General features: G+C 35.5%; 3 protein-coding genes across 3 annotated transcripts; 2 read left to right on the plus strand and 1 right to left on the minus strand.

The window, feature by feature from the left end:
* The first annotated feature begins 12790 nt into the window (after nucleotides 1-12790).
* Nucleotides 12791-30224, plus strand: LOC129800402 (diuretic hormone receptor-like). The gene is made up of 4 exons (XM_055844751.1): nucleotides 12791-13372; nucleotides 20999-21549; nucleotides 25011-25432; nucleotides 30148-30224. Exons 1-4 carry the CDS (start codon nucleotides 13153-13155, stop codon nucleotides 30161-30163), a joined length of 1209 nt encoding a protein of 402 aa, XP_055700726.1. The 5' UTR covers nucleotides 12791-13152; the 3' UTR covers nucleotides 30164-30224.
* Nucleotides 30201-46314, minus strand: LOC129800395 (ATP-dependent RNA helicase DDX54). Its single transcript, XM_055844740.1, has 2 exons — nucleotides 44437-46314; nucleotides 30201-30802 (listed from the first exon to the last, which is right to left on the minus strand). The coding sequence occupies exons 1-2, from the start codon at nucleotides 46042-46044 to the stop codon at nucleotides 30224-30226; spliced, it is 2187 nt and encodes a 728-aa protein (XP_055700715.1). The 5' UTR covers nucleotides 46045-46314; the 3' UTR covers nucleotides 30201-30223.
* A 3905-nt stretch (nucleotides 46315-50219) lies between these two features.
* On the plus strand, nucleotides 50220-54901 carry LOC129800399 (protein ST7 homolog). Its single transcript, XM_055844747.1, has 3 exons — nucleotides 50220-50466; nucleotides 50530-51043; nucleotides 53892-54901. The coding sequence occupies exons 1-3, from the start codon at nucleotides 50328-50330 to the stop codon at nucleotides 54760-54762; spliced, it is 1524 nt and encodes a 507-aa protein (XP_055700722.1). The 5' UTR covers nucleotides 50220-50327; the 3' UTR covers nucleotides 54763-54901.
* Nucleotides 54902-59193: the final 4292 nt, after the last annotated feature.

Below are 59193 nucleotides of genomic sequence, written 5' to 3' on the forward strand. Positions count from 1 at the left end.
CCGAGTGTAGGTGGAAACTTTTGCAAAAACATGTTGAAGTGAAAGAGGATTTTTCTTAGGTTTTGGAAAAGATTGTGTCCCGCGAGGAATGGTGAAAGTACAGGAAAAATAAAAGTGAGAACAAGACTGCGTAAAGCTTAAACAAATACCGTAAGGCAAATTTTTAATAAATAATTCCCGGAGTAAAATTTCTCAGACGAAGAATTTTCATGATATTGAAAATATTTTTTTTTCCTCTTCAAGTTTGTATAACTCATTTAATTACAAATCACGAAATTCAGAATCTGTTTTTACAAGTTTTATTAAATCACTGGAGTATTTTATATGAAATTTTCATGTGGTTCCTTATACGATAATAATTTTGTATAAAAATAAACCTGTGATTATGATGCAATATGTCTGGGAAATATTGCGAAATCATGATCCTTCAATTTTTTGTGGGCGTATAAAAATGCTCTTAGATCAAATTTTACTATTCACAGATATTGGATGGTATTTTGATAAGACTTCCTCAACGATAATCATGTTTCTTCGAAGTTAGAAGCTCTGCACAAATCTTTAGACGTAAACCCTGTTAATTATGATCACATCCGTTAAGGAAAATCACAGTTCTGTCTAATTGAACAAAACTCGAAACTTCGTTTTCAGATAAACCTAACATGTGATAGCTTGGAAAATTATCTATTAATATAAACTTGAAAAAAATTGATAGGCAGATCCTGAAGTTCAGTAAGGTTATGAATCCCTAGGTTCAGTAATATAATAATCTATCCGATTTAAGAGCTCACTCCGGTTCAGGTTTTTCCTGTATCGATTCGAAGGTATATGAGAAAGAATTTACCTAAAAATCCGTTGGAAGTTCGAAAATTGAAAATTTTCACTTAAATTTTCGGGATTTAAGCGTTCTGGATTTTGGCCTTCTCGGAATTTTGGCCTTTTCGGGATTTTAGCCTTTTAGGGATTTTAGCGTTAGGAATTTTGGTTTTCGAGATTTTGGATTGTTGGAATTTTGGCTTTTCGGTATTTTAGCTTTCAGGGTTGAATCATACAAACCACTCCCTAATTAAATTTCTTTTTATTTTATTTTACTTTAAAAAAAATGGAACTGACTTTCAAACTGTACGTCTCTTGAAGGACATAAGTAAAAGGTTTATGCGTCCCCTGCCGTCTTAGCGTTAGTGACTAACCTACTCCGTGGCCAAACGGTGGAAATGCTCCTTCTCAAGTTGTATAAACCAGGTAGGAAACATTTCGCTAGCAATAAATGTGGTCAGTATCCGTTTTAGAACTTTAAAAGCAATATATTTTTTACTCAATTAAAAAAAAAACAAGTAAAGTAAGTTGGGGTAACTGGATCGTTTTCCGAAGAGTGCTACTTAAACGCTTGTTTCTGGACTGATTAAATTCTTTTTTACTTCTTCTAAATCCATAGAATTAATTAATTAATTAATTAATTTATTTATTTATTTATTTATTTATTTATTTAAATGGAAATCTGCCTTTGAAACTATGTGTTTCTTAGAGGCAACATTACAGGCAGGAAATTATTTGCGTCCACCGCCGTCTTAGCGTTGGTGACCAACCTACTCCAGAGCCAAACGGTGGAAATGCTCCTTCTCAGGTTGCATAAGCCAGGGAAGGGACAGTACAGTTTAACAGAAGTGAAAAGAAGAGAAGAAAAGAAAATAATTAAAGGCAAGAAAAAAAAGCAGTCAAGACGTTACAAAGGCTTGGATCAATCGCCGTTTACTCTCTCTGGGTAATTCATTCCAGAGAGATACACCTAATACAAAAAGTGAATTGTGGTGAGTGCGGCTCAACGATCTGGGTACGACGAATTATTCACTGTTTCATTCAAAAACATAATATAAAAAAAATTATCAAAAATATTAAAGAAAATTTTTAAAATAATGATAATACGGAAATAAATTAGCGTTCACTAAGTGGATCGCCTTTTTGCTAATTGGGTCAAATGGTCTTTTAATTGGGTCACTCAATTTACAAGCATATTAAAACGAGAAAATAGTTTTTATTACATTTTTTAAATTGTAGTGCTACTTAAACGCTTGTTTTTGGACTCATGAAATTCTTTTTTACTTCTTCTAAATCCATAGAATTATTCACTGTTTCATTCAGAAACATAATATAAAAAAAATTATAAAAATATTAAAGGAAATTTATAAAATAATGATAATACAGAAATAAGTCAGCATGCACTAACTAGGTCGCCTTTTCGCTAATTCACTTTTAATTAAATCTTTGGATTTAAAATACTTTTTTCACAAGGAAAAAACAATAAATGTTTTCAATCGACCAGCTGTCATACGCGAAAATATCACTGCTAGAAAATTTTTAGTGAAGAACCCAGCTGGCACAAGATTGAAATGAGTCGATTACACTCATTTATTAAATGGATAAAAATATTATTTTTGCTTTTTCTCAAACTTGAATAGTTATATTATGTTACTGTAGTGACTATATTATGGAAATAAAAATAAAAATATTATTTTAAGTGGATTAGTCATAAACGATCCAGATAGCGAATCGCCCGGATTAGCAGACTTGACTATAAAGTAAATAGGTTTTATTTTTACTAACTTAGATGTTATAATTTTAATTAAACAAATTTTTATAAAGATTTAGATTTTTCTGACCAAAATTTATACATAATTTAAAATTAAATTATCTAAGCTTAGTTTTAACCGACCGATTTTAGTTTTTGATTAACCAAAATTAATTACTGACTAATTTTAAATTTTTGAATTTTGGATTATTAAAATTCTTAGCTAATTTAAAATAAATCTGGTTTACTTTTAGTATATAAACGTAGCCTAATAGAAATCTAAGTGGTTCATCCGGAATTTGTCAAGTTTCTTACGTAAGTTAGGTTTGTGAATAATTCTAGTGAAAATTAATATTGACCGTAAAATTTTAATTTAAAAAATATTTCTCCCTGTTTCAGGAATTTTCTTCCCTATTCTTGGTATTAACGAATTTTAGGTAAGGTGGAAATAATATTAAAAATACATTCAATCCCGGTTTACCAACAAGAATCACATTTCCCATAACCTTCAAACTCTCACCTTGGGGTTTCTTTTTCACATGAACTTCCACCTTCATGCCGATGAATTGCAAATGTGTCGCAAAGGAGTCATGAAAGTTTAATTGAATACACAAACAAAGTTCTGTAAGAGCATAAAAAAGGGAGGCCCCTTAAGGTTTTCTTCAAAAGATAAATTTAGAAGAAAAAGACTCACTCATTATTTAGCTTAAGCTGAGGCATCGAGGGACTGAAATTAAGTAGAGAAAAATTCATTTTCAAAGGGAAGAGTTTCCTTGGGTAAGGAATCCCTTTTCAACATGAATTAACTCTAAGAAAGTTTAGCAGGTGGATGGAAAAAATCATTTGAATGTAATTGAAAAACTAAAATTCAATTTTACAGAGAACATAAAATAGGATTGTTGCAACAACATTGTAAATAAAATTTACAAAATTTTATACTCAACTTTGTGTACTCTGAAATAAAAATGTTGCTCTTGATGGCAGGAAATTGCAATTTCCGGAAATGTTGACAATGTTTGCAGATTTATATTTTACCCAGAAAATTTTTAATTCAACCATCTATCAAAGAATTGAGCAAACTTTCCCAAAAAGTTTATTAAACAAAAAGAAAGAATTGTGTACTTCCGGGGAAAGAGATTAGGGTCGAGCGGGTCGGGCAAAGGGAGAGGGGAATTTTCCTGGAAAATGCTTTGTGAAACCCGAGAAATCTTTATTAGTTTATATTATGTTTTATAAGCTGATATAAATATCAGTAGAAAAAGACAGGCGGTATCTCGAAAAAGTTCTACAAAACACAAAAAAGTTTGAAAAGTCATTGCGGACTTCAAAAAAAAAAATCATTAGGTTTTTCAAATTTTTATTATTTTTTTTTATAGAATTTTATTTGAAATTTGAATAAACTTGAAATTTTTCACAACAATGTTAATTTAAGTTATTTTTGGTTTTAATAAGAAACATGACTAAATAACTTACGGTAAATCGGTATAATTGTTTCGAAATTGACTCTTAAGTTTTAAAGAACTAGTGACCCAAAAAATTAAACTTTTTTTTTTGAAAAAAGGTCACCGCTGACTCGCTAGTGCTTAAAGGAATAGCCTGAATTAGAGCCCAAAAGAGAGACGTTATGCGCGATTCTTTTGGAATACTAAGGCACGACTGGTCCGGTCTTGGATCCGGCGAATAAGTCTTTCTTTAATCTTTCCTGCCAATTTATGGTAAAATCCTAAAAATAAAAAGTTGAGAAAACGAGCTTCAAAACACTGGCTATTAACCCGAGCGCTAGTAAATCTGCTTGGCGCACCTTTACTTTCGTCGCTATATCTTCGAAAACACTTTGAATTAGCTTTTGAAATTTTATGGTTAACAGTTCGATCCCTCAGAATATAATCCGACTAACTCGCGAATGGCCAACTTTTCAGGAGAGCGATTTAAATCTGAGATTTTACATGCTGATCATAGGATTTTTAAGATTTGAAACCCATATAACTTTGGAAATAATTAACTTTTCGGTATAATATTCGCCGTAAAGGTAAAGGGTGTCAAGGAGTACCCGAAAAGCAAAAAACGAATTTTGTAAAAAATCGAGTTGTTAGGATTATATTCTGAGGGATCGAGTTAGAGAACGGAAAAATAGACCTCTTTTGATTTTTACTCTTTAATTCTTCACGACGTTTAGAGGATGAATGTCCTCTTCATAAAGTTTCGAATTGGAGAAAAACTCGTACAGGTGGGAAAATTTGCTGCTGCACTTCACTTGGACCTTTTCACAATTTTGCACAACATTTGTTAAGCATTTCTTAATACTTTGTTAGTACAATAGGATGCTAAATTTCTTCGCTTCTTTGTGGATCTTTTTACTACTTTAAAGAGCTTTAAGACTTTCATAAGGATCAACAGGTCTCAATTTTTGTAATCAATATTAATGGATTCCTCAGATTTCTCATACCTTTTCAATTTAGTAATCAATCGATGAAAAATCCACCTCTTATGCTTTGTAAAAGATTTTTATTTATATTTATTTTGATGTACTGCGACATTTCTGCCATTCCGTTCCGTATGTATCTTGTTAAGTTTACAAATTTGTTTATAGAAATTACAGTGTTTCGTGAAAAATGTCCATTCAGACGCTTCAATCATGTGCACCGGGCGGGACTCGAACTCACAACTGTAACAGTCGAGCCAGAGATCACACTGTACAAGAGCCGAACGCTCTTACCAATTGCACCACGAACCCCAACTTTGAAAGAAACATTAGACATAATTCTCGCCTTTATCAAATGATGTTCTCATGTGATAAAGCTTCTTTGAGGCGTCTCCAAGTTACTTTCAATAACAACTTTCGATTATCAATCTTCGTCCTTTTGATTATATCTCTCCTTTTACAAAAATATTATTTTAGGGAAATCCTTACCACGTCGAATTCATTAGCCGCATTTTATTAACTAAACAACCTGAGTATTTAGCTGAGTTATTCGTGCCTTGCTCATCCACCAGGTCTTCCTGTCTCGTCGTGCCCAGATCGTCGAGTCGCACTTACTATAATTCACGTTTTGTATTAGGTGTATCTCTTAGGCTGGAATGAATTACTTAGAGAAACAACGGCTATTGATCCAAGCCTTTGTAACGTTCTGACTGTTTTTTTTTCTAGCCTTTGATTCTTTTCTTTTCCTCTTTTTCACTTCTGTTATACTGTATTATCCCCTCCCTGATGGCTTATACTACCTGAGAATGAACATTTTCACCATCTTGCTCAGGAGTAGGTTGGTCACCAACGCTAAGACGGCAGTGGACGCATAAACCTCTTCCTTAATTATGCCTCTAAGAGACGCAGAGTTTCAAAGGCAGTTTTTCATTTAAATAAAATAAAATATATAAATTAAATGAATAAATGAAAGTTGAAATTGAAATATCAACTTGAATTTGAATTTGAAAAAATAATAGCGCTGGAACATCTTTTCAGTTGAGTAAAATTCAAACGATAGAAATTTTGCCCAAACATACGACTTTTTTGGACCAGAGGGTGTTGAATTTATGGTTTAATTAAATAAAATATTCTACTATCGTTTTAAATTTATCAATTATCTAGTACAAAAATAAAATAATACCCCTTTATATCAAAATTTTACATTTTAATTGATTTTTTCGGACTCTGATAAGTTACCGAATCCAATGGAGTCAACAGGCCTGGAAATTAGTTGACTCTATCGAGGTCACACTGTACTTCTTACGTACGTTATAAGACCATACTTCTCTTTGGGATAGAAAATTTCAAGATAAATATTTTGCTTAGTAGTGGACAGTGCTTATATCTCGACTCCGCAATGTATTTTAAAAACAGGACACTTTCCCCTAGTTTTTAAAATATGGGTGCGATGAGTCACATTTATTGAGAAACATAGAAAAAAATGAGTCATTACGAAGCTTGGAAGCGTACAAAGCATGGGCACTTTCTTCTATTCTATTAAATTTGGTCAGTAAAAATTAAATTTAATTAACGAATAATTTAAAGGGAATAATTAATTTTCAAAGAATAGGAAAGTTTTTCTTCAGAAGATATATTCAAGAAGCTAATAACCATCTTGACATCTCAAGCAAGTTATTTTGATTTCATTTTGCACAATTTTGTAAACAAAATAGAACCACCTTATAACCTCTTAGGATATCAAGTGATAAATATGAATATTTCCTGGTCAAACTTATTTTTTATTTACCAAAATTGTTTATTCCATTTAAAAGTAAGTTGATTATCTCCCTTTAAGCTTAATAGTCGATTTCCTCTCAACTTGGTTTCCCTTGTAAGATTTTCCCACACTTTTCCACCCTAAAAGATACTCGAGATAAACTGTTCCGCACAATACCAGGGATAAATTCAATGATGTATTCTTCATTGATTCTGCTGTTCTCACCCGGTAATGCGGGAGTAATTCACTGAATACGTGCCATGTTGGATTGAAAGAGATTGTCATCGGGAGGAAAAGTCAGGCGGGAAAATGTAAAATGAAATCAGTGGCATGAATAAATTATAAGCCCTTGAGTTTTCCCAAAAGCTGGAAGCAACGCACGACACAACTGGAGGCTTTTTATCTCAAATGGATGGGTTTCTGGTTTGAAGATCAAACCCGGAAAAGTCGTGGCATTTTCACGCGTTTTTTCACTCTTTAGCATTTCTCCTTTTTCATTCTAACTCATTGCAAATGGAAGATGAGAAAGCATGAAATACGATATGTGGAAAGAGAAGGCAAAAATTTGTGATATGCGACTTTTTCTTACATTTTCCTCATACCAACTATTTATCGTCCCCTTTGTGAATGGGAAAAGTCATGGAATTTTCTGCCAAAGAGTCACAAAGTGTCTCGCGTGTCAGAAGAAAAATGTTCCTCTTGAACCCTCAAGACTCATCAGAAGATCTTTAAAATTCATTCAGAAGTTAGGAGGAAAACTGGCAATTTAAGAGGAATTTTCTTACACATCTTTTTCACCCAAAAGAACTGCTTTTCCGCAAAGTTTTAAGAGAAATTTGTAATAAAAGTAACTTGGTAACAGCAATTTCAATATCATTTGAATTTTTCTTGGAAAATACATTTTTTCTGGAAAATTCACAAATCATCACTCAATTGTTTAGCCTTTTAACATGTCTTTTTCTTTTCCAACAAAAACAATGGCAAGGAAAATTCGCGGGATGCCTGAAATAAACAGTTTTTTACTTATGATCTTATTATTAATAATAATAATAATAATAATAATAATGCTGGCACAACATTCCATGAAGGAACAAGGCCTTCCCGCAAGGGGATTTCTAGACATGCATTATTATTTTTTCTTGTACGGGATGAGGTTGTCAGTCAAGCTCAATGGATACAATCCGAACACCTTTAACGCCAGAAAAATCCCTGGTGACCTAAAGGGAATTCGAACCCGAGACACTTGCATCATAGAGAGAGTGCTCTACCACTTGACCCATTGAGTGCCCAATCTAGTACTTTCTTTATAATTACATAACAATGGTTCCGCTTTGAGTAACACTGTGAGGACCGATGATCTTATTATATATCGTTAAAACTGAATGGAACTGGTTCAAGTTTATTAAGGATTCCAAGGCCTTTCATTTAAATCCAAATTTGAAGCACATGAATTGATGGATGTTCTTTTAAATAGGTTCATACAATCAACCTTGAAAAATCGTAAGAACGAATTAATAGAGGACATTGATATTTGTAAACGAATTATCTGCCTTTAGCATTATGCCTTCGACACACTTACAACTTAAGCCGAGAGAGGGCTTAACGTAAGAATATCAAAATAATGAACAGATTACATTTCAATCAGATTCAGACTAATCCATTTCTTGGCTTAATCCGAGAAATGGCTTATTTAGTGGGAAACTGATGGGAATTTAGTCAAATCACTATTATTATTATTATAAGGTAAAGTGCCCTCAAGTCGGCCGGTTCCTCAATTCGACCGGTAGAGTTATTTATTCAATTTATTTATAGTTGCACTATTATTTGGCGTATGATCTAACACTAATAGGTCAATTATTCCATAAATAAATACGAATCAGTCATAATTTTATAGAAATTCACCATTAAAACAATCAAATATTGACAACCAGTCGAGTCGGGGAACCGGTGGACTTGAGGGCACTTTAACTACATTAAGGTGTCTCTCGGTGTGTCTAGAGCATTAAACAGACCTACGCCTGAAGTCCAGAGACGGCTTTTTGGAAAATTGATGTGAATGTTGTTTAATTATTGATTAGATTACACGTAAAGTCACTTCTAATCAAATTCTAAATTCTGTACAGGTTCTTATAAATATTTTAAATTATTTTATTAATATTAGAAATTGAAAAAAATAAATAAAAATTAACTAAATCGGTTTCGGAATAAAAAGAAAATTAACAGAAAAAAAAGAATTTCATAAGAATATCCCAAAGGTTACCAAGAAACCAAAAGTTGATATCCCGCATCGTTCGTCCTCAAGCCCAACAGACAAAAAAAGGAACAGAAAAAATTACAAACACCGGAAATCAAAGGACAAAAAATCAAAGGACAACACAGTAAATTTATGGAACTCTACAAAAATGAGGCGAATGTTTTTCCTTTGACTTCGAGCAATGAAATCACAAACAAAGAGTCCCAATTCCAAGTTGACACAAGAGATGGGTTCACAGAAAGCCATTTGATGAGGGTAACCAAAAGGATAATATTTTTTTTCTGATTCATGCATAAAGCACAAAAACGATTTGTATCAATTTAATTAGATCATTTTAAACACGAAAAATCTAATTGTAACTCAATTCACGAACACTCCAAAAAAAAGTGTTTTTAAATTTCTAATAGCTATTTGGCTTTATGATTATTTGAACAATAGCAATTGAATACAAATATCGAGAGACCAAAAAAAGAACCTGCTAGAGTATCTTACCATTGAAATTGCTAGATTGATTTGACATTCGTGTAATTAATTGAAATGTATTCGCTCATCATTTACATTTCATCGCAAGACTCAATTAATTTTTCAACAAGAACTCATGATTTTAACATAAATATTTTCGAACATCTTTCCTCATGATGAGCTTAGGAATGTTGAGAGATTTCTGATTGAAATGCTAGGAATTTCTTAAAAATATTATTTAAATTTTAATCGTCGAGTGTGAAGAGAAAAATATTCAAATAAGAGAATGAGCTCTATGTCCCTTAAGGCATGGCATCTCTAATCGATGATCCTACCCAAGAAGCAAAATAGCTGCCTTATAGAACGAAAACCTTGACAAACCTTTTAATTGTAAATTGTTAGTCGGGAGTTTTTAGGTTGGAAGAATTGGAAGGAAATGTGCTGTTTTGGAAACTAGTCACCACAACTTTAAGCACCCATCTAGATTACCCCGAGAGATCCAAGTCCCAAAGTCCTTCATCTCTGACGTTCTAGACCGGGCAGGCCTCTATCGACTCTCCAACTTAGATACAGTAATAGACCCAGGAGGCAATGGCACCGCAGCGGCTTAAAGCGGCCCAAAAACGGATATGAATAGTAACGTTTATAACATACGGGAAACTGGGGCACCACCAAACACGGGGTACCACCAAACACTGTGATTTTTTAATCGGATATTCGTCTTCAGAGGATTAGACCTATAGGAATTTATAGGCACTATAGTGATGCTTGTCCACTGAAGAAATGGTCAAGATAGTCCAAGTAGTTTAGAAATAAAAATTAGTGTTTGGTGGTACCCCGTGTTTGGTGGTGCCCCAGTTTCCCCTACAGGATTTTTGAAAACGTAAGTCATTGGGAATAGGTTTACTGTACGTAATGCACTTTTAACACTAAACCTATCAAGACCTGGTCAAATTGACCGGTTTGTAATTAACACATTTGTAAACGGTACAATGTCACTATCAAACTTTATGAATTTCTCAAAATATGCATGTAATATATTTTCAATATTTAAATTTTAATTTTTTGCTCTTTTCTAAAACAAATTTGTTGAGTAACCTACCCTACCGCGGTTTGTCATTTGACCGAAAAACGACCAAAAACGGTCGGTAGGTTTAGTGTTAAAAGCTTACAATGAAAATTTTATGTTTAAAAGTACAGCGCCACTCTCCCTTCATAATATTTAGTTTAATTTTACTAAATAAATTTATTCGTCACTGATATGACATCAGGACCACTATACGTGAATTATAAGCATTTTGGTTCTAAATACCTCACAAAGAGAATTGTATAAGATAACGTTAAAAAGAACATGCCTTTTGGGTAAGCTCTCATTGTATAAAAGTTTAAGAGGTTTAGGATAAATCTTAAATATTAAATTTTACAGACTAAAAATTCTCAAGGATCAGCCTCAGACCATTGAAGTCCTAAGTCAAGATTCACTTTGAGATCGAAAATATAAAAATTTTGGATTAACAAATATTGTGGTTATGGGCAATCATTTGGATTTTCGTACAAAGCAACCGAGAGTCCGCATAATTCTTTTAAAACTTGATAAAAAATCAATTAAATAATTTTTAAAATACTCTATCTTGCAAATTACTAAATTAATATCAAAATTAATTTATCCGAAATTCCAAATTTGACCCTAATTGCAAAAAGTAATTTATATCATTATTCTGTTTGATTGCTTGGCATAAGACGAAGCGAGTTTTTTTTAATAAGATTATTTTCACTCTTCGTTTATTTCAATTTTGTCATTCTCTTTGATTTGTTTTTTTTATTATTTGAGGAACATTGTTTAATGAACTTGACCTTTGCCAAAGTAAAGTCTTTATGGAAAAATAGTGTTGGAATTCTTACTCCACCGAAATTTGAATAAATTGTATAAATTTAAATAAACTATGGAAAATAAATAATTAACTTTCAATGTAAAATAATGGGATGCTAAGGATACAACCAATACAACACAAATTCGATATCAAACACTCCATGCAGACAAGATTTCTGAACACAAATCCCGAAGAACCAAAATCCTAAACAAGTCGAAATCCTGAATGGTTCGGCGTCGAGATCGGTATTGCCAATAATGGGTTAAAATTCCATAAACCAAAGTTCTGAATGCAAAAATCCTGAAAAGCCAAAGTTCCGAAAGCCAAAATCCCGAAAACCTAAAAACCCGAAGCCAAAATCTTGAACGCCGAAATTCCGAAAGTCAAAACCCCGAAAACCAAAATCTGGAACACCCTTAATCGCGGAAGCCAAAATCCCGAAAGCCAAAACCCCGAAAATCAAAATCTGGAACACCCTTAATCGCGGAAGCCAAAATCCCGAAAGCCAAAACCCCGAAAATCAAAATCTGGAATACCCTAATTCGCGAAAGCCAAAATCCCGAACGCCATAATCGTGAACGCCGAAATTCCGAAAGCCAAAACCCCGAAAACCAAAATCTGGAAAACCCTAAATCGCGAAAGCCAAAACCCTGAGCAGCCGAAATTCCGAACGTCTAAATCCCAAAACCCAAAATCCTAACGGCCAAAATCTTGAAAGCCGAAATCCCGAAAGCCAAAATCCCGAAAATCAAAATCCGGAAAACCTAAAACCTCGAATGCGAAAATCCCTAAAAGCCAAAATCATGAAAACCATAATACATCAAATCCAATGTCCTGAAAGCCAAAATCTTGAACGTCGAAATCCTGAGAGTTTTGGTCTGAGAATATCAACATCTTACTGAATTTTGAAAAGTCAACCGCAACTCAAGCCATAAATTCTAAATGGGGCGTGGTCAAAAATTATTTTGCGTGGAGCTTACTTAGAAAGTCTAATACTGGTCTTTTGTAAAATATAGAAATGAAAATAGATCACAACGGTATAGATCCGACTAACAATGTGCTTCTGCCCTAACTTATTCGTTATTTTATCATACAGCTCGAGAATACGGATTTAATGATTCCACCCAATACATCCCCTTTATACTTTGTACCCTTTTTTCACGCTCAACAAGGAAACATCCTTAGCTTCCTGCGTATTGTAATTTATGGAAATTGCCATCAAAAGCTCAATTTTTCCTGTTTTTCTCACACTTTGGCACAACATTTTCCCTCACTTTTGACATCGCATCGTCTTAAAGATAGCACACAAATGTTCGCACCACATAAACATTTCATGTGACGAGTCACAGAGAGAGAGAAACTATCTAGGCGCGAAAAGAGGTAGGGAGAGAGTCTAGAGAAATTTCTTTATGTAAAAATAGCCAGAATAATCTTTTGGGGAGCATTTTGAGCGGAACGAGATGCGCCAAGTGCAGAGACGCGAGTAGTTCAAATCCGAACAAGTACTCTTATCAGTTATGACGATGAGCCACAAGCAGACTCCTGATCATCTCTCAGTTATCTTTCTGGTGCCACGAATCTCAGTTTGATCTCTAGCTGCCCGAGGCAGTCGCACTTCTGCGTTCAATTTGCGATCGCGCGCTTTTTTTCGATCTCCTTCTGCGAGCTTTTCTTCCGGGTTATTGGCTAGTGATTGAAGATTGGAGTTGATTTCTCTGTAATTGGATTTATCAGTGACCAAAAAGCAGAAATGTGAACAAGTGATCTAAGAATTTCTCACAAGAATCAGCGGTTTTTGTAACTTTTAATAAAAGTTACAGGATGAATTTCACAGATGAGCACTTGAGTTTACTGAATAGTGTTAATGATTCCCTGGAACTCAAGTGCCTCCTCCAGGCGGCTATTGAGACGTCCTCGGAGGAGATTGAAGGATGCCCAGTATTCTTTGATTCTGTTCTCTGTTGGCCTCGAACTCCCGCAGCAACTTGGGCAGTTCAGCCGTGTTTCGCGGAATTTAAAGGCGTCAAGTACGACACGACACGTAAGTCCTTCACGGATTCTTGAGAACTTTCTACACGGTAAAAACGTTGTTAAACAAAAATTGTACTGTGTAAAGTTAAACATGTTGAAGGGAATCTGCGTTTTGGTAATGGTATAAGGGAAGGCTTTCAGGCTTCGTACACACTCTGGCTTCGAATACTTCAGATTTTCCCATATTCCTTTAATAAATCTGACCTATGGCTATATATTTTAAAATCAAGTCTTATGTCATACAATTTCTGAAAAAAACAATTCAGATTCATTAAAGGAATATAGGCAAATATGAAGTGTTCGAAGCTAGAGTGTGTGCGAAGCCTACAACCCTTCCCGTTCCTACATGTTTTATGAAAAATACATAAGTTATTTGCACACGGATTACACATTTAATGATATTATAACACTACGCAAGAATTACACTTTTTTGCAAAAATATAAAGATAATCGTGTAATCACGTTAGGTGATAATCACAGCTTTTGCTATAAGCATCATAGAGAAAGATATCATTGAGCAACTGAAAAAAATGGGATTGAAAACAATAAGTGAATATTTTTCCTTGATTTTTTGAAGCTCCTGAACATTTCTCCCAAAGAAAATCATGAACCATGACATTATAAGTTTCTGATATAGGGTAAGTGTGCCAAATCTCGACATAGTTGCAAGAAAGCGCTAAAGTCTTAAGTTTGAAATGTAATATTCTTAATACAAATTGAATTTTTTCTTACTTTTTTATAAGGAGTGTTGCATGGAACCTTGTAAACAGTTTATCGTCTTTACTTTCTCTAAAATCATTCCTTATATATTTTAAAAGGAATAAAAATGTTGACATAGCATTGGTGGCTTATTCCGGCCACCTTCATTCTCATAATTTCTTGCCCTTCCAGAATTCTTCCAATGTCTTTTTCAGATTATCTTGCTCGTCGAAGCGATATTTTTTTATTATTTTTTGCATTGTAGAATATCTAGAGTAGGGTGGAGTCTACACTTATGGATGCTATATGCTTATGGACAGCGTGAAATAATCTTAAGTTTTTACGTAAAACAGATTTCCAAAAGTTATAAAATTATTAGTTTATGTTGTAATTAACACTTTTTTTGATTTTTCGAAATCTATTTAGTGTAATAACTAAAGATTTTTGCGTTGTCCATAAGTGTATATAACATCCATAAGTGTAGATTCCACCCTATGTAAAAACTAAAAATTCATGGAAATTTGAGGAACAAAAAATGTGGCCGGAATTGCAAGCTGGCCGGAATTTGGTACACTTACCCTAGCTTATTGAAATATTAAGACGAAGATCTTTAAGAAATTGGTACAATTATTTTATAAAATTCGTTTTCTCTCAAAAACGGTACATTCTAAAATATTCAAGTTAAAGGATGATTGACAAAGGGAAACACAAAGAAGATTTTCCTGAAACAAACTATCTCCCTATCTCTTCATTTTATCTGAAATTTTCTATATTTTTCTAAACAAAAACCTATAATATTGTTCAAAAATTCGTCTGAAAATATTCTTTTTAAGAAAGGAGCTAATAAGTCTCTGTTTCTGATACAATAGGGGAGACTGGAGCAAAAAGTCACAAATCGAAAATTTTAAAATTCAATATCTTCCAAGATAAATAAGATAGCGGCTTAAAATTTTTTCCATAGATAGCCTCCATAGGTCTTCTTTAATGTCGTAAGTTTGTTAGAATTTGAACAAGGAATTTAGTAAACAAAAAATATCGAAATTTTTAGCCCTATTTTTGAAATATTTTCCGTGAAGAAGATATCAATTATTAGCTACTTATATTAAATTTGATGCACTGGTTAATATTTCAAAAATTATCTGGATATTCCTTGAATACGAATCCGCTATCTATTTTAAAATTTTACAAAGATTCTTTTCTCCAGAAATCCTTTTATTAAAAACGACCACTTGGGGTAAAAAGTAACAAAAGCTATGGAGCAAAAAGTACCAAAAACCGGAACAATTTCTGATGTTCCACGGTAAAAAGCGTCAATGCTATGTGTTGCCGCTTGTTGTTTGCATTGGTTAAATGATTTGCAGTCTTTTGTGTGTGTGTTTTTTTTTGTAAAATACCTTGAAAAGCGTTTTTGTCGTTCAGATAGAGAAAACGGTGTTTTACAAAGGTGTAGAAGAATAAATTTCCTATGAAAATATGTAATCTAGGTATTTTACTTAAATTTACGGAATCCCGTAATAAAGTGAATCAAAATGTGATAGTATCTTATGCCTGATACTATTTGCCCCAGCATTTTTGAGAATGATCGCAAAATTACATTTTAGAAAACTGCTCGATAAATATATTTCCTTACAAAATAGACAAAAAAGGCTTTCACAGAGTTATAGAGCGGTAAATTTCCTATAAAACTGTGCTAATTAGAAATTTTGGAGGTGCTCGGGTAGCTTGTAAAAAAATAAAATATCCGTTTTGTGACTTTTTGCCCCAGTCTCCCCTACCATTAACTGCATATTTACTAGATACGATTTGGTATTGATTTTAGAACTTTGTGACCATATATACTAAAAGATCTTGGGATTCAATTTAAGACAATGAGAAATAATAGAATATTATGGGATTGATGTAACAACACTGTGGTATTGATTTACAATGACTTGTAAAATTAATTTTAAAAGGGACAGATAATCCTAACCAGCTTATGTAGGTGAGATTCTTAACGTGAGCTAACTCGGAGTGCATGCAAATTCGATTTAGAGCTGAAGTTGGGAGACGCCATTCAGTTATCTTGAATCAAATTCGTGAAATTATACAAATTTTGTATTTCAACCAAAATATCAAGGATTTGGATGAACTGACAGAAAAGTGATATATGGGTGAAATGTAGACCAGAATGTTCTCTATAATTTTCTCATAGAACATGATCTCATCGATTACTCAGAAGCCAAGATAAGCGAGGTTTTTTGTTTCTTAACTCGTTTTTTCATCCAGAGTTCCCCAAGTAGTCATTTGTTGAACTTCAACTATATCAAAGAATTGTTGTATTTTGTGAGACTCTTCATTTAAAACCCTATTTTAAGTCTCTTGGTGGAGTAGAGGCAGTCAAATTGGCATCTGAGTGATTTCAAAGCGTTATTATGGGAAAAATCAATTTTTTCACACTTAAACGGCAAAATCGGAGTGATAGCGTAGTCTGAGCGGAAAATGATGTATGGACGAAATGTAGAGACAAATGTCCTCTACAATTATGTCGAAGTAATCATCAAAATCGGTTCAGCGACAGTCGAGATAATTGAGGTTATGTGATATTGAAATTGGTTTTTCGACTGTGGCGCCCCTGGTGTTGGTCCCACAAAGTTCAAATATTCTAGAAAGTTGTAGCATTTGGTGAGATCTTTCGTTTAAGCCCTCATTCATTAAAATCGGTCACATAGAACCGGAGATATGATTTTTTGAATTTCGTGAACTTTGACCCCTCATATCTCCGGTTCTATTGAAACCACAGCGCACATACGCACCATTTTGGAAACGTCCTAGACTGGACTACAACATACTAAAATTTCATTAACTTGCACAATGCCGTTTTTGAGAAAAGTGACTTTGAATTTCGATGAATTTTGACGCTATCACAGCGCCACCTGTGGTGACTTTTTGAACTTCCATCTGAAAGTGCTCATCGAGACGAAACCAAAAAGGTAAAATTTATGTCGCTATGTTAATTAGAACCGGAGATAGAGGCCGGTCAATGTTCGAACTTTGACCCCTTATAGCTCGGGTCAGGGGTTATGGATCGACTTAAGGTTTTTTTTGTTTGATAGGTATAATCAACGGCTACAACATACTAAATTTTCAGCCCGATGCACAATGGAATTTTTGAGTTATTTAACTTTTAAGATTTAAAAATTTTCTTTTTAAAAAAAGCGCCCCTAGCGGTGGTTTTATGAACTTGCGATGTTAGATGGGGAAGTGGCATTTCACGAGAGCTTTCTAAAAAGCCCTCACTTTTTAAATTCTGACAATTAGAACCGGAGTTATGGCCATTTTAAGAAAAATTTTTTGGACCCTTATAGCTCGGGTCAGGGGGGTCGGGGGACCTTAAGTTTGGTACTAATGGAAAGCTCTAAGGCCCAGCTATAACATACTAATATTTGAGCCCGTTCGATGCCATAGGGGCGGAGCTATTGAGAAAACAAAAAAAGGGGGGTCTTCAAAATGGCGGAAGGAGGGGTGGGGGGTGGGGAGTCAATGCACCAAGTTGCAATTTTCATACGATATTTAACCTTTGCCGAAAACCGCAAGTCGATATCTTTTTTAGTTTAGGAGCTATTAAGCTCCAAAGAGCGGCCGGCCGGCCGGCCGGGAACGTAACTTAGCCCCCCATATATTCGTGATCAGGAAGTGGCGAAACACATTTTGGCCAAGTTTGAGGTCGATCGGACGACATGAAATTTTGTTAGGATTATAGTAGGTGAGATTGTTAAGAATCTCACCTAATAGCTTATATAAAATTAACATAATGTTCCCTTAAGGTCAATCCCAGAATTCAATATGCTCGCTTAATGTTTTTAAAATGAATAAAAAAATTCTTATGAATTTGATATATTTTGGGATAGTCAATAATACATTGGGATAGACAATAATTCTTAAAAATCACATGAACAGATGTATCAAAACTGTATCTTCATATTCATTACAATATCCTTACACTTATTCCATATGTTATTGCATCCAAATCAAATTCACAAAGAGAAAATCACCGCTCCTATAAGCTTACACACGTTTATTAATGATGATTCTTACTGTATAGAAAAATTAAATAAGCTAAAAAGTGACGCAAAATCTCTTTTACTCAGAATGGCAAAAATTTAATCAGTAAATTAAACATTCGTGGTTGATTAAACACTAATGTATAGATAATACAAAAGATGTTTTTCGCTTTGTTTAAATAGTGTATCTTCTTTCAATTGAATCTTTATTCATAAAGTAAAGAAAAATGCTGTGCAAACTCCTAATTTGTGATTTTTTCATTGAAAAAAAATCCGACTTTTTATTTGCAATTTTTGGGTAAAATTAATTTTTCAAAGGTTGTTTTTCTATTTGGTTAAGTATATGCAAATATTTTCAAGTATGAATAAATTAGAAGCAATAGGAATGGTGTAAGGTCATGGACATAATGCCACTTAATTGTATCATAAGAATTCAAATCGGTTTCTTTATTAGAAGTCTTTATTATAGATTGCTACTCATATTTTCATCCAAAATAATTTAGATAAATAATTTCAGGATAAGTCGCCAGCATTTTTATTAATTTTGTCAGTAATACAATTTCAAATTTGATCACTTGAAACTTAAATAAAAGGATTCCTAATTTAAAAATTAAATTTTGACAAATAGAAGAAAATAAAAAGGTTTTTCCTTTATTTTTAGACTAATTTCTGTAAATATTTAGACTTTTTATTGGCCGAATTGGCTATAATACTCTAATTAGTTTATTGAGCAATTAAACGAAATTAAACAAAGCCAAAGACAATGACAAAGCATAATTTTGTTCTTAACATGCTGCTAAACCCGAAGTAAGGCCATGAGAAAGCCCATCATCGTACAGTTCCATTATTCTCTACGATTTTCTACGACTTCCAATTAATATATTATAATTATAAAACATTTTAAGAATTTTCTACTTTGTGTTCAACTACAATTATATTCTTATATTATTTTAATTATGTTATTATTAAAAGATAAAGTATTATATTTCAAAGAAAATTGAAAAATAATATCTAGAATTCATACTTGAATAATATGAAGTATAAATTATTAAAATTTAATAAAATATAAAATTTAATTTAATATAACTATCAAAGCGATATTTTAAAATTTCAATATGCTGAGTAACTTTAAGATTTTACATTAAAATTCTGTTATTTTTAAACTCTAGGAAAAAAAACTTTTGAAACTGCTTATGGCCAGATGTATTACAATGTAATAAGGGCTTTATTACATTTTTAAATTGTTATAAAATTTACAAAATCCTAGGAAATATAAATTTTAATGTTCTTTCATTTTGAGTATAGCCAGGCAATACTTCTAAAATTGTAAAAGCTTCAGAAGCACTTAACGATTTTTCAATTTTCAAATATTTCAAATCGGAATTTTGCAAGGATTTGATTAAACTTGAACAATTAAGGGTAGTCCTGACCGATTTTTGTAATCTTGAATTTTTATTAAACCCGAAAAATCGTTCTATACGGTCGTTAAAATAACGTCTTGTAGTTCTTTTACTTCAGATCTAGGTAGATCTATTCCAAAATTTGAAGAATTGAAATATTTTTTGCATGTACATGGCTTTCCTTAAGCCTTTTTATCAAGTTTCATTGATTAGTAAAAAAAAACAAACCGTATAATTGCAAAAGGTTCAACTAAGTTTAATTAAGCCTAATTTACAAACCTAAAGAAAAATTTGACAAGGGCTCATGATATAGTCAGAGTAATTTTTAGAGATTGTTTCAATTTTAAAACAACTAAATCTATCTTAAATTTTCAAAGATGTTGAAAACCTTTAACATTAAAGGCTGTTCTTAAACGATTTTAATAACCTTAGGTATTTAATAATCCTGTAAAATTACGCTTTACGTTAATTAACGTCTTGAGGTTCTTTGATTTTAAATCCGACAAAATGTGTTTGTACAAATGCTGTAATATTGATCTTATACGGGCTTCAGACCTAAGAGTTAGCCATCTGGCTTAACTCTTCTAATTCCTAATTAGGTACGATTTTCTAGAAAATTGTTGTTTAGGATTAGATTATAAGGGCAAATGACTCATTAGATTTTGAAAAACCAATAAAATTACTTGTTATGTAAATCCTCCAGTCTGAAGCCGGCATTAGAGAGAAATCTTCAAGCTTAAAGTTTAGCCTTCCTGAAGGTCCGATTCCAAACAACAGGCTATTGCAGGTTTCTTTTTCAAAATCTAACCAATTAAATACATTTGATACTACACCTTAAAATAAAATTTTAGCAAAAAATTTATTTAGAAATTATGACAGGGTATTCATTTGGGATAAACCTTATACAGGTTTTAAGCTGTAAGTTCAGTTCCAGGATATCCCTAAATCCTAAATAACTTCCAAGTTTAATCTTAAGTCAAAATGTTCTAAAAATCTAGATAACAGTTGAGAAAATAGAACAATTAATCAACATGGATAAACCTTATACGAGTTTGAAGCTGAAAATTTATCCCAGTTCCAAAATATATTTAAATCTCAATAACATGCAAGTATAAGCTTAAGTTAAAATTTACTTTAAAATCTTACATTTTAAGAAATTATAATAGTTAATTCATACGGATTATCCTTATACGGGTTTCAATCTCGAAATTTAGTCCCGTTCCAGAATACCTCTTAATCCTGAAAAAATTGCAAGTTTAATCTTAAATCAAAATTTTCTCAAAAATCTTGGTTGTTAAGAAATTAGGACATTTAATGAACCATATAGATAAACCTTATACGAGTTGCAAGTTGGAAGTTTAGCCCAATTCAAGAATATGTCTGAATCCTTAAAAAATATGTAAGTTTAATTTTAAGAACTGTTAATCCATAGAGATAAACCTTAAATCTATAGCCCGTATAAGTCAATAAGTCTTCCACAACTTTGCTTTTAAACAGAGAACGCAACAAGATATTGCCATTTAAGTGGACAATGGGACAATTACACAAACTACGAGGATTGTGCTCACATTGTACGGGATACAGTTGTGTCTGAATTTGAGCCTCATGTAGACCTCCCAACCTACATCTACTGCATCGGCTACATTTTAAGCCTCAGCACCCTCTTCCTGGCCACACTGATCTTCTTCACTTTCAAGGAACTCCGATGCCTCAGAAACACAATCCACGGCAACCTCTTCGTTACTTACATCCTATCCGTGATAGTCTGGCTGATTGCCCTTGCTCTCCAGCTAACCCACTCCACCTCAAATGCTGCCTGCACGCTCATAGTGATCCTCCTGAATTACTTCACGCTGACCAACTTCTTCTGGATGATGGTGGAAGGATTGTATTTGTACACTTTGGTGGTGAAGACCTTTTCGCGGAGCAATCCTCACGTGGGACTGTACATGACCCTCGGATGGGGAGTTCCGTTTGGCTTTGTAGCTATTTGGGCCATCATTAAGGCAGCCTCCTCAACACCTTTGACACCACACAAAATGACCGGGGTGAGTGGACACTAAAACACTTTGTCCAATGGGACAATTTTGGGATGTTGATTGTGAATTATTCAGGAGCTTTTGCAAAAAAGACCTTTCTAGAGCCATAAAGTTCTCTTCAAATCTTTGTTTGATGATGCTATTGTTTAAAGAGATTTTTATTAGAGACCCTTTTAAATTCAATTCCCAGATCAACTTGACTTTCCATTACTATTTGGATTTTTTGAGTTTAGGTCTTTTCATCATTTTAGGTTTATTAGATTGATGTCGTAAAGAATGTTATTCAAACAAGAATATATCTAGGTAAAGAGGAAAAGCACTTAAAGATTTTAACACGGAATCAACCCAAGTAGCAAAATACTACAATGTTTAAGTTGTTTTTTCGTCAAGTGATAATAACACAATTGATAATTCATAAGTCATAAAAACGTAAGATTAACTAAAGAAAGCTTACTATTATGGTGCTTTTCATTATCTGATGGCAGTGTGTGAAATATTAGTTAAAATACAGCTAAATATAACAAATATGGGTGTCACAGATGAAAGTATTTGCCTTCAATTGTTCATAGGTCCTTGTTCTGTAAATATAACCACAATAGCCTTACAATATTCGTGAAATTTTAGTGTCTGAAGCAGAACATTTATGAATGTTTTAATTACTTTATCTCCCGAAGTATAGACTTAAATGCTAACCTCTTTCAAAAGATCCAAAATATGATTCTTTGAAAGTATCACGGCGTTCAATACTTTTAATATGAATAATTGAACTTTGACGTGCAAGAATTATCACAAAAAAAGGTATTAAGGGAAGTGTACCACGGATCGGAATGTTATGAGACGTGCTCCATATTTAGTTGAATGAATATGAGTTCCAAAACACTATTTGGTATTTTTTTACATGCCAATTTATATATTAGTGATCCATTTAATCATTTTCGTGTATTGACACTTTAGCTAATTACGAAAATTAATAATATATAGGTGTAATTGTAAGGATGCAATGTGTTCCGCGGATCGGAAGGGACTTAATCAGGTGTTCCACGGATCGGCAGATGTTTTTGATGAGAATTCTCCTGCTTTCTTGGAATATTAATCACTCTACAAGGCTTCACTGAAGCTTCCTTGTCATCCTTACACTGTGCACTGTGTATTCACATGATACAACTTCTAAAATTGTTGAATTTAATGAAACTTTCACTGGTAAATTGTTCTATCACAATAAAAACATCTAATAATGGGTGTGAAGATGACAGCTGAGCGCAATTTTCTACGAAAAAAATCTGCCGATTCGAGGAACAGATGAAAGAAAATGTACTTGTTCGCAAAAAATAATTTATTTTCAATATTTCTTGCCGAAATAATTAAAAAAGTGTATTGATAGTAAAATTAGAGTCATTGAATATTCATTTTTTAATCAACACAGATTTGTAAATAAGTTTAATCAAACATAATTCCTCATATTCTTGCAGACAAATTCTCGCGTGAAATATTAAGAAAGTGATGAATGGCGGATTTTTTGCTAAGACTCTGATACAGTGATACAATAAATTATGTAAATAATAGCAATTTTGTTTGAAACTCGACAAGAAAATTGGTTTTGTACATTAAATATGAACTAACGTGATGCATCTTGCTAAAGAAAATTACTAAAATACAGTGAATAATTTTCAAAGGTGCATTTTATTTTGGGATGCCGATACGCGGGACAACCTTCCGATCCGAGGAACACTGACGATCGCTGGTACACTTACCTTATAAACCAAGTATTTTGATCCTTGATCCAGAATTATTTTAGGTTGTGACTCTTAACAGGAAATAATTAATTTTGGAGACGAGCTCCATGAGAATCCGTTAAGTTTCATTTAAATTTCATTTCATCCTGAATTTAGTCATTTTCTTCTTAACAAAGAGTGATATTTCATTCTTTCATCCTAACCTTAAAAAGCTCTCTTGCATCATCACCGGTCGCAAAGACACGCCATTTTTAATTAGTGAAATAAATCCGAATTTATTAAACTAATCGCGAGCATTTTCAATTCAAACAACGTTGCATCACGTTCACAAGAATTCTGGGCATCCAAGAACGAGTAAAGATCATTTATCGGGCAAAGAGAAAAAAAAATTTTCATACAGATCCCACAGGATTCAGCCTGGAAACATTCACTTAACAGTCATTCTCACACATTATCATACACACAGGTTTTTCTCGCGACCAAATTGAACGTGTAAAAAATGGCTTATGACGCCATCCATCATTGAAAAGTTCTTGTGGTACAGGTAATTTTTGAGTAAGCAAAGTGACAATAAAGTTACTAAGCGTTGCCAACCTAAATAAAATCACAAACTGCAATCAAAATTTTATTTTATACCATGTAGACTGTCTCATCAATCTTAAAGTAAAGAAAAATTGTAAAGTATAAAAAACGGTAATTATTTAAGATTTTAAAGTATTAAAACGGTTTAAGATGAAGGAGTTGCTTCGCGTGACTGTTATATGACTTTCGTATGATTATCAGAAGTCAAGGACCATCGTTTTATATGGCATGGACTTCCATGACCGCAGATTGTTGTTTTCCATTGGAGTTTTTGAATTATGACGTCAAAATGATTAGAAATGTGTATTAGAAAATTGACCAGAAAGGAACTCCTAAGCCGTGGGAATGGCCGTCTTTAGTAGATATCCCAACAAGACACTGCGCGCCATACCAATTTAGCTTAAAAACAACGTTTTGTTGTTCGTTTTAAACACACAATGGCCTCCACGGTCGTCGGACGCAAGTCCGCCCGACTTCTCTATTTGGAGAATTTTATTAGCCAATATCAGGACTAAAAACTACTAAGCTGTCGTCGAGCTGAAACCAGTCCTTCGTCGTGAATGGACTTGGATTCCGGAAACTATAAAATAATTTTAAATAAAAAAAAATACAGCGTTTTTGAAACACATTGTAGAGATCCTGAAGCCTAATGGCATTTATTCCCTTAAAAAGAATTGAAGCTATCTAAATATACATAATATTCGTAATCCTCATAAAGATTATACAATTATGACCATTTATGTTTGAGTCTCTGGTTAGTAAAATTACCTCAGTATGACGATTATTATACTTTTCCCTTACGTGAAGGCTCTAATTTGATAAGAAAATGTAACTCAATTTCATTCCAATTTTGGACTTTGAATTTTAAAATATGTTCTCTTCAAGGCAATATTAATAACTTAAAACTTACCTTTTCCTCACGTAAACTTTCCAATTGGTAAGAAATTGCTACTTGGGAACTATAAGCTTCTTTGCAAACTTGATGTGTACAACACTGTACTGTTAGGAGCATTAGACGACGAAGAGTCAAAATATTTAGTTTTCTGCCAGAAGTTAACTTTAAGCATGCGAAATGTCAATGCTAATTCTCATCCAATTAGCGCCCCTAAAAGCCAACATTAATCATCATCTCTGACTAACACCCAACTATTCCAGCTCGATCTCGAATGTTCGTGGATGCGTGAGTCTCTCGTGGACTGGATCTGCAAACTTCCCGCCTGCACAGCCCTCCTGGCCAATCTCATCTTCCTGGTGCGCGTGATGTGGGTATTGATCACAAAGCTACGATCGGCAGAAAATAGCGAGACAAAGCAGTATCGGAAGGCCTCAAAAGCCCTCCTTGTACTGATGCCATTGCTAGGAATAACGTACCTAATTGTGCTTTCGGGACCATCAGAGGGCGTTGGAAGCTACATTTTTGCCGTTGTTCGCGCCATTTTGCTCAGCAGTCAGGGATTCTCTGTATCCCTGTTCTACTGCTTCTTAAATTCCGAAGTGCAAAATGCCATGAGACACAGATTCAACAAATGGCGAGATAAGAGAAATATCAGGGGAAACATCGCTCATAGATTCCAAAAGTAAGTACTAAAATTTCTGGAGTAGTATCAAGTAGAGTGACCAAAAGGCATCAGAATAGGTTTTAGAACATAGGAGATCATTCCTAAATTCAAAAAACATTTAGGGTTACAACCGTAATTGCGTGGTATAATTGTTAATTAATGTTCTCTCTTATACAAATTTAAAAGGAATTTTTAGTACATGTCTGTGTACTAAAAAGGAGCAAAGTAAAAAAAACAAAAACAAAAAATCGTATTATTGAGAACTTCACTATTAGGACATAAGCATATTTAAAAATTTGGCACTTTTCTGTTATGTACTAAATTATTCAGTGGTCTAAAATATATTATACTTTTAAAATTATAAGATATGAAGTAATAAGAAAATAAGAAACGAGTATTATTAATAAATTTACTACACTTATATTTTAGTACTAATTGAAATCCAATTTTGTGGCAACCGATAGCGAACTTTATCAAAAGTTTCTCTTTAAAAAGAATTAGGATCTAACTACATATCGACGGCTCCATTTCATACTATGCTAAGTCTTTATATTACTTTATATTACTTCTTTATCTTACTCCGAGAGATATGTTGTTCCTGAGACCGAGATCTACAACAAACTGGTGAAAATTTGGTGGTCATCCGATGTTCGGGTATATTAAAGACTTTCAAAAAAAAAGTTACACGGGCAGCATAGGAAATCGCCAACTTCAAATGGCTCTTCTGAAAAGTTGTCATTCTGAGATAACATAGTATGGAATGGAACCGTCGATATATATCAAGACGAATTTGAGATCTCAGTACAAAATGCCACATATTATAAAAGATACGACAGATTTAGTACTCACTTTTATTTATATTTAAAACCAGAATTACTACAGTTTTAAATTTTATTGGGCTCTCTAAAGCTTAGTAAAATAGTTCTTATAGTATTATTTTTCTTAATATTATATTTAGTACAAGCAGTATCAGAGGCTTTATAACTAAAACCAAATATATGTTTCACGTCATATTTGCTAAATTCAATACCTCGTTGGAAATTATTCAGTAGCATGGAAAAAATAAAACTGTCATAGAATTATCGTACTATGTCCTTGTAAAAGAACTTTTTAAACCTTTTATTGATGATATCTTCAACTTTCGGTTTTCCAAGCTTATTATTTTGTCCAAAACTTTCAGATCTGTACTAAATAGCTATGGTAATTCTGTACTAAATCAATTCCAACGCAAAATAAAAAGAGGAAATCTTTTTCCTGAACATATTTTTTAGAACAATACTGTTCTCAACTCAAGTGTTTCTGCATTATCAACTTTTCTTTGTATTCTTTCTGTCTCGTGTTTTATCTAGTCCTCTCCGTATTGCAAAACCATCCTGTCGTGACAGGAACGCACATAAAGAAGAGTCGATAACGCAGAAGCATTTGAGAGCAGTCGTGTTCTAAAAAAATGTTCAGGATAAAGTCTTTTCATTTTCATTTTTTAATGGAATAAAATTGAAACATTCTTGAATTTAACTTGAATTATTCTCTTCAAATCTTTCCAAACGTAAACCAATTCCAATGAATTAAGCTTAGAAATTTTATCGATATCTGCCTTGATCTTCCTAATTCTGCAGGAGCGAAGGACACAAGAATCGAATCGAACCCTTGTCACTCTCTGTTACAGGGTATCTGATATAAAAATCAAATTCGTTAAAGTTCTGATTTCAGCGACAAAATCCGTGTGTCCTCAAATTATATTGAGGGTTCCCAGTTCCCGGGCATTCTCGGTAGCTTCCTAATACGCGTATCAGACTAGGAGATTAACCCCCTTTCCGAATGTCTCGAAATATTGAATAGCAAGCATTTTTATTAATAATAATAGAAGTAGTGGTGGCACAACATTCCATGAAGGAACTAGGTCTTCCCAGAAGGGGAGTTCGGGACATCAATTACTCCCTCCGTTCCGAAATAAGTCGTACGTTTGGGGAAACACTAGGGGTTAAGGAACGGTTTCAGAGAATGTTTTTGTTATTTGTAAATATCTTATGTATGGACTATCCTCCATGTTCAGGGATAATATGGGGATCCTACGACGATGGTAAGTTGAGGAATCGATATGTTGAAGTTGTTCATTTTTCGCGTTTTTTTCAAAGAGCTCCGGTAGATAGTTAATTACTAAAAAATGGACTGTGATTAACATTACAGGCTAGAATTTGTTCTAAATTTTTAGTATTCACAAGTAGAACTCAACATTACCGATATGACATTTTTCATTGCTCAAATTTTGAAGAATAAGCAATAAAAAGAACATTCTGTTTAATGTGTACGAATATCTGGGTGCTAAATTAGAGATAGAGACTTGAGACCTTCGGCGGACCCCCCCCCCCCCATAAGTTGACTTTGGGACCATTACTATGTCCCTCATTTCCCCCCCCCCCCACCCCTCCCCTTCCCATCCAAAACCATGTTTCTTGGTATTGGTCGAAAACATGTCGCGATTTTTTTCAGGGAAAAGGGAGGAGCCAGGGAAAAAGTAGGGACACATTAATGATCCCAGAGTCAACTTATGGGGGGGGGGTCCCCCAAAGATCCCAAGTCTCTATCTCTCACCTCTTTGCACTTAATTTCGATTGAAAATAAAACGCAAAAGACATTTTTAAGACATTCGTTCCTCGACTTACCATGAAGGCTGAACCCCAATTTTAGTGCTGAACACCAACAATAGTTCTTTACAAGAGATAATTGTTGGTACACAAAACATTTACCAACAAACTTTCCCTTAATCCCATTTTTTCCAAACGTATGACTTATTTCGGAACAAGAATTTTTCCCAAACGTACGACTTATTTCGGAACGGAGAGAGTATTATTTTTTCTTATATAGGGATGGGGTTGTCAGTCCCATGCCTGTGGAATCAAGTGCAGTGAAGCTCACTGGATGCAATCCGAACACCTTTAACGCCAGAAAAATTCCTGGTGACCTAAAGGGGATTCGAACCCGGGACACTTGCATCATAGAGCGAGTGCTCTATCACTTGACACATAGAGAGCCCCATCAGCTTCTTTTTTGAATGAATGAATGAAAGATTTATTGTATAACAGCCATTCGGCCTCCTTGTAAAATAAATTGATCCGGTACTACTATACAGAACTTGGACTCTGTGAGTCGGTGTCTCTTGGTCAGAATACCACAGTATTTCAGGCTGAGGTCACAGCAATCCTGGTTGGAGTACGGAGTCTGATTGAGGCTGGTATTTCTGACCGGAGAATAAACCTATTTTCTGACAGAAGAATTGCTTTACTATCCATCTCAGGTTATAACTCCCGCTCTTCGTTGGTGCTTGAGTGCCGAAAAATGATAGAAATGGCTTCGCTCCACTGTGAGATCACTCTGGGTATCTGGGCACTGCGGCATAGAACTAAACTGCGGTATAGAGGGTAATGAGGAGGCGGAACGCCTCGCAGTAGCAGGAGCGAAGACTGCGAGACAAAAAAATTTGTGTTTGTGCACAGTGAGGCGACAATCAGAACAAGTGATTCCCAACCCACAAATTTAACCCAAATAGAGACAGGAAAACATTCCCTCCTCTACCCAGGCTTGAACTGGGGGCCTCTCGCTATCTAGGCGAATGCTCTACCAACTGAGCTATCGGGGCACTGGCTCTGATTGTCTTTGCCACTGATTTCAACCAATTGCCATGTGCACTTCAACTATTCAATTTAAATTCAATTTTAACTAATTTAATTGAATTTAATCTATTCATTTTAATTCAATTTAAAGCAATAAATTGCTAGCTATTTAGGATTTGAGACCTTCGCAAACTGAGCTAAGCCTCTAGTCTGAAGATCGCTTTAGCTAAACTGGTTTAACTACTCTGAAGAAAACATCTTGTTAAATGAACAAATGGATTTTGTTGAAATTTTGTCAAAAGGATGTTATTTACCAATTTGACAAAACTTTTTCTTGCATTTTATATAGAAAAACACCCTTTTGACAAACTTTTAACAAGATCCAGTTGGCCACCGATTTGACAAAACTTTTCCATATTCTGTATGGAAGAACATCCTTTTTACAAACTTATCTTGTTAATTTGACAAAACATTTTTTTTTTTTTCAGAGTAGCCCTCAGTAGGTTCTCTTTCTTCGTGTGAGACTCTCAAAATAACGAAATTAACACGAATGTTCACGAAGAGTACCCACTCTTCTTTTCTGTACTAAATATCTCAGATCTGTACTAAAATGTACGAATATTTTGTATGATAGCCTGTTAGAGTTTGTGCTAAATAATAAAGCGTGAAAATGAGGAAATTCGGAAGAGCAGCAATAAATCTTTTCAGGAAATATATTTCATAACATATCACGCTGTATGATTAACGTCAATAATAAACTTTTATGCAAAAATACAGCCTACACCAAGTAATATTGCCTCCTCCTCAATCTCATCAATCCCGCATCTTATGACTCCTAAAAATATTTTGTTTTTTAACATCTGACGCCCAGAGAAATCAAGATAATACATTTTACGTCACTGCAAAGATTTCTTGTAAGATAGCTCGCCCAGTAATTTGCTTAGGAAAATTTATTAAGATTTTGTGTTATTTTTGGAAGGGAAATCATGAAGCTGCATTGAGATCTGTCAATTGCATAATAATCTGTTTGGGTTATTGAGGATGATTGGGAACGTCTGGTCACTCTACTGACACCAGAAAAGCACACCCAATGACTTTCAAAATATATTGATCTCTTTGCAGTGCCCAACTGTGCTGAAGCATCATCGACAGAAAAACCATCAAAAGATTGCAAATAAATAAAACAAAACTTTATTGTTCATTTGTGTTTCTTCCCACCCTTTCCACCTTTGCCATGCTTGAAGAGTCCCATCTTGCGTTTGGCAGCATTCTTCTTCTGATTCTGCATCTGTTTGTTCTTGAGATTTTCCAAGCGGATGCGTTTTTTTACAATCTGTGCCGGATCCTTGAGATCTAGATCGGCTTTGCGCTTCTTCATCTTCACATTGACATTGTGCCTGGCCCATTGCTTCGTCGGATACTTCTCCATCTTGGGTGCATCTTCATCATCTCTCTGACTCTCCTCAATCTTTGTCCTTTCCTTCCATTCCTCGTACCGATTGGTTTTGTACGTTGCCGGTATCCAAACTCCCGATTCCGTTCGGATCTTTCCCTCCCTCGGATCCTGCACAGGTACCATCTTCTTCTTCACACGATCCCACTTCTTCAGCTTCCGGGCAATCTGCATGCCCTCATTGTTGTCCGGAGCCACATTGAGAACAGCCTCATTGGCTTCGCGACTGAAAGAATTCACCGCCAGGCCATCTTCCGTATGCTTATCAGCTGAATGATATGGTATCCACGGTTGATCTTTCTGTGTCTTCTTCTTCTCCACCATCTGCAAACACCCAGCATACCTCTGTTATTTTCCAGGTAAACATCATCAGACGCTCGAGACACAAATCCCAAGCAAACAAGGCCACAGAAATCTCCAAAGATATCCTCTCCACCTCCCCCCGACGCCTCTTCCCAAAGATTCCAGCCTCATCTTATCTCAGGCCAAAGCACCAAGTTTACTTTATTTTTTCCCCGAGATAAAATAAAAGCATAATTTCGCAGTATAACAAAAAATAAATAAATCAACCAAGAATTTATTGAAGAAAACCCCCCAAAAAATATTCGTCCTCCAGTCCAAAGTCAAGATTAACATAATATTTCACTGCTTTTTTTCTATACATAATAATAAATAATAAGAGTTTCAATATAAATAGAATTTTCCGGGAAGTCATAAAATTGTCGTGCAGAACGGAAATTGGAGATTTTCTTCACCAGAAACAATAAAAAAAAGAAGAAGAGAAGGAATGGAGATTCTCATGAGAAGCATTCCTCGCGAGATTTTTTTTTTATTCTAAACACAACAGAGTTTGGTGAGATAAACAAGAGATTCATGAACACTTCCCAAGGAAATTCATTCGCATTGTGTGTGTTTTTTTTTTCAGAAGCATTGTAACAGGGTTTTCACTCAGCAAATGCATAAATCAGCCGGAAAAGGTGAATGAATGATGGGAAAAATGGAAGGAGAACCAGTTGAATGTTCTGAAATATCTGAAAGCATGCTTCAAAGGAAAGAAGCCATGATTTTTGAAAACGATTAGGCAGACCCTTTTTTGTCTTTTTTTGGTACTTAAAACCCCATAACTCCGTTTCTACTGAACCGATTTGATTCCTCACTATTAGAAAATGAAAGGCCTTCGAAAGGCTAACAACATTCTAAAACATGTGAAGTAAGAAAAACCAAGACCAGAGGCGCTGTAGTCATTTTAGCAACATTTTGTCCACATTTATGTAGATGAAGCAACTTTATGCCTGTATGAAAATTGATTCTGGTTTGGAGTGGTATATCGTCGGTTGCGGCTACCTTTGTCGTATCTGCTTTTCTTTTGTGTCAGCATTTCACGCAAGAGGGGACGTCTGTATTGTAGTTGCTCCGAATGCAAATACAAAACAAATGCAGATACGACAGAGGTAGCCGCAATCGACGATATCTCAGATTCAGTTGAAGATATTTGAGCGAGCGAGAGCTATGTTTAGAATGCTTAGCTCATTATCTTCCTGAATGAATGTGGTACATTTGTCCTAATCGATTCAAATTGTGGTCAGTCCCATTTATGCCGAAGATAATATTCATTCATTTCTAAATGGAAACTGGCACATCGGGAGTTTTTCAGAGGCTCTCAAAAAATACAAATTCTGTAAGAAATTTTCGCGAAGAAAAAAGAAGTGGCAAAATGTCCCAAGTCTTGCGAAATGTTCAAACTCGTGATATAAATGATACTTTAACTCTTTCGTCTCTTTTGGGACTCTGAGTACCCAAAGCAGCATAAATGAATATTCTATGAAAAACAATGTTTTTTAATTATTCAGAACTGAGAAAAAATCAATTCTTTTGGATGATTACAAACTATAAGGATGTCCAAATGTAAGATATTTTTTGTAGGACCTCAATTAATTCCTGAGCTTAGATATTTTTGATTAAAAAATTATGAAATTGGCTTGCAGCATATGCTGCGGTCCGGAAAGAGTTAAAAGTACTTTCGTATTATGTACCATTTACCGGTTCACAACCGATTTATACCGATTTATAAATCACTCAAAACATCGTCTATTTAAGAGTAATAATTGGTTTTCAAATAAAACTTGGTTATCGGTTATGAAACGGTTTATTACTTCAAAACAGATTGATCCATCTCAAGACAACCATAGGGGTACCCTTAATGGTCTTAGATGTTTTTGAATTTTACATATGTTAAAGTACACGATAAAATAATATACCCCTATTTTTTTTCGCACAAAAAAAAATTCCTGGCCGGAGACACATGGCGTCAAAGATGGCGTCTCGCGCTTCATTCCCCCATAGCAAAATTCCGCAAAAATTCCAATGGAAAACTTGCGTCCAAATCGCTAAATTCGCTGGAATTTGACGCTAAAATTCCACTAAGTTTTCCTATGGAATTTAAAGCCGGAAATTCCATGGAAATCATAGTACTCCATGGAATTTACTAGTACGACATGCTGGAATTCCAGCGTTAAATTCCGCGGTATTCCGCGGAAGATTTATATGGAAACTCACACGTGAAACGTCCGCGGGATAAGCTGGAAAAAACATATGGAAATTTCCACTATCTTTCCATAGTGTTTTATATGGATTTTTCCACTAGTTTTCTGAAATGTCAAACAAATAAAATGGTGTTGCGACAACTTTTAGAATTTGTTTTCAAACCTTCCCCATAGCAAAAGAAAGTGGAATAGGAATAACAAGCGAAAAAATCCTCGGAATTTTCCACTAGGGGGAGGCTTTGATGTTTCGCACATACGCTACCATCGGACACTTCGAATTTCACCGGTATTACTTTATAACTTTCACTGATGGCTATATATTTTAGTAGCTAGTCTTAAATCACACCTTTCCTGAAAAAATTGGGAGTCTAATCCTTTTCCCCTAGTTTTAGGAAACAAAAATTAAAAACAGGTCCAAAACTGTAATTTTGCTGTGCAATATTTCATACGATTGTGCAGAATTAATATCACTTTTCTGAAAAACTACTATCACAGAGGGTAGAAGGGTTATTAGGAATCAGATTTAAGTAAAAATCTTTTAGGCTGAACAGGCATTTTTTGTGGATGGAACAAAATTCACAAACTTGACTCAGATTCATCGATCGCACATAGAAGACATGACTTCTCTCACATTTTCCAAGAAACTTCATTTTAGATGCGATCCCTCATATTCACATCTATTGTAATCTACCGATTTGATCCACCACTAAAAAGGAAAACTTAAAAATCGTAAAGTTGATAAACAAGAATTAATTTGACTCAAATAGGTTGCAGTTGAGTAATTATTAAGCAATTTTGCATTTCTTTGATATAAAAATATTTTTCACGCTTGCACAAACTGAATGTGCAATGAAAGAATCACATCTGCAATAAGCTCATACAGTTTACAACTGCTTTTTGACAATCTTTGACATAACCTCACTATTGTGTTGTTTTGCATGACAAAGAAAAGAAATTGTCCGTAAGAAGATGTTTTGTGAAAATTTTAGCTTGTTCACCTGCTGAAGCTCAATATCTGTGCTAAATCCCGATTCCTGCAGCTGCAGGAACAGAGAAATCTTCAATGATGCGCATTCAAACGTTTTTGTGCATATCCGGCTCCGTGGAGGAATGGTGGAATCTTGTGTGGTCTTCTCGCTTGCAGAGTTTTAGTCAATTTTTAGCTTTAAAAACTTATTGATTCGTGTAAATTTAGTGATATTTGGACTTTTCAAGAAAGTATTCATCAGATTTAACCGTTTCCGGAGTGAAATTCTCGTAGAATCAAGCAAAAAAATGGTTTTTAATGTCAATAAAACATCTCTCAGAAAAGTTCCAAAAAAGTGATATTAAAATGTTTTATTCCTTATAAAAATGGTTTAATCAAGTAGATTAAAGTTCCCTTTAAACAATGATGTGCAACTTTTAGTGTCCGGTGCAAAATTTACGGTGAAAATGGGGTGTTCAATGATGGCGTGAATCGTGTGCGATAATAGAAACTTGATTCATCTATCGGACAAATCGCCATTAAATTTTCATTTTCCTCTGGAGGAAAATCTAAGGATTTCCTGGGATTTTGTTTGGTGGGATTATGAACCTTATAAGTAAGACATTTTTTTGGCATAGTTGGAGAATCCATACGGTTTGCATGGTAATCAGAATAAATCACTGAACTTGAACATCATTTTTGTGTGCGAAAGTTCAAAGCCTCCCCCTATTTGCCTTACAAAATTCCATAGGAATTTTCCATAATAGGTTCCAAGGAAAATTTAATGGATTTATGCTGGATTTTTCATATAGAATACATCCATGGAAATGCTCGTGGAATTTATGTGGATTTTTCCACCAAAATAAAATGGAGAAAAAATGAAGCTGTCACATGCACCTCGTGATTTTACTTCCGAATATTAAAGAAATAGCAAAGATTACGAGGATTATAATATGTTTTACTAAATCAGCAATAACGAATTAACACTTTAAGCAATAAAAAAATATTTTGTAAAAAAAAATAATTTTTTCGAAAATATTTATTAATTAACATAAAAACAGTATTATTTTAGGTTGGCGTCCTATTTAATGTAATCACTTCATTATTATCTACACGAAACGCAGTGTCGCATAATTAATTATATTATAATTGCCACATGAATCACTAGAAATGTTTGCGGAAGGTTTGGAAACAAATTCTAAAAGTTGCCGCAACACCATTTTATTTGTTTGACATTTCAGAAAACTAGTGGAAAAATCCATATAAAACACTATGGAAAGATAGTGGAAATTTCCATATGTTTTTTCCAGCTTATCCCGCGGACGTTTCACGTGTGAGTTTCCATATAAATCTTCCGCGGAATACCGCGGAATTTAACGCTGGAATTCCAGCATGTCGTACTAGTAAATTCCATGGAGCACTATGATTTCCATGGAATTTCCGGCTTTAAATTCCATAGGAAAACTTAGTGGAATTTTAGCGTCAAATTCCAGCGAATTTAGCTATTTGGACGCAAGTTTTCCATTGGAATTTTTGCGGAATTTTGCTATGGGGTTCCGCAAACATTTCTAGTGATTCATGTGGCATTTATAATATAATTAATTATGCGATACTGCGTTTCGTGTAGATAATAATGAAGTGATTACATTAAATAGGTCGCCAACCTAAAATAATACTGTTTTTATGTTAATTAATAAATATTTTCGAAAAAATTATTTTTTTTTACAAAATATTTTTTTATTGCTTAAAGTGTTAATTCGTTATTGCTGATTTAGTAAAACATATTATAATCCTCGTAATCTTTGCTATTTCTTTAATATTCGGAAGTAAAATCATGAGGTGCATGTGACAGCTTCATTTTTTCTCCATTTTATTTTGGTGGAAAAACCCACATAAATTCCACGAGCATTTCCATGGATGTATTCTATATGAAAAATCCAGCATAAATCCATTAAATTTTCCTTGGAACCTATTATGGAAAATTCCTATGGAATTTTTTAAGGCAAATAGTGGAAAATTCCGAGGATTTTTTCGCTTGTTATTCCTATTCCGCTTTCTTTTGCTATGGGGTCGTCAATTGAGATTTTTGGCAAATATTTCAAAATGCTCTATCTCGCAAACGGGTTGAGATTTCTTCTTACTCTTTTTTTTATTTGAAAGATAATTTTATACTCTTTAAAACGATATACTAGTTTTCGTATTATCTGCTCAAGTTTTTTTGTAACCGTCTTTTAATTTTTTTTTGAAAAAAATTAAAAATTAATTTTTCTCAAAAACCCCATACTCAAAAATTTTCATTTTTTTACCGTTGATCAGTAATATTGAGTACTACATTCCATAAAAAGGCAAGCTTCCACTTTTGCGCTTATTTTTTTAAAAAAATATTCAAATTTTAACAACATTTTCAAAAAAGGAAAAATACCAGTTAAACTCAAAATTTTGAGTTCAATTTTTCAGGGAATACAGTACTTTAACATATGTATCAATTCAAATAGAAGAAATGAAATGTATCAATTCAAATGGAATCCTTCACGATTGGATCTTGCCGATGACCGCTAAATCGGTCACGGTACTAAATTACACGGTAAAAACTTTTGAACACTGACCAAAATATTGGAATAAATTTTCCTTGGAACAATTTTTTTTTGGAATCGATTTGCACCTAGAAAAGATATTTTTTTTGTTCCAAAAAATTTTCTTTATAGTTTCGTTACAAAATACAGTTACAATTGTTAGTTTTCTTTTGGAACCGTTTTGATACAGTGGAATGTCTATAAATTTGAGTTGATTTCATTTTATACAAGTTTGTTCTTGAAATTTGGAACAGAATTTGTTGCACTCGGCTGTTTTGTTCCCACTGTCAGGAACAAATTGGTACATATTTTTTATAACAATATTATTCCTACATCTGTAACATATTTGTTCCAAAAATTTTCGGTATCCGTGGACGAAGTAATTTTTGAAACGAAATTGTTACTCATATGGGGGATCTTTTTGTTCCCATTGTCGGGAATAAATCCGCGTAAGTGATTTTGTCTTACATTTAAGGCATATACTTCAGTCGAGATGGATTTCGATGGCAAAAGTTCATAAGGAACATCAAATAAGAATCAACTTAAGAGTGTTTTACACAGACGCGTGCATGACGAAGTCATATGCGAGTGTTGGCAGCAAGAGGGGAAGGGAATCTCGAATTAAGTCATTCCGGACCGCAGCATATGCTGCAAGCCAATTTCACAATTTTTTAATCAAAATTACATTTGGACATCCTTATAGTTTGTAATCATCCAAAAAAATTGAATTTTTCTCAGTTCTGAATAATTAAAAAAACACTATTTTTCACTGAATATTCATATGCTGCTTTGGGTACTCAGAGTCCCAAAAGAGACGAAAGAGTTAAAAAAGGGAAACCATGAAGCACGAAAATTGCCACAGATTTGGCGTCCTCTTCGCTTCGGTGACGGGTGACTGAGTGAAAGGAGGGATACGATTTTATACTAGACGAGCTATTTTTTTGAAACAAATTCGTTACTAATATTGGGTATCTTTTTGTTCCTCCTAGAAGGTACAAATTTGTTCCAAAAATTTTCGGTATCCCTGGACGAGCTACATTTTGGAACAAATTCGTTACTAATAGAGTAAACGCTCATAATTTTGGACAGTCTGCTTATAAGCATCGATGTTCCAAGTTTAAAGTTCTATATTTTCGATACTAATTGACTTTTTTGTTACTCTCTTTTCAAAAGGGTTGTTTAGAAACTTGCCAAGGGTTTATTGTCTTTGTTTTTACTAAAATTAGTTTTAATACGTTTAAAAATGAATTGATATGCAGAGGTGAATTTGACTCTTATTTTGGACAACATGGTTATTAATTTGGACAATTTGGCTGTAAATTTGGACAGCTAATTCGCCTCAACAGGACGCCCATTGTTCTTCATTTCATGAACCAATCTTACCAAGAACTCTTCCTGTTTATGTAAGGGAAACGTAGAATGTCACAAGAAGCCCGGAAACTTTCCATATCATTCATTAAAGTGAGTTGACTTCGGTATTCCAAGTACTCGCGGATTCGCTCATTCCCTGGCCTTTCCGGGAGCCTTTCAAGGCTTTTCTCGCTACATCTCTTTCGTAGAGATGATGCTTCTTTGTTTCTCCAGGCATTTGTCCAACCAAGTCATCCCAAAAGCTAAAACTTCACGAAATTTCGTGAGAAAAACACCTGTCCAAAATAAGGACTATCACCTCTCTGGTGAACCTCGCAGAAATTTACCCATTTTTCACACGAAAAACGTAATTCACAAGGCAAATCTCACTTCAAGTCAAATGTACAAATCATCCTTAATGTGAATCAACACAATGTTCAATGAATATTCAATAATATCACTCAAAAAAAAAAAAAAACGAAGAAACATTGTTAGTACTTCACCACAGCTAAATAAGACTGAAGTAAACACGAAGTTCTGTCATATTTCTCGTAAGCAATTGCTCACACTGCATTTTCAACAAAGAAATTTCAACTCAAATCATATTCAAAATTTAACGTATTTAGTGTTGAAATCTTCCAAAAAGAACAAATATTAAGATAGAATTCATTATTCATCAAATATTGGAATAAAAATCCATCATTTTAATCAATTTATTTTTAGTGTCCAATTTTATCCTCAATGTGTCCAAAATAAGAAACTGGACAAAATTATGAGCCTTTACCCTATTGGGTATCTTTTCGAGTCTCGTAAAATGAACAAGATTGTGCCAAAAATTATGGTGTCGATGGACGAGCTAATTTTTGGAACAAATATGTGCCAAAATTTTTTACCGTGTAGTGCCTAAAACTGAGTGTTAATTAATGGCCCAACTCTGGGTCCCCTTTGGCTTTTGTCAGACGGGATACGCCTGAATGTATACTATATTGTTATGCGGAAAATTTGAAAACACTATTTTTATTTTTCAGAATAAAACTTTAATTTCTTTTTATAAGGTGAAAATTTTAAATATTCTAAAAATTTATTGAAGAACTCTCTCCAAAAAGTACTGTTTATTAATGGATTTCTATTAAACAGTTGAATCTTTTTGTCTGAACGCGCGAAATTCGTTTTACGGCAGAATTATTCAAAAGAAAGCCCCTGCAGGTATGCAAAATTTCTCGATACGTAATGCCATTTCGCGTGTTTTTTCAGTCCCGAAAATGTGCATAATCCCGGGACTTAGTGTATTTAAAATAGAAAATGACCGGTGATAAGCCTAGCTAAGATTCTTTGCAGGTGACCTTGAAATTCGTGCAATCCGGAGTGAATGCAGATTCGATTCAGATTTGGACTTCGGAAGTAAATTGGGACAAGGATTTCTGTTTTTATGGGTTTCATGAAGCGTTTTTTGGTCAATGGACAAGAGTTTCTCAAAATGACTCACCCCTTGCTCTTTCCACATTTTGCCCCGTGTTCCCCTAATTGAAAGAAACTCTCGGAACGTTTTTAATAGACATCCTGGAGAGGAATTCTGTAACGCTCTGGCAATGCCATATGACTAATTGGGTTCGAATCTCAGGAAATCTTTTTCGAAAATGCGATTCTGTAGCCGTGACATTGCCATTTCAGCTCACGTGACATTGTCAGAAGGCACATATTTGAGATTTCTGGCAATTCAAATGACAATGAATTTTGTTAAACAAATCAACCAAGACGTATTGTATTTTCATAAAATCATCAAGTAAAGGGTTTTCATTAAAAATTCGATGAATTGCATTTTCGAACTCATATGATATGACAAAAAAAGCTCGAATGGCATTGTCAGGTTCCGAACTCACGCGTGACAATGCCACGAAAATTACAGAATTCTGATGTGTACCGTTTATCCCCCATATAAATCACACCACTTGTAATTATAAGCTAGTCTGAAATATACCACCATTGAAGTAACATATACGTCATTTGGCGACGTCAGTGGACAAAGTGACCCACGTGGTTAAGTGAAAAAAGTGATAAAAATCGTGAAGTGATTAAAAATGCCAGGAGGTGGAGAAAATAGTGCACAAGTAGGAGCATCAGGAGGTGGATCTGCAACATCGGGAAGCAATTTATGCTTCGGATCCATAGAAAATTATATCCATGTGGATGGTTCCTCAGATTTCGAAGACTACATGGACCGCATGGAGTATTTTTTCACGGTGAACTCAATCACTGAGGACAAGAAAAAAGCATCGGTGTTTATCACATTTGCCGGGAAGGAAGTGTACAAGGCACTTAAAGCTATTGTCCAGCCGCGAAAAGTGCAGGATTTGACCTACAAGGAGATAAAGGAAGTGCTGATGGCCAAGTTTGTACACAAAAAGAGCCAAATTGGAGAGCGGTTTAAGTTTCATCAGAGGTTTCAAGAAGAGGGTGAATCAATTAGTGATTTTGCCACCGATTTGCAGTATCTTGCACAGTCATGCTCTTATGGAAATTTCCTGGATGAGGCGCTTCGTGACCGGTTTGTGTGCGGGTTGCGTAACAGTAGAATCCAGACAAAGTTGATTGACGATGACCATAAGAAATTCAATGATGTGCTGCAAAAGGCTTTAAACATGGAGCTTACTGAGGAAAACGTGAAACTTATACAGCCTACAACGTCATCAAGCATCGCTAAAGTGTCAAGAAATTCAGGAGAAAGACGCAAAGTCTTTAAGAAGGACTATGAACGTGGAAGTGGGAGAGAGACACCAGCAGATTCGCATACTGAGCGAAAGGGTGAAAAGAGAAAGGCTGGATCTCCATACATTCGTTGCTTCAATTGTGGAAAGTGGGGATCTCACATAGCGGCAGAGTGTAAATTCGAAGGGAAGAGCTCCAACACCAAGAGAGAAGAGAGAAAGCACAAGGAGGTGAAGGCGCTGCACTCATACAGAGATCGCTACATCGACACAGAATCAGACTCGGACTCCGATCGTTTGGGAGAGAAAATTCATTCTCTGAGATTGTCATCCATCGTCAAAGCAGCTCGACTGGAGCACAAAGCCGAGATGGTTGAAGAGGATAGAAACGTATCGGTGAGTGATCCCGTTTTCTTATGGGTAAGTATTGGTAAGTATAAAATGATGATGGAAGTCGATTGTGGCGCGCACGCATCAATTATACATCTAAAAGATTATCGGGAATATTTTGGGCAGTTCAAACTTGAACCATGTTTGATGAAATTGAAAGTGGTAACCGGGCAAAATATTAGTGTGGTGGGAGAAATTAATTGCAATTTCAAGATAAAAGAGATGGGAAAAAAATTCGAGAATATGAGACTTGTAATTGTCGATGCTCCACAGAGATTTTTACCACTATGTGGCAGAGATTGGCTTGGTATAATTTATCCAAATTGGAGGGAAAATTTCTCGTGCAATGCGATAAAGCAGGCAAGAGAATCAGTGAAAGAGAAAAACATTCCAAAGATCGTTGAGGAATATCGGACTGTATTTAATGTTGAGGACAATTCACCAGTGAAAAAATTTAAAGTGGATATTGTTCTCAAGGAGGGAGTTAAACCAATATTTCATAAACCTTATACGGTACCCTTTGGGCTAAGAGAGGAGGTCGAAAAAGAACTTGAGAGGTTAGTGAACATGGGGATACTAATGCCTGTGCAATATTCAAGGTGGGCTTCACCGGTGGTGGTAGCGAGGAAGAAAAATGGGAAACTGCGTCTCTGCGTCGATTGCAAAGTCACGGTAAATAAATGCATAGAGGTAGCTCATTATCCTTTGCCGCGTACCGATGAATGCTTCTTGAATCTAGCGAATTGTGCGGTATTTTGTGTATTAGATTTGGCGGGAGCCTATCAACAGATCGAAGTGTCGCCAGAATCGCAAGAACTACTAACCATAAACACTCACAAGGGTTTATTTAGATTTTCGAGGTTAATTTTTGGTTTGAGCTCAAGTCCAGCTATTTTTCAATCTGTCATGGATCAGGTTTTAGCCGGAATTCCTCAAATAACGTGTTTTATTGACGATATTCTCATCGGCGGAAAAACTAAAGAAGATTGTGAAAACATTTTGCGGAAAGTGCTGAATCGATTGCGAAAGTTTAACATAAAAGCTAACCTAAATAAGTGTGTTTTCTTCGAGAAAGAGGTAGAATATTTAGGGCACCTTTTATCCAAGGAAGGCATTAGACCATTGCCAGATAAGCTAGAAGCTATTAATCAGGCTCATCCTCCGCAAAATATCACTCAGTTGAAATCCTATATCGGGTTATTATCCTATTATGGACGATTCATTCGCAATCTATCCGCGAAGTTGACACCGCTATACCAATTGCTTCAGAAAGGAGTTCCGTTTCTTTGGACAGATTTGCATCAAAAAGTATTCGAAGAGAGCAAACTGTGGCTGCAAGGTGATAAGATTTTAACTCACTATCAAAGTGATTTACCATTAACACTTAGTGTGGATGCTTCAGCATCCGGAGTGGGAGCAGTACTCTCTCACATAGTTGATGGTATTGAAAGACCTATCAGTTTTGTCTCATCTACCCTATCTCCAGCAGAAAAGGGATATTCTAACGTAGAGAGAGAGGCATTGAGTTTCGTCTTTGCAGCTAAGAAATTCCATAAATACATATATGGACGGAAAGTAATCGTGTATACGGATCACTCCAGTCTCAGAGAGTTGTTTGGCAACATTAAAAGAAGCAATGCAGTGGCAACAGCAAGGATCTCGCGTTGGGCAATTTTGTTGGGAATGTATGACTTTGAGGTAGTGTATCGTAAGGGTAAGAATAACGGAAACGCCGATTTTCTTTCCCGATTCCCTTTAAATAAACCCACGGGCGTACACGCGATTTCCATAAATTTTATCGATGTAATTGGAGGAATTCCATTAAAAGAAAAAGAACTTTTAGAAGAGACAGGTAGAGACAAAATTTTACAGCAATTGATAAGACTTATTAACAGTAGATTTCCACGTGATCACAAGATCAATGATAATGCACTTAAATCTTATTTAAAGTACAAGAACAATTTGTCGGTGCAAAAGGGATTAGTGTATTTTGGAAACAGAGTCCTTATTCCGGAGAAAATGCGCGAAAATGTTCTTAATTTATTGCACGGAGGTCATGAGGGCATTGTTAGGGCTAAGATGATGGCGAGATCGTGCTGTTGGTGGCCTGCAATAGACTCTCATTTAGAAACTTTCATCGCCAGTTGTGCGATATGTCAAGAGCATTCAGCGAGACCGGCAAATTTATCATTGACACCGTGGACCAAGTCAGAAGGCCCTTGGGAACGGGTACATATAGATTTTATGCATTTGGGGGGCAAAACTATTTTGCTAGCAGTAGATAGTTATTCCAAATACGTGGATCTTTTTGTAATGACTTCTACGGCAGCTGACGACGTTATTGAAAAATTGAGGGCATTATTCTCAATTTGGGGACTACCAAAATTGTTGGTTTCAGATAACGGACCACCGTTTTTCTCTGAAAGATTTAAAGAATTTTTAAAGTCAAATGGAATAGAATATATGTCCACACCCCCTTATCATCCTAGATCGAACGGTATAGCAGAGAGAGCAGTGCAAACGGCAAAACAATCCTTGAAAAAGTTTTTCGCTGATTCTCGCTTTAAAAAATTATCTCTGCAGTCACTCATACACGCATTCCGTTTCAGGTACAACCACTACCCAACGACGACGATGAAGACCTCACCGAGTAGTCTTCTTTTGAGGTATGAGCCTCGGACGACTGTAAGCGTACTAAATGATGACCTACCTAGCGATCACCCGGACGATACTCAAATACAGGATTCACGAGACAATGAATTGGAGAGGGAGAAAAGGCCACGAAGGCGAAAATCCGAAAAGGATAACAATTCCAATGAAGTGAGGGAGAGCAGGAGTACTGAATTATTGGAGGAAGGACAGCGCGTATATTATTGTTCACCGCATGGATGGAAGCACGCAGTAGTCGAAAAACGATTATCTAAAGTCGTTTATGTTATCGTAGTTGACGGAACAAGGCTAAAGGCCCATAGAGACCAGCTGAAACCTGTGAAGGAGAGAATGCTGTTGGGAACAGGAGTAGTCACTGAAAGACGCAGCAGTTCTTCGAGACCAAGCATTCCATTTACTCCACCGCAACGACATGAGTCGTCGGGCGATGACGATGTATTTTATAGCCCATCACCGGACTCTCATCCTACGCCGATTCCAGATCCTAGTACCACCCCAAGGCGTAGTAGCCGCCTTCGATTTAAAAACAAGGTTAACTACAAAGAATAGAATTCCTACCTATTGTATTAGAATTCAATGTTAGCGGGGGGAAATGATGTGTACCGTTTATCCCCCATATAAATCACACCACTTGTAATTATAAGCTAGTCTGAAATATACCACCATTGAAGTAACATATACGTCAAATTCCCCTACTGGACCAAGAATTAAGATGCAGGGAATCCTTGAAGAAAGGCAAAGAAATAAAATATTCACTGACCTTTTCGTTGTCCTTGATTTCCTTGCTGGCCTTGAACTTCTCGATGACCTTCTTGTGCTTGTTCCTCTCGGCCTTCATCACTTCGCTCTGAACAGTTTTTTGAGGATTCAGCTCAAAAATCGTCCTCACGGGTTTGTAGTCATTGATCTTTTTCACCAAATCCTCCTTCCTCTCCCTCATCCCGGTCTCTCCTTCTGCATCCTCGAACACATCCAGTGTCTTCAGATTGAGCCTGTTGAAGGTTTTGGCCTTCTTGTTGGACTCCGCCGAAGCCGATGGTCTGGATCTCAAGTATTGCTTGTAAGCATTGACCGTGGTCTGGAACATTTTGGCCAGATCCGAATGCTGCGACAGTTCCCGGAAGGCATTCTGTTCGCTCTCCAGGAGACTATCCGGGATGGAACCGATAGATTTGGGGTCAGAGAAGTCAATGGGGCGATTGAGGAAGACATTGAGATCGAAGAAGTGGGCCAGGTCGTCTGTACAGAGAAGGGAAAAAGCTGTTCCGGAACGTCCAGCTCGAGCACAGCGTCCCACGCGATGAATGAAGAGTTTGGGCTTTCCGGGGAAGTAGAAGTTGATGACGTAGTCGAGATTCGGGATATCAATCCCGCGAGCAGCGACATCTGTCACCACGAGGACTGAAGCTTTCTTGTTCTGAAACTTTGCCGTGTTGATTTTTCGGGCTGACGGATCGAGATTGGAGTAGACGAAAGTGCTGGAAATTCCCACCTTGGTCAGGAGCATCGAGATGAACTCCACGTGGTGCTGAGTTCCTGCAAAGACCACCGTCTGGGCGTCTTCAGGGATCACATGCTTCAGAAGAGTCAGGAGAGCGGAATACCTTTCCTCACTCCTGCAGTACAAATATTTCAGCTCCAGAGCTTCCGGCAGCTTGGATTCCACGTCCAGACGGATGAGGACGGGATCTGTGAGGCCAGCTTTGGCAAAATCTACCATTATCCTGGGCAGAGTGGCACTGAACATGACCATTTGCTTGGAATGAGGCAATCTGTGCAGAATCTCCGTCAACTGCTCCCCAAATCCCATTTCAAACAACCGATCAGCCTCATCAAACACCACATAACTCACATCCGTCAACTTCAGATTCATCTCCACGCAAACATGCAAGAACCTGCCCGGAGTGGCCACCAGAACGTCCGGATTCGTGTGAATGGCAGAAAACTGATGGTCCATGGAATCCCCACCGAGAATCAGTACAGTTTTCAGATTTAGAAACCTCCCCAGATCCTTAATGAACTTGTAAGTCTGAATAGCAAGTTCCCTGGTGGGAGACAATATCACTCCCCGGGGGCTTCCGGACTCCTTCCGCTGCTTCAAACGCTCAAAAAGCGGAATGAGAAAAGCTGCTGTCTTCCCTGATCCTGTCTTTGCCATTGCAACTACATCCCTTCCCTCCAAAATATAAGGAATTGTCTTTCGCTGGATGGGAGTGGGGAACTTGTACCCTCTCTTCGTGATCCCATTCAAGACTCCCAAACTCAGTCCCATTGACTGGAAGCCTCCACTGTTCTTCTTTTTCTTCTTCACCTGCTTTTCCTCTTTCTTCACTTTTGGAGTGAATGAGAAGCCCTCTAACTCATCCATTGCTAGAGGATATGATTACCTGACCAAGGATTTGCCTTCAGAAGATTCCTTCAGGATCCAGAAGATTGTTTATCAGCAGATTTCTATGATTTGTCACCTGATATTTTCACTTTTTTCACTATTACTTTTTCACTAGCACTGTATTTAATTGTTCTGCTTAATAAATTCCTTAATTCATCTGGTACTTTGAGGGTAATTATTTAAATTTAACAAAAGGAAGAATTTTCAACAAAACACGTGTGATTTGTTTTGACAGTGGAGCACTGTGACAACATAATTGAAGCATTTAGCAGAATTTAAGCTCGATTTTTTACACTACTCGTGTCGCGTATTTATACATTTATTTACGACTGCAATGTATATAATGTAACATGTATTAATTTATGTACATAAGTCGTAAAAATATATTTATTTAATTAATATTTGAGGGCCTGAGGGCAAAATAACCTAAAAGATAAAAAGAACATAATACGAATCTAGCTGTTTCTCATTTCATACACGAATATGTAACCGTAATATTAAATTCATTAATATTAATAGAAGCAATAAAACTCGCTATAAACAACATAGGTTTTGCATTAGAAAATTTCTCGCCATTTCCCGCTTTTTCGAGACAATAGTGTGCTTCTCAGGACCATTGAAATTGAAGCCAACTGTCAAGCGAGTATCTTATAGGAATATTCAAAGAAATCAGTGGGAATATCAGGAATATCCATAACGAATAGGTATAAGAATAGAACAGGGAAGGGAGGCCTTCCTCTTTTCTTGGTGGACCCCACTTTTATGGTTATAGGGCAGTCTATTTCCCATTTAAAATAAATTAATTCGCGCTGTCTCTCACCCCCCCCCCTCCCCGTCATATTCAAGAAAAATATCATCTACACCTGAATGAGTCAAAAATAAACAAAGAGAATCCGCGTGAAGCACTTCGTAAGGTAAAACTCAGAAAGCGAGACAGTTTGGAAAGTGGGACCAATTAGTGTGGAATGTGGGACACCTCCCTAACAGCCGAATGTTGAATCGAAGTATAAAGATAATTCGAGGATGATCCACCGTTTTCTAATGTTTGAACAAGAATTAGAATAAATTTAAACAGTGGATTAACGTTTAAGTCAACAATTAGACACCCGATTTCGGAGGTATAATTTTTGGCTTAAAGATGGAATAAACCTGTCCACATCTATCTGTAAATTCTTCCCGAAAATACTGTTAAATGATACAAAATTGATATAATCTGCACTTTAGTGGATTTAATGAAAAGAAATAAGGCTTTAACTCTATTAACAGCTTCTTAAAAAGCCAATTTTGCCTGAAATAAAAAGAAGCATCCACCATACGCGACTTCAATGAGTCGCTTCGCCATTGAAGCATGAGTCACAAGAGTCGCGCTTTTTTTGCACCCCGAAAACATGCACATCCCTTTATACCCACAATATTGATTCCTATTTTATTTTAGAGAATTTTTAGCAAGTCCGATGGTTCAAGATTACCAAATAACGAGAAAAGCCGTGGAATCTTGGTAAATCGAAAGAAAGCATTGACGAGTTGATATTTTCTGGCATGCCAGAAAAGCCAAGATATGGGGTTGTCGTATGAGAAAAACAGCTTACGCCAAAGCACTATTCCACGTTTCTGCATACGAAAAAATATTTAAACCTAGCTTAATTTTAACTCTAAAGTAACCCTAATCTGTGGTTCAACTGAATTTATTCTTCAGATAAGCAAGATTATTTTAACAAAAGAAATTGACTGATGAATACGAATCCAAAATTCCATGTTTAATTGCTCAGGAGTTTTGCCATGACTTGGCTATAGTTCAGTCAGCCTCAGTTTTGCATCAAGGAGACGTACTTTTCATTTGAACAATTTATTTTTCATTGGACATCGCATGATCATAATTTTTGGTAGCCTTGTGATTTCTTTATACTGCTTACTTACGAAAAATAAGGGAAATGTACCAGCGATCGTCAGTGTTCCTCGGATCGGAAGATTGTTCCGCGTATCGGAACCCCAAAATTAGATTTTTTTTTTTTTGTACATTGTGTTGGTTCATATTCAATCTATAGAACCAATTTTCTCGTTGAGTTTCTAGCAAAATTGTCATTATTTATCTAATTTATTGAATCACTGTATCAAAGTCTTACCGTGGTATCACACTAGAGAATTTCACATGAAAATTTTCATGTGATTCACATCAATTGTTGCTGATATATGCCCTATTGTGCAATTTTCTTCAAGAACTTTTAGAAATCGATTCATTTAGTGATAAAAAAGTAGACTCGAGTCACAAAAATTGGTTTAAATAGATTAAAATAGCATAAATACGATTGATAACTAATGAGCAAATAATGAGCAAAATTTGCTCATTACATTTGCATCTGGTACTACTTTATTGCAGTCATTCGGGTAGTTTCTGCACCTCAACTCTCCCACCAGTTTATTAGTGATGAAATTGTGATTAAAAGTAGTGCCAATTTATCGTAAACGAGATGGAGAAGAAAGGGCAAAGGGCATTGAAAAAGATCGGTGAAGAGGATAAGTAAGAAAAAAGCTAAACAAAAATGTGTTCGATCTACATTTTATATTCCTTCATAAACTTCTGGGATTTCGTGGTCAAATGAGATGGTGACCGAATTAATTGAGGCTGTACATCAGGAAACCGTAACTTGGAACTACAACTGCCGGGAATACAAAAATAGAGGCAGCCGATCTGATGGTTTTCAGGCCATTTGCGACAAAGTGAGTCACCAATCGCCGGAACTCACACCTCAGTTGGGATTTGGGTGGTATTGGCTCCCTCATTTTCGTAGTTTTCTTTTGTAGATAAGGCCCTACGATTTGAAGAAGCTCTTCAAATTCCTCCGGTCATTCGGAGAAAATTATTGTGTCCAAAAAAATCTCCACTTGCGATGTTGTCATAAAGATTTTCAACGAAACCATGTGAAGGTCGCGTTAAAAGCCAATCTCTCGCCCACACCCTCCTTCTTTTCCCTTTGCGGGTCCTTTTGCACAACACAAAAGCAGTGTACAGGATGAGAACTTCCTCTTCTTCACTAAAATCACACATTTTCACTCAAACGACTGAAATGCTTCAAAAACAAAATCACTCATCTGACAACCCACATGCCATCATGACATTGAGCAATTCTAGCAATAATGTCCTGGCTAAATCAGCGATTTAGAGTGGTTCTAGAAGTTTTAATTAGCAACTTTTCAATGTGAAATTTTCTAGTGTGATAACACCGTTAGCCAGACATCCGCCATTCATCACTTTCTTAACATTTTACGCGAGAATTTGTCTGACAGAATATGAGGAATTATCTCTGATTAATATGATTTACAAACCTATGTTAAATGAAAAATGAATACTCAGTGATTCTAATTTCATTATAAATACACTTTTTATTTGTCTCGACAAGACATATTGAAAATAAATTGTTTTTTGCGAACAAGTACGTTCTATTTCACTTTGTTCCTCGGATCGGCACACTTATTTTCGTGGAAAATTGGGAAAATTGCGCTCAGCTGTCATCTTAACGGCCATTATTGGATGCTTTGCTGTGAAGAGACACTATACCAGTGAGAGTGTTATTAAATTTAACAATTTTAGAAGTTTTTTCGTACGAATATACAGTACACAGTGCAACAGTGATGAAGTAGTTTGTAGAGTGATTTTGATACCAAGAAAAGAGATGAATCCTTATCAAAACATCTGCCGATCCGTGGCTCACCCCCTTCCGATCCGTGGAACACCTAATCAAGTCCCTTCCGATCCGCGGAGCACACTGCATTCTTGCATTTAAACCTATGTATTATTAATTTCCTTAAGTAACAAAAGCGTAAATACACGGAAATAGATAAATGGATAACTAATATATAAAATTGGCATACAAAAAACTACCAAATAGTGTTTTGGGGCTCATATTTTCAAGCAATTATGAAACATGTCTTCTAACATTCCGATCCGTGGTGCACTTCCCTTATATCCTGAATTTTTTTTATGATAGGCTAGGCGTAGATTTTATTTCAAAATTTTAATTCATAGTTTAATAAACTAGATTTAAATAAAATTTCATTTAATTGGATGTAATAAATTAATCGAATTTATTACACCAATCGAACGACTGTAAAAAATTACCTCACTTTTGCAGTGTACCAACTGCCACAATAATTCGAAAAAAAAGTGAGAGGCTGTCAGTTTTGCCAGAATCCCTCTGTCAACAAACAAGTTTTTCCTGAAATTTCTCTGCATTTTCCCCGAGATTTAGAGTATTATGTGAAAAATGTGGGACTCATCAATGTTCCTCAGTACCCTGACGCCCAAATTCTACGTGGCGCTCACTGGAACTTCCAGTCTCATCAGTGGACTCATTCTTATCTTTGAGTGGTGGTACTTCCGGAAATACGGCACTTCCTTTATTGGTGAGTCCCTTCCGCTTGCCCCGGGAAGACCCTTTTACTCATGGCTTTTGCTTTTTGTTGCAGAACAAGTCTCCCTGAATCACATTAGCCCATGGATTGGAGGTGGAAGCAGCGATTCTGGGAATGGAAGCGATTCCAATGGATCTGGAAGTTCTGGGCAGCAGATTCCGGAATGTAAGGTTTGGCGGAATCCGCTGAATTTGTTCCGTGGAGCTGAATATCAACGCTTCTTCTGGGCTACCAGCAAAGAGCCCCTAACCTACTACGACATGAATCTTAGCGCCCAGGATCATCAGACCTTCTTCACGTGCGAAGGAGACGCCGGGAATGCCGAGTATGAGATCATGCAGACGGCGTGGCGTGAGAGGAATCCAATGGTACGTATAAAAGCGGCTCACAGTGCCCTGGAGATCAACCAGGATTGCACACCGGCGTACATTCTGCTGGCTGAGGAGGAGACAACAACCATCCTGGAGGCAGAGAAAGTGCTCAAGACAGCCCTCAAAATAGCCGAGGCCAACTACAAGAAGTCGCAGCTGATGCAGCATCAGAGTACCATCCACGAGAGCATCCACAGGTGAGTCAATTGAGAGAATTTTCCTTGAAATCTTGGGATCAGGGGCAGGGAATGGACCAGGAAGTAGGGATCTGCGCAGGAGTGTTCGCATTTATGCGCGCTGCGCGCAAGCTGATTTTTACGACGCAGCGCGCAAAGTATATTTTATGCGCGCAGCATTTATCTTTTACGTTTTTTTTCATATTGAGATGAATAATAATAATAATAATAATTAATATTATTACTAATTTAATAAATTATTTTTAAAATCAGTCAGCGATAAGTGGTTGAAAATGCTGATGATGATGAAATCAATTCTATAGCGGATGAGAAGAGATTTATCATAGATTTAATTTATTTTTTAAAAAAATCCTGCTACTAAAATCCAATATCTATCTATAATAAATAGGATTGAATTTAGAAGAAAAGTTCATTAATTTTAGAAAAATGGATTTGATTTTAGAAAATTTGAAGATACAAATTTATGTCGACAGTTTTTATAAATAAATGTGGGAGACCGGAGATATTAGGAACGGTGGATTTTTCTTTAATTATTAAAATAAATGGAACTAATGCACTACGCAATCATGGGCAGCTTTTAGATCTATCTTGATAAGAATTATGGATATCCTCAGTTTTATTGCTTGGATTCTATAAACAATTCTTTCAAAATTGATCAAAATAGTAGGTTCTGATGTTGTAGTTTTCCTCTGTGTTTTATACTAACTATAAATTAGCAAAATTTTGTTATCTCATTAGCTTACAAAGTATGGAAAATATTTTGAGAAAAAGTTATAGAGATTATGCTCTATTTTTAATATTTTAAATAACAAAAATACACGTGGGGATCTTTGGTCACTTCATTTTCCGTGAAATCTTAGGTGGAGCCAAGGGTGAAGCGTAGATCGTGTGACTGTCAAAGTAAAAGCAACAACGATATGCTTTTGCAAAATTCCCTTTTCCAAGAAATTCCAAATTTTATGCTAGAAAAAACCGCGCCACGAATATCCTTATTCTTGTCCCTCTGTGCCCAAGATCGAGAATGTTAGGAACAAAATTACACATTCAACATTCCCCTCTTCCAAGAAAGTCCATTTATTTTCTGAGCTCCATCGAATCCTTTTACTAAAGTAAATACTTATGGGTATATAAGTAGCATTAGGACTAATTTCAGAAATTCCGTATGATCAATTCTAGAAATCCTCTGTGATGATTTAATTAATAGAATACCTTATTTTAGAAATTTTTAGATTGATGGCTAACGCCAATAATAAAATATAAATATTTGTAACAGTGTAATGAAATGGTCGCGTATGCGAAATATTGAATTCCGTCAATTCAGCACATACGCGACCATTTCTCCAAGTACAGTCATAGCTCTGCCAAATAAAATTAGTTCGACAGTAAGACTCTTTGAGGACACTACTAAATCAGGTCGAGCTCCACAATCCATTGATCAAAATTAATTCTATTGATTTGAAAAATTTTCCAGAAACAACCAGAAAACGTAGTACAGTCGAAATTGTGCACAAATCACGCACTACATCAGCACAAACCATGTAAAGCCTTATAAATCTTCTTCTCCTTTCATATAAAACAGTTAAAATTGTGTACTAAAACTGTATAGCTTCTGCTTAAAAAAATCTAAATTGTGTGCAAAACCTACACAACCTTAGTATAAAATGATTAAGATAGTGAATAATACTCGCACAGCTTAAGCATAAAATGGTAAAGATTTTGCTAAAATATACTGCTGAAGCAGAGACTGTTTAACTAGCCGTTTCATACTTCAGCAAAATGATTAATTAATCTTTTATGTTTAAGCATTGAGAGTTTTATGCACAATTTACCCGTTTTCTGTTTAAGCTGAGCGAATTTTATACATAACATTGTCTAAGTTCAGTATTTTTTCGTACCTCTACGGACGATAGGGACAAAAATAGCTGAAAAATTTAAGAAATTTTTCTGACAAAACTAATGAATGTTAATTTTCACTTTAATGAAAAATATTACGTATAAGTAGTTGTACTTTCCAATGCTAAGCAAATTTGAGTTTTAAGCAAAATTTTCGCTGGTATTTTACAAAGTTTTGAATTATAGTTGTCTTATTTCTAAAAAATTGTCGAAATTACGTGAAGATAATATTTGCATTTGGAAAACGTTCGAGAAATAATCTGGCCATCTATTACACATTTTATGTTATTATAGACAGAAATGAACATATTTTTAGACATTCTTATATAGTTTTATAAGAATGTGTTGGCCTTAGATATTGTAAATGGAATGTATACTTATATTTTCTTATTATTTTTAACGATTTCAAAAGATTTTGAAATCCCAAACGTGCCACTTTTTTTCGGAACAAAATATACTGTGTAAAGAAGGACGAATCCACAGAGAAACTAAACGCTTTTTCTGGAAACCGGGAACTGAAGCCTTTTTATTGGTTGGTATTACCTTCTTCAGTCTCAAATAAAATGTTTTTCGCGTAAAAAAGTTTGCGCGCAAAAATAAAGCTTGCGCGCAAGAAAAGAAATTCCGCGCAAACAGTGGATCTTGCGCGCAAGTCGATAATTTTTTTGCGCGCAAACCCTCCCTCACCCCTGCGTGCAGCGCGCAAGATTACTCCGTGCGCACATCCCTACCAGGAAGGCTAGCCCTGTAGCCGGGACCTTAAAACTTTCCAATCGAGGCGTTAAAAAAAAATTTCAACAGCAGGCGTGGAATTTCATAGAAACGTCAAAACTTTCTTGAAACTTCATAACCTCAAATTTTAAAAAAGGAAACCTAACCTAACTTGATAGCTTCAAAAAGAAGAAACTTCCCCGGGGAAGGCCCAAATGCTCCCTACATAGACAATTTTTTACAGGCGCGACACAAATGCTTTGATCTACATCAAGCGTCGCCTGGCGATGTGTGCCCGGAAGCTGCAGAAGCTCAAGGAGGCCGCCAAGATGTTCCGGGATCTCACCAAGGAGATTCCGCCCATCATGAATGTCCTCAATATTCATGAGAATCTCATTGAGTGTCTGCTGGAGATGCAGGCTTATGCCGATTGTCAGGCAGTCCTGGCTAAGTACGATGACATCAGCCTGCCCAAATCAGCCACAATCTGCTACACGGCAGCCCTCCTCAAAGCCCGGGCAGTTGCGGACAAGTTTTCCCCAGACGTGGCGTCAAAAAGGGGTCTAAGTGCGGCCGAAATGACAGCCGTGGAGGCCATTCATCGGGCAGTGGAGTTCAATCCGCACGTGCCCAAGTACCTCCTGGAGACCAAGCCACTGATCCTTCCTCCTGAGCACATCCTCAAGCGTGGAGATTCCGAGGCGCTGGCCTATGTCTTTTTCCACCTCAATCACTGGAAGAATGTCGAGGGAGCTCTCAATTTGCTCCACTGCACCTGGGAGGGTACCTTCCGGATGCTCCCATATCCCCTGGAACGTGGGCATCTGTTCTATCCCTATCCCACTTGCACCGAATGCGCAGATCGAGAACTCTTGCCGGTCTTTCACGATGTCTCCGTCTATCCCAAGAAGGAGCTGCCCTTCTTCATCCTCTTCACGGCTGGATTGTGCAGCTTCACGGCTCTACTGGCGCTCCTAACGCATCAGTATCCCGAGCCCATGGGCCTCATGGCGCACACGGTGCTCAATTGGATCTCGCTACCCTTCTATTTTTTCAAGGAACGCCTCGAGAGTGTCCTTCCCTGCAATCTTCTGCAGCAGCTCTCGCGCATTTGAATGCTCTCTCTTTGGCACTTTGTCGTGGTGAGAGGCTCTGATCAAGGAGCCCTACACGGAGGCACTCAACAGCCACACAAATATACTCCCATATTTATTTTACTAAATAAAGAAACTCAATGTGTGTAGAATGCAGAAAGTTGTTTTATTCTTACGAATAACAAGGCGTACCAACTTTGCAGAACGCTCAAACTTGTAACTTAAAAATTCTAACCTGAAAATTCATAACCTTCATAACCAGTTGAAACCGTTTCTCATTCGTCTGGGATTCCAAGACCTTTCAAATGACTCCAAAATTACCCAAATCGGTTGAAAAATACTCAGTCTAGAACTGCTCAATTAAAAAAAAAAACGCAAAAAACTTAAACCGAGATTTAATGAAGCGTCAACAGGTAAGTTTGCAATACATAAGCAACAGGTAAGTTAACAGAATTTGTAGGGATTATTCATTTTAATTGAAAAACAGATCCAAAAAAAGGGTTCATTTTGTAGATTTTGAGGTGAATTTGTAACTTAAACTGCCTACGTAAAGTCTTTTTAGTTTGACTAATAAGTGTGTAATTTGGGGAAAAGGTCATCGAAGACTCGAAGTTAGACATTTAGCCCTGTAACACGCTTTCGAACAAATAGAGATGGCAAAGCATCCCAGCTTTCCGGAATGCTCGAACTCACGGGATAGAGTTCTTCGTGAATTATGTTTTAGATTAGCGTATCTACGGTTTACTCATTACTGATTAAATTAATTCACAAATCAGTAGGGGAATTCTGAAATTTTCGTGGCATTGTCACGCGTGAGTTCGAAACCTGACAATGCCAATCGAGCTTTTTTTGTTACATCATATGAGTTCAAAAATGCAATTCCTGATCCAAATGGAAATTTTTCGCTACTCCAAATGGAAACGTCATTGTTTTCATGATAAATACAGTACTAAATTGCTATATTTATATATTTTCTATACAACAGTTTCATTATTTAGTTATTTTTGCTCCAAATAAAGCGAAAATCCATTCATATTCACAAATTTTAATTTGTTAATTTCTCAGAAAAATTAAAAATACCTTTTCACCATTGAATTTTTCATAGATCGGCCATGTTTTCCAATGAAAAACACAATAAGGCGACTGTCGTTTATTCGTTTTGTTTAACATTTATGTCATATTTCTGGCTAATTTTAGTTAAATTAAGTGCTAATCTTTATTGTTAACAATACGTGAGGTTTTCAAATGAAAAAATGACCTATTTCGTGAACAAAAAAGGGTTTTTCTGAAATGTCTGCAAATGCTTCAATAGGAAACCCCGGAAATATGATTTTTCTGGAGAGATTTTCTTATTGTCTCAGATGGGAAAGTTGAAAAGACCAGGAATAAGAACAAATCCTGCACTCAAGAGCAACTCGAAAAGGTTTTGGAAGCCTTTCGTCACGGTTTCACTTACACTGTTTGTCTCCAATTAGAAACTTTCCCTGGTCTCCATTTGGATTAATATGTTTCCAATAGAAGCATTATATGCTCGCGTATTTTTCTTGTATTTAAGAAGTTTTCAAATTATATCTAAAGAATTTTCACTAAACAGTAACATTCTAGAAGAGCAAATTTATGTAGTTTTCTTCAGAAAAATATTAACGTGATGAATCTTCTGTCAAGGTTAAAGCATCTGGAAATGGTTTTGAATTAGGAAATTTACCCTAAGTTAACAGAATTTATAGGGATTATTCATCTTAAATGAAAACAGGTTCAGGGTTGATAAAAGATTCTGTCCTAGAAAATTGGTTAAGTGTGCATTTTAGAATGTTCTTGTTATTAGTAACATGTTTATGCGCAAATAAAAAAAATGATAGGGGAAAGTACTCTCCCTTCGAACGTTTATACCTTCGAATAATGTGAATTTCTTTAACTTTTCCTAACAGACTTACACATAATTATCAATAATTAATAATAAGCTAACTAATATTTAACAGAAATGTGTAAATCTCTTAAGAAAACTAAAAGGAAATTCACATTATTCGAAGGCATGAACGTTCGAAGGGAGAGTACTTTCCCCTACTAAAAATAAAATAAATAAAAAACCAGGAACCGTTTTTGAAATAAGTCAATCAAATCATAGGCGATATGGTTGGATGGTCAGCGAAGGCTGCAAGATGATATCTCTTACCGCTTGACGTCTAACCCGGCGACAAAGTGAAAATAACTTGAGTAGATGGGACGAAAGGGAATTCCTAGAGAGAATATCCATACTTTCCATAGTCTCCGAATACCTAAATCCGATATAAGCTGACAAATAACGCGACTTAGCAGAACTTCAGAATTTAAAAATTACCCAACAATGATCCTTTTAGAGATTGAGAAAATAAAAATCGTAATTTTTAATGTTTTCTCTTTCATTTCGTGAAATTAAAATAGACATGAAGATCTTTCGCACAACCATTACAACGCAAAAAAAACTCTAATCTAATTTTTTCAACATATTAAGTTTTTTCTCAACGATCATCAGTCTCCCAATTTGTAGATTTATCAGCTTATCGCATGTTTATTACCATTTTCTCAGAAGACTCAGTAAAATAACTTACTTCTTTTCTATTCTGAAATTATCAGTTTTAGTATTAAAGTCATTAAAGTGAAGCATAATATCGGCAGGATTGAATTGATTTTAAAGAAATTGCAATTCTAAACACGACTTTATCGGTTGCAACGAGTAATAAATCGGGAAAGTGTCGATATAATTGGTAATTTGCGTAATTTGAGTGGAATTTGTGTGTTTTCTGTTTATTCTGGAGAGTAGAGATTAAACGGCTAAAGATATCTACTTCAGGTCTTTGGTGACCCCCTTTTATCCAATAAATTGACATTCTCTTTAGTTAGAGAAATAGTTTTTTCCATCGTTTCTTCGCTTTCAAAAACATTTTTCGGTATATCGTCGCTTTCAGTAGCAAGTCTCGTAATACAGTAGATTCTCGCTCAATCGGCTCTTTTACAATCGGGCGAAAAATTTTGTTGACAATTTTCACGTTCAATTATGAAGCTAATTTGCTCAAATTCGCTGTAGTTCTTCCTATTTTATCGTGATTTTTGTGGAATTTACAAAAGCTTTGACGCCCAAATCTATCGATAAACCGGATGACATTTTGCCCCAAATGCCCATTTGAGAGAGAGTCTACTGTAATAAAATATTCATAAATAAACTATGTTTTTTTTTGTAAGACCGTTTTCAGACTAGAGGTTTAGCCTAGTTCCAGAATATCTCAAAATCTTAAAGAACAACCAATTAATTTGGTTCTTTAGAATGCAATAGAATTTTTGGGTTTTGTAATACAATTCTAAATTAAAATTTTATGAAAAATCTTGATTGATAAGACGTTAGATAAGTTAAGCCGTACGGCTAAGCCTTAGCTTTAGCCTTCTTTCAAAATCAAATGTGAAAATTTCTAGGTAAGTAGGAACCAATCTGAGCTATCAAAAATTGGAGCTTTTCTAAGAAAATAAGAATTTAAAAATCAGTTTCTTTCAAAAGCCAAAGTAAACATTTTTAATTCTGATTTTCCCTGCGTGGTGGCTGAACTATTTTTTCTTTTTCGAATTTAGAGTATCGAATGTCAACATGTGTTACTCTTCTCTTTTCCTGAGGGGGGGGGGGGGGAATCAAAGCAACAAGGATGTTGGTATGATTGAAGGAACCACATTCCTATCCTATTGTTAAATTCCTTCATAATTATTGAGTAACTCTTTGATAGCATCGTACTGTTATAATTTTGACAATCTAATGTGAAAAAGTTAATACAAAAATTCGAAATTCTGATTTGAATTTTTCGAACATCGACGGCTTTTGTTTTCAAGTACACATCATTCCGGTATTATGCACAATTTCGGGACCGAACAAAAACAGCGCGAAAGGCACGAAATGCCTGGATACGCAGGAGATTTTTTCAAGAATTTTACAGGAACGCCGAGATATATACAAAAATGTTTGTCGCCAACGGTTCATAAGAGCTGCATTTTAAGTTTACCGCAAAAGAATTGCATATATTGGAATGGTACGGTCAGTTAATTATACTTGATGATGATTTAAAACACGGATTATGACCTATGTTTGGATTTATTCAATTATTACTTCATACGACGTTTCGGAGATGTTTGTCTCCTTCTTCAGGTATGGAGATAATTGGGATAAATCGGGTCACAGGAATTTCTGATACTACCACTTTACAACACTCAGAGCACATGAACACCATGATAGTCAAATGCAGAGTCTGCTCTGAGTGTTGTAAAGTGGTAGTATCAGAAATCCCTTGTGACCCGATTTATCCCAATTATCTCCATACCTGAAGAAGGAGACAAACATCTCCGAAACGTTGTATGAAGTAACAATTGAATAAATCCAAACATAGGTCATAATCCGTGTTTTAAATCATCATCAAGAATTGCATATATTTAGGG

This window comes from Phlebotomus papatasi, chromosome 2, assembly GCF_024763615.1.
Source record: "Phlebotomus papatasi isolate M1 chromosome 2, Ppap_2.1, whole genome shotgun sequence".
Taxonomy (NCBI): Eukaryota; Metazoa; Arthropoda; class Insecta; order Diptera; family Psychodidae; genus Phlebotomus; species Phlebotomus papatasi.

What these genes read in the sequence shown, in the direction of transcription:
- LOC129800402 (XM_055844751.1), top strand. Translation starts at nt 13,153, where the DNA reads ATGAATTTCACAGATGAGCACTTGAGTTTACTGAATAGTGTTAATGAT. An exon ending in CGTCAAGTACGACACGACAC is followed by an intron (nt 13,373 to 20,998) that starts GTAAGTCCTTCA and finishes GCTTTTAAACAG; the next exon opens with AGAACGCAACAAGATATTGC. An exon ending in CACCACACAAAATGACCGGG is followed by an intron (nt 21,550 to 25,010) that starts GTGAGTGGACAC and finishes CAACTATTCCAG; the next exon opens with CTCGATCTCGAATGTTCGTG.
- LOC129800395 (XM_055844740.1), bottom strand. Translation starts at nt 46,044, where the DNA reads ATGGATGAGTTAGAGGGCTTCTCATTCACTCCAAAAGTGAAGAAAGAG. An exon ending in AAATCAAGGACAACGAAAAG is followed by an intron (nt 30,803 to 44,436) that starts GTCAGTGAATAT and finishes GGGTGTTTGCAG; the next exon opens with ATGGTGGAGAAGAAGAAGAC.
- LOC129800399 (XM_055844747.1), top strand. Translation starts at nt 50,328, where the DNA reads ATGTGGGACTCATCAATGTTCCTCAGTACCCTGACGCCCAAATTCTAC. An exon ending in ATACGGCACTTCCTTTATTG is followed by an intron (nt 50,467 to 50,529) that starts GTGAGTCCCTTC and finishes TTTTTGTTGCAG; the next exon opens with AACAAGTCTCCCTGAATCAC. An exon ending in ATCCACGAGAGCATCCACAG is followed by an intron (nt 51,044 to 53,891) that starts GTGAGTCAATTG and finishes AATTTTTTACAG; the next exon opens with GCGCGACACAAATGCTTTGA.